Source organism: Euphorbia lathyris, chromosome 8 (genome assembly GCF_963576675.1).
Source record: "Euphorbia lathyris chromosome 8, ddEupLath1.1, whole genome shotgun sequence".
NCBI lineage: Eukaryota > Viridiplantae > Streptophyta > Magnoliopsida > Malpighiales > Euphorbiaceae > Euphorbia > Euphorbia lathyris.
The window spans coordinates 74,183,056-74,255,144 of record NC_088917.1 but is presented as its reverse complement, the minus strand read 5'-3'; the positions used below and the strand labels follow the sequence as shown (position 1 = coordinate 74,255,144).

The 72,089-nt window shown below is 33.5% G+C and overlaps 1 protein-coding gene and 2 long non-coding RNA genes across 7 annotated transcripts; all 3 read right to left on the bottom strand.

Annotated features, from left to right (window-relative positions):
• Positions 1-12,270: 12,270 nt before the first annotated feature.
• Positions 12,271-13,261, bottom strand: LOC136204071 (uncharacterized). Its single transcript, XR_010675016.1, has 3 exons — positions 13,083-13,261; positions 12,802-12,930; positions 12,271-12,690 (listed from the first exon to the last, which is right to left on the bottom strand). It is a non-coding gene; the product is annotated as an uncharacterized lncRNA (long non-coding RNA).
• Positions 13,262-33,581: 20,320 nt separating this feature from the next.
• On the bottom strand, positions 33,582-36,611 carry LOC136202266 (uncharacterized). Its single transcript, XR_010674382.1, has 4 exons — positions 36,346-36,611; positions 35,896-36,085; positions 34,829-34,908; positions 33,582-34,084 (listed from the first exon to the last, which is right to left on the bottom strand). It is a non-coding gene; the product is annotated as an uncharacterized lncRNA (long non-coding RNA).
• Positions 36,612-39,387: 2,776 nt separating this feature from the next.
• LOC136204143 (geranylgeranyl transferase type-2 subunit beta 2-like) lies at positions 39,388-44,166 on the bottom strand. Of its 5 annotated transcripts, XR_010675045.1 has the most exons (7): positions 43,955-44,166; positions 43,522-43,674; positions 43,208-43,383; positions 41,962-42,183; positions 41,820-41,882; positions 41,544-41,666; positions 39,392-39,754 (listed from the first exon to the last, which is right to left on the bottom strand). XR_010675045.1 is itself a non-coding variant. In XM_065995344.1 (5 exons), the coding sequence occupies exons 2-4, from the start codon at positions 43,589-43,591 to the stop codon at positions 41,859-41,861; spliced, it is 270 nt and encodes an 89-aa protein (XP_065851416.1). In that variant the 5' UTR covers positions 43,592-43,674; positions 43,955-44,166; the 3' UTR covers positions 39,395-39,754; positions 41,820-41,858. The 5 variants fall into 5 exon arrangements, 2 of the variants coding, with proteins under 2 accessions (XP_065851416.1, XP_065851415.1); XR_010675046.1 differs by lacking the exon at positions 41,544-41,666 and having other exon boundaries at positions 39,388-39,754; XR_010675044.1 differs by lacking the exon at positions 39,392-39,754 and having other exon boundaries at positions 41,446-41,666.
• Between the last annotated feature and the right edge of the window lie 27,923 nt (positions 44,167-72,089).

Below are 72,089 nucleotides of genomic sequence, written 5' to 3'. Positions count from 1 at the left end.
AATCCCTAAAGATAGCCCGAATGGCGTCGGAAATCGCGTTCCCCTACACAATAGTCAATTACGAGTATCAAAACAAGCAACAAACATCAACACATATATAGAAAAAGAGGTTATGAATCATAAATTATAAATATGGATTACAAACAAGCCTAGTATATAGAATGAGATCAAGCTAATTAGCAAGTGTAAAGGGAAGAATCCACCTTCGGAACTAGCTAACCGGACTCAAAAGCCGTCTCTAAGGACTTGAATGGTGGAGCTCTCGAGCTTGGTGTGCGGAGATGGAGCGGGACTTTGATGAAATGCCGGGAGCAACGGACAAGCTCTCGAGATGGAAGAGTTTAGTTACACAAAGCCTAAAAACAAATCTAAAACTACAACAATCAAAACAAGTATAGTTTTGCTCTCTCTAATGATGTGTTCAAGATGTATCAAGAGCTGCCTATTTATACATATCAAGCTAGGGCAGAATTGTAACTTTGCAAGGTACAAGTATGGAGCAACATTATTTGTGCAGAAATCCCATAATACGCCCCACGTATGGTGTGGCACGCCTCGCGTAGATGCCTATTTCGTTAGAAATCTTCTGCATGTGGACCAATTCTAGATTTGTTGTCTCAAATACGCCCTGCGTAGACTGGGATACGCATGGCGTGTTTGAGATTCTGACCTTTTATCGCTTGCTTTGGTCTCCATACGCCGTGCGTAGCTTGAGGCATGCCCCGCATAGATGAGTCTCTGGACTTTTTGCACTGAAGAATTCCCTTACACGCCCCGCGTGTAAGGTGGTACGCCCTGCGTATAGGTCGTTGCCTCGGGGAGACCATGCGGTCTGACTTTTCAGGATTAGGCAATCATTTCTGACATTTGATTATACGCCTCGCGTAGGTTGGCATACGCCTCGCGTATGCTGACTCGATCCCACGTGGTGTCTATGGATAGAGCAATCATTTCTGACTTGATATTTCACGCCCCGCGTATGGGATGATACGCCCTGCGTATTGGCATGAATTTTGTTTCTTCCTTGTACCTGAAATACAATTCTTGAGAGCCGAGTTAGCCTGACGTTTTTATTTCCTAAATACATCAAAAACAAGGGAAATTATCCGAAAATACGAAATTTATTATTATTTCGCTATTTTATTCAAAACACTCTATTTTGCAATTAAACTTATTTATTTCTTCTAAAATTAACCCGTAAATCACGCTAAAAGATAGGGGTAAAATACCCCTATCAGTTACGCATACGGATATCAGTACGCTTACGGGTACGGTAACGATATTTTTGGAAAATATGAAAAAATCACAAATCATGTAATAAGTAATTATTAAACCATAAGTAACACTCTTTATAAGTCATCAAGGTCGTCTTAAACTTTTTGGGACCCCTCTGCTAAATTGTTATGAAACCCTTAATATTTAATAGAATTTTGTATTAAGATCAATTTTGGATGATTGAATATTTAAATCACATATGCATTCAATAGAGTGAAATAAGGTAAATAGATCTTATTATATTATATTATTATTTTTTTCAATTTAAGCTAACATTTATATTTAACTAACCACGTCTTAAATTTTGGGGCACTTATAATTTTAAGGCCATGTGCGGAAGGACTCCTTGCACACCCTGATCTACCTCTGTAAGTCATCAATTCATAAAAAGAACATTTAATACTTCAACTATTTAAATTACGAAGTATAAATACTATTCTAAGACATTTTTAGATCTTTATCTACAAACATTTAATAATCATTAGTTTTTAGTTATTTATTTATTTATTTTTACAAATGAAAGGGTGGGTGCATGCTAGTTTTTGATTAATTATTTATATTAGAGATTTATATATGTTAAGCATGTTATTCCTAGTTTTTTTATTACACGTTTTACGAAACAAATAAAAGTTTTATATTACACGTGGTTTTTTACCTGGTTCAAACCGTGCATATTTGTCCACTCCTAGGTATAGTTAGGCTAGGTTTCTCTTTCTCCAAATTAGTATTGGTCTAGGAATGGTTTTTGTATGTATATATTTGGACAACTTCGTCAAGGAATATACCAGTGAATTATTTCAGAATTCAACCTCATTCAATATATTAATTTCTTTTGTATTAACCCCTATTTTTATAAAGTTATTAAAAAAATCCCTTAAATTTTACCTAATTTATTCTGAAACGTATTCCCAAAGTATCCCCACGTATCCCTATGACAGAATCAATTCATGAGGAGAGAATCGTAGAGATTGACATGATTGCGCTAAGCGCAAAAAGAAAATTATTAGTTTTGTGCTAAAAGATACTGAATTTAAGGAAACTACCTCAGATGAGTTTCTAAAATGGGAAGAGGATAATAATATGGTTTTTTCATATCTTTATCTAAAGATTTAGCTTATGCGTTTTTGTTTGCACCTACTGCACTAGCTTTATGACTTGAAATTTGCCCACTTTATATAGACAAATAGAAGGATTGATTACTGTAAATGCAGAAGCTTAGGGACCAATCAATTATTTCGACAACTATGTCTTTCATTGTTTTCCATATGAATATAGTCCATATTTTCAACTATAGGAAGTGACAACTATTGCAGGTAAAATGAATTATCAGATTCCATATGTATAAGGAAGCATTTCCTAATTTGATTTTTACTTCGCACTTTCGTAAACTACTAAGCCTACGAAGACAATATTACTTAAGTATATGACTTTTTCTTCGCATTTTTCGCAAACTGCGAAGCCTGCGAAGACAACACTACTTCGGAGAGTGACTTTTTCTTCGCAGTTTTCGCAAATTGCGAAGAAAAAGTCATGCACTTGAGTAGTATTATCTTCACAAGCTTCGCAGTTTCCAGAAAAATGCAAAGTGGTATATAACATTAAAATCATAACAAGATTGCAAAAATAATTATAATATTAAAATCATAACATTGTCAAAATTTTCAACAAGAGTGCAACCATAATTATAACATTAAAATCATAACATTATCAAAATTTACAACAAGATTGCAACAATAATTCAAACCTTAAACCCCAGGAATGTGCTTCTAGAACAGAATGATTAGCACAATATTCTGAAAGCACACTCTCTCCCTAGTGTACTTCCCAAGACATTCGGGTGAGAGTGTGATTCGAGAACATTTTACTAAGAAGTTCAGAAGCAGAAGAAACTAGAACATTGAAGTGCTTCCAGATCTTATAGAAGCAAGAAGAGTTGGCAGTGTCATACAGAAATTATGGCATTTGGGATAATAATGGTGATTTGTCTTTTCTTTTCAGAAGCAAGAAAAATCGGCAGGTTCACCATCTTCATCACATCCAAATCACCCCTCACTCTGATTAATATCTTTGTATTCAAGATAAACAGATCACTATGATTGATGCTTTTGTATTCAATCTTCACAAAAATTAAGTCATTTTAGGGAAATGATGAAAGAAACGCTTCACAGACAGAGAATTGCGAAGTCTGTGAAGAAAAAGATATTTGAAAATGATGATTTGTACTTTTGCAAAATGAGACTACATCACATTTTACAAAGTCTGCGAAGATAATTTCACCTAGAAAATGATGATTTTGCTTTGCAGAAGTGAATCTGTGAAGAGAAAAAATAAGCTAAAAAAGGATGAGTTTGCTTCGCAGGCTTAGCATATTCGCTTTCTACGAAGCAAAATTATCCTTTTCCATATGAATTTCTGTTCACAGACTTCAAAAAATGTGACCCAAACTCATTTTGTGAAGCCATTTTTTGGAAAAAAAAATACGAAGATGAAACAGTAGATACTTACCTTATTTCTGCCTTTTTCCATTGAAATCGACAATAAACATATGATAAACGCAGAAGAACGTCAAATAATAATGCCTTCGATTCGCAAAAGAAGAAAAAAACCAAGAGACGAACATGAAACAGGAAGATGAAGAACCATGTCTTCACAAAAACAGAGAGACAAAGAGAGAAAGACGAGACAAGATGATGAAAAAAATGGAGGTGATTCGCAAAATATAAAGGAAGGGGAGAGATGAAATGATACATAAGAAGGGGGAGATGGAACGATGATACCGATAGAAAAAAAGGAGAAGATGAAAGGTTTGGGGCATTTTGGGAAAGTCACAAATAAATAATCTAGATAGGTAATGGTTTGGATAATTGGTCTAAATATATAAATGGGCATCCATTTGACCTAGTTTTATAATTTTTCCTTAAATTTATAACAATACATATTAAGTTGACTTGAGTTTAAAAAAAATGTAGCATTTTAATAGTTTAAAAAAAACAAAAACAAACAAAAAAAATCATATATGTAATATGATTTGTTGTAAAGGTGATACATATTTTATTTTCGATAATATTATGCATCACGAGTCATGAGTCACAAAACTAGAATTTCGATTCACGTGAATCTTAATTTGACAACTATGCTTCCATCCAATTTGTGAATGGCGTCCGAAAAATGAAAATCCATACATAACATCTTCTACTCTTTTATCCCAATTTCTTTTTCTTCACTTAATTATTTACGTGTGAATATAATCGGTATTTTTCTTTCCAATGTTTCCTTTTAGCTTTTTAATCAATTTGTGAGTTGAAGAAATAAGAGGAAGAAAAACTATTTTGCAAACTAGAAAAAGAGAAGAAGAAGAAAAGGAGATCAATGAGATTCTAGATGGAATTTAATCAAATTTGCAAAGAACTCTCACATTCAAATATTGCAATCATATCTCAAGACTTCGTCCTTCTTTCCTTTGCATATGCTTGTTGATTTCATTTTATTTTCACCTTTTTTAAGACTCTCTATTTTCACCTTTTTTAAGACTCTCCCGATTCGCACAATGAAATCAACAAGCATATGCAAAGGAAAGAAGGACGAAGTCTTGAGATATGATTGCAATATTTGAATGTGAGAGTTCTTTGCAAATTTGATTAAATTCCATCCAGAATCTCATCTGAGTTGACCTCCTTTTCTTCTTCTTCTTCTCTTTTTCTAGTTTGCAAAATAGTTTTTCTTCCTCTTATAGATATATCGAAATTTGGCCAACTTGAATCAGATATGTCTCAAATATTGCAATCATATCTCAAGACTTCGTCCTTCTTTCCTTTGCATATGCTTGTTGATTTCATCGAGTTTGATTCTCCCCATATAGATAGATCGAAATTTAGCCAACTTGAATCTATTCATACGAGTTTGATAGTAATGACATCAATCATAAGAGTCAGACATATCTGATATAGCTTTTAATTGGCATATAATAAACTATTTTATATATGCCACGTTAAGATTCCAATGAATTTTGATATACAAATTGCTCGTGTTAATTTAATTAAAGTTAAATGTGAAGTTCACTAATTTTATTGAACGAAAACGAAATTCTGATGACTTTCAGGTAATAACTCTAAACTTATTAACAACTAGTGCATTTTACCTTTAATCTTCCATTATATGTTTCATTTTTATTTTTCGACTTGTGATCACAATCATCAGTAGTGTTCACATGGACCAGGGCCGGCCCTGGGCTATGAAACGAGGGGCGCCCGCCCAGGGCCCATAACGATAAGGGGCCCAAAAAAATATTTTTATAGTGTATTTATAAAATATTTTATAGTGTATATATAAATACAGATATGAATATATAACATTAAAAGTAATTGGTTCAGTTGGTAGGAGGATTTATCTATTGATTTCATTTTAGCCGGAGGTTGAGGGTTCGAACCCCCTCCTTCACATTTTTTAATTACTTTCAAATTTTTTTTCCTCCACCACCTTATTTTATCACTATCAAATATATATTTTTTCCATTTATTGAGATTGAGAGTTCAAACCTCTTTCAAATTAGGCTAATTACACCTATGGTCCTTTGAGTATCAAGAATGGACATCAGTGTTGGAGATTTTGGTAAAATGACTCTTTAGTCTTTGCTTGTCTTTTGTGACTTTAAGTATCTCACATGGGAAACTTTTGAGTTGGTTAAAGGGTTTATATTGGGTTGGGCCAAAAGAGTTATTAAATTGTGTTTAGTGGGCAATTAAATATTTTGTTGTTCCAAAGCTTCGTCCTAGAGTGCACTAGTGCGACGCTCGCTGTGTAAACCTTGGTTGACGATCGGACTTCCAGATTGCACCAGAGTCTGCCGTAATCGTTTTCAACGCAGTGATTTTGTCCACGACACAGCTTTTACATTCCGATAAGTTATTTCTATTCCTTCTTTTGTACTTACACCTATGGTTATCAGGGTCCATGTGAAAAATACTGTCACAACCATAAAGTTCTATGAACAAATCAAATTAGGCTAATTACACCTATGGTCCTTTGAGTATCAAGAATGGACATCAGTACCACAAAACTTAATTTATTAACATTAAACTCATCTTATTTTATATTTGATTTCTCTGTCCAAATTTTGACAATAACAGTTATCGAAAGGACATACAGATGATCAGTAAACCAAATTTTTACACATAGTTTAAATAATAATAAAAAGAAATACATGGCATTTCATTTCTGATAATTGGAGTATCCTTGGTGTAATTAACCTAATATAAATTAGTAAATGGCATCTAACAAATATTAGGATCATATACAAGCTGTCCAATACAATGTCTTTGGTAATATACAGATTTGAAATTCAAAAGACCATAATAGGGTCAAAGGAGATGCAGCAGGGACTCCGGCTGCCTGAGGTAGAGATTGAAGTGGTGGTCCGGTCAGGGAAGGTCTCATCATGTGGCTAGGCTGATATGAAACAGGAACTCCACTGCCTGCAGAAGGCTGTTTATGCCTTTGATGATCCATACCTGAAACCCTAAAAACCCAATTGAGATAAACAAGAATCACCAAACCCTAAATAACCAATTGAAGATAAACATAAACATCAATCATAAAGCTTGTAACTTTTCATTTCATATAACAATTAAAAGTTCCCATTCCTCTCTGGTTTTCTTTTATATCATCAAATTTTTGTTTTTTCTGGTTTTTTCAGAAATTAGATCAGATGTTAATACCAGCAATAGCATTGATATTGGATCAGAAATAAGATTCTCTGTGTGAATCTGAATGGTCAGAGTTAGATTTAGGGTTATTAAATCTAAGCCTTAAGATGTTTTGAACCTTCCTAGGATTCTAAAAAAACCTAGATATAACGGTGAATGGCAGTTTCGAGGTGAACATTACTTAATAACATAGCATGAACATGAAGAAAACGATGATCTATAACCTAAAAACCCCCCAAAACCCAATTGAGATAAACAAGAACGACCAAACCCTAAAAACCCAATTGAAGAAAAACATAAATATCAATCAGTAAAGGTTTCAATCTACTAAAGCTTGTAAGTTTTCATTTCATATAGCATTAAATTTTTGTTTTTTCTGGTTTTTTGAGAAATTAGATCAGATGTTAATACCAGCAGTAGCATTGATATTGGATCAGAAAGAGCATTCTCTCTTTAGGCTCCAATTTTGTTTGGTCTAATTGAGGGTTTAGATTAACAACTCAAGAAGCTGTAGTGTTGACCTGTAATCTGAATAACCAAGGGGTGTTTGCTTTTCACTTCAAAATAGAGAGTTTTAGGTGTTTGGTTGGTCATCTCTTTTTTGCCTTTTACACCTGAAAAGTAACATCTTATAAAAGCAGAGAATCTCTATTTTTTGGAAAACAGTTTTTTTCAAACAGCAAACCCTAATAGCAAACAGCAACTGCAACAGCAACAGCAGACAAACAGTAGGTAAAACAAAAACCTAGATATAACGGTGAATGACAGAGTGGAGATGAACATTACTTATTCAATAACATAGCATGAACATGAATAAAATGATAATAAGGACAGAGAATTTCAATCTGCAGCTTTACTCCTTGGTATGGTTCACAGAGGGATAGCATTTGGTTGGTGCAGCTGGGAATCTTCTTGCTCATTACAAGACACTAGAGAACATTCCCGCAGCTGCACCAAGCAAATTCAATCCCACTGTGAAATTTGGTGGAAGAAAGATATGTTCTTCAAGGCAAATTTGCCTTCTTTATATAGGCAAATAGGACTAATTATTGTAAATGCAGAAGCTCAGGGACCAATTAATTATTTACCCTTAACTTAAATTTTGAAACTGGAACTTATATATGAATATAGTCCATATATTCAACTACAGGGAGTGACAAGTAAAATGAATTATCAGATTCCATGTATAAGGAAGAATTTCCCTAATTTGATTTTTTATTACTTAATTTGTACATTTCTACTCCAAATAATATATATCCTGAAGCGAAATCACCAAATATCCAACAATTTATAACCATGCCATTTTTAGTCTCATTTTCTAATATTGCCAAATTAGATTTCACCAAGTTTGAGGTTGATACAATTAAGATCATTACTGTCAAATTTATTCCTAGGGATAAGGTGCAAAAATACTCTAACGTTTACCGTCAAAAACAATTTTACTCCTAACGTCTAAAATAGTACAGTTTTACCCCTAACGTCAGCAACTAGGATCAATTTTACCCCTAATGTTGACATGTTGGGTCAATTTAAGAAATTATTCATCAAACTGTCTTCTCGATCATGAATCTCATCATCTACGCTTCACATATGTACGTCACTTTATCACTCATTAATTGCATATCACAGTCATATGATTAGACATGAATTTTTTGAAAAATATGAGAAAACCAGAAATCATGTTAATAAGTAATTATAAAACAATAAGTAACAATCCTAATAATTCATAAGTCATCAATTCATAAAAAAGAAAATTTTATACTTCAAACTATTTAAACTATCTAGTCTAAATACTATTCTAAGACATTTTCGGATCTTTATATTGGCAAATAGAAGGACTAATTAGTGTAAATGCAGAAGCTCAGGGACCAATGGATTATTTCAACAACTATGTCTCTTTGATTGTTTTCCATATGAATATAGTCCATATTTTCAAATATAGGAAGTGACAACCATTGCAAGTAAAATGAATTACGAGATTCCATGTATGAGGAAACATTTTCTAATTTGATTTTTTATTATTTAATTGGTACATTTCTACTCCAAATAATATATATTTGGAAGACAAATCACCAAATATCCAACCATTTATAACCATGTCATTTTTTAGTCTCATTTTCTAATATTGCCAAATTAGATTTGACCAAGTTTGAGTTTGTTTAAGTTCATTACTCTCAAGCTTATTCCTAGAGATAAGGTGCAAAAATACCAACTTTTATAATCATGAGTAATTTTACTCCTAATGTTTAAAATGGTACAATTTTATCTCTAACATTAGCAATTAAGAGCAATTTTACCCCTAACGTTGAAGAGTTTGGTCAATTTAAGAAATTATTCATCTACGCTTCACATGTGCGCCATTTTATCGCTCATTAATTATATATCACAGTCATATGATTAGACGTGAATTTTTTTAAAAAGAATTTAAAAGTCCTTTGTACGAGTTGGAAAAAAAATCAAATATTTCGTCAAATTTATAAATATTAATCTTTAATTTCATTATTAAATCACATAAATCATGACATATATATGTTCTATAACCCAATTTGCGAAGATTGGGGATAAAATTGTTCTTGGCTACTAAGATAAGTGGTAAAATTGCAACATTTTAGACGTTAGATGTAAAATTGCTTCTGACTGTAAACGTTAGGGATATTTTTACACCTTATACCTTATTCCTACCTATAAAACGTCATTTTTATATGACAAGGCTTTTGTGAATTATATTACATGCACTGGATTTAATATGTGACCGTAAATTCATTTTTGCAAATATCTACGAATTACCGATATGGGTACGCATACGGATATCGGTAAGCGTACGGGTACGGTAAACGATATTTTTGAAAAATATGAGAAAATCATAAATCACTAATAAGTAATTATAAAACCATAAGTAACACTCTTCATAAGTCATCAATTCATAAAAAGAACATTTAATACTTCGAACTATTTAAACTACGAAATGACATTTTTAGATCTTTATCTACAAACATTTAATAATGATTAGTTTTTATTTATTTATTTATTTTTACAAATGAAAGGGGAGGTGCATGCTAGTTTTTTATTAATTATTTATATTAGAGATTTATTTATGTTAAGCATGTTATTCCTAGTTTTGTATTACACGTTTTACCAAAAAAAAAAAAAGTTTTGTATTACACGTGGTTTTTTACCTAGTTCAAACTAGGGGTGCATATGGTCGGTTAACCAGTCCATTAACAAAAACCATTAACCAGTCCATTTAATTCGGTTAACCATATTTCGGTTAATATAAACTTCGGTCGGTTAACCTATATATATTTCCACCGGTTAACCATTAGTGACTTTTCGTAGCAAATATCATTTTACATCTATAATTATTCACTTTAAAATAAATATATAATTATTTAAATATTAAATAAAAATATGTAACTTCAAATTTAATTAACAAAATTGTCAAAACAAATAAGTTTTAAGTTATTTTGATATTTTTAACTTAAAAATTAAATATAAATATGTATGTTTATAAATTGATAATTAAATTTCTACATATATTTATACTAGTTTTATGTGTATTAATACATAATCAATTTATTTTTCGGTTTCGGTTAACCATCGGTTTTTAAAATAAAAACCGTAAACTAGTCCATCGGTTACGGTTAACCTATTTTTCGGTTTGGTTTCGGTTTCAAAATTCGGTTTTTCGGTTAGTTTTGTGCAGCCTTAGTTCAAACCATGCATATAGGTGTCCTTTCTCCTAGGTATAGTTAGGTTTGGTTTCTGTTTTTCCGAATTAGTATTAGTTTAGGAATAGTTTTTGTATGTATATATTTGGACAACTTCGTCAAGGAATATACTAGTGAATTATTTCAGAATTCAACCTCTTTCAATATATTAATTTCTTTTGTATTAACCCCTATTTTTATAAAGTTATTTAAAAAAATCTCTTAAATGTTACCTAATTTATTCCAAAACACATTCCCAAAAGTATCCCTGCGTATCCCTATGACGAAATCAATTCAGAGGAGAGATTCGTAGAGATCGACATGATTGCGCTAAGCGCAAAAAGAAAATTAGTTTTGTGCTAAAAGATACTGAACCTGAGGAAACTACCTCAGATGAGTTTCTAAAATGGGAAGAAAATAATAACATGGTTTTTTCATAGATAAACAACTCTTTATCTAAAGATTTAGCTGATGCGTTTTTGTTTGCGCCTACTGCACTAGCTCTAGGACTTGAAATTTACCCACTTTATATAGGCAAATAGAAGAACTGATTACCAATCAATTATTTCGACAATTATATCTTTCATTGTTTTCCATATGAATATAGTCCATATCTATCTATTATCTATTACCAGGGCCGGTCCTCACAATTTAAGGGTCCTAGGCAAAACAAGTAGTAAGAGCCCCTTTAATATAAAATTTACTAATTGATTTTGGGTTAAGGTTCAAAAATACCTCTAACGTTTTGGATCAGAAGCAATTTTACTCCTAATGTCTAAAATGGTGCAATTTTACCTCTAACGTTGAAAGTCAAGAGCAATTTTACCCCTAACATTGATAAATTTGGTTTATTTGATAAATATTTCATCAAACTGTCTTCTCGATCATGAATCTTGGCATCTACACTTCACACAAGCGTCATTTTATCACTAATAAATCACAAACATATGTTGGGATGTAAAAAAATAAAAAAATATATCGTCTTTTGTACGAATTGGACAAAAAAAATCAAAAAATTCACCGAATTTTTAAATATTAATCTCCAGTTCTATTATTAAATTATAAAACACATGAAATCTTTTTTTTAGAACGAATTGATATGCAATTGTTGCAAAATGAGAGACAAAAATATCTGTTTTTATAATTGTGTCTGAAATTGACCTAAATTATCAACGTTAGTGGTAAATTTGCTCTTGGCTGCCAACATTAGGGTTAAATTTGTACTATTTTAGACGTTAGAGGTAAAATTACTCCTCACCCAAAACGTTATGAGTATTTTGCACCTTAACCCATTGATTTTTATTTATATCATTATATAAATTAATTTTTAATTTTCAAATTTAATCAAAGTAATAAAATGAAACTTGTCTTCTTACTATGCATAACATTTATATATTAAAAATACATCAAAAAAATATCAAAAAAAAGACGAAGATAAGAATCAAACTCATACCTTCTTTAGTGGGAAGACAATTCATTACCATTATACTAGCTTGAATTTATGTATAATACTTAAAACATATGCAATTTATTTACAAAGTTAAATTTTTTTTGGACCCCTTTCGGCCTTGGGCCCTAGGCCGGCGCACCCCGGGCCTATGCCCAGGGGCGGCCCTGTCTATTACTATACTCTAAAATAGGGGATTTTATATTAGGAGCCTGGACTTCCAACTTAGACAAAGGACCTTCCATTCACCTTGTGACACCTGTACAACACTTTTAATTAAAAAAAAATTTAATCCAATTAATACCATTATCTCCATCATCGTTTGATCTCCACTACCCATACCCACCGCCTCCACCCATCTTCACTGCCGGAATCAACCGATCTTCACTATCGGCATCAAGTACTCAAGCTCTCCACTTTTAATTAAAAAATACAACTTAATTAATATCAGTTAAAACACTTGCAGCAAAACAGAACTCAAGCTCTCCACTTTCCATATCCATGCCGTCCGACCGCCGTTCTCAAGTTTTCGGTTCCATTTATCTGCCTCTTTTTTGTTCTGCAAATGAATTAATCAACATTTTTTTAATTTATTAAAAACCCAAATTAAGAACTTAAAATACAGATCCAGAAAACCACCGATCAACTCAAAAGAAAAAAAAAACTCCACCTCCATAGCTTCTATTCTATATGTTCCGATCAAGTTCCTATACCGTTGATTAAGTTTCGCAGTCCGTCGGCGGTTTTGATTTTTCTGGAACTTCTTTCAAAGCATCATATAATTGTTAATCAAGCTAAACTGATCCAAAACAAAATTAAGTTTCAGATTCATTGAGAAAAATGGATGGAATCAAACAAAGAAATTATTGACTATTAGATTCAATTCAACAAAGATGATGTGAGAAGGAAGTAGATTAAAAATTAGAAAAAGGAGAACAGACCCATAATTACTCAGATGAACAAACAGAAGGAGAACCGTGCCGATCGGCTCTTGATCGGCGACAGATGTGATGGAGAATGAGGCACTTGGTCGGCGTTATTTTCCTGGGAATCATTTTTTAAGCTTTTAATTTGGGTTCCTATGAATTACAAAGATAGATGATCACGAACGGAGGCAGAGTTGATCGGTGGTTTTCTTGATCGGTGGTTTTCTGGATCAGTGTTATAAGTTTTTTATTTGGGTTTTTAATAAATTAAAAAATTGTTTTAATTAACAGGTGTCGGCACATATATGGCAGGTCTTTTTTGTTACATGGAACACCCGGACCTGTTATAAAATCCCGTTAATAAGCCATTCCTTTTTCCTCTATTTGTGCTTATTAATTGAGGGGATAGAAATGTATCAATGTTGAACAAATTCAAGAACATGTAAAACACTTTTTGCAGGTACTCTACCTGCTACCGTAATGAATTAATAAAGTATAAAGAAACACCATCCAATCCTGAATAAGCATCAAATAGAAATTGAAAGATGACCTGACTCATGACTTAATTTATCAAACATATAAACACAATAAGAAAGAACGTAAAAAATATATGTCGCTTTCAATTGCAATTTATTTGATATCTGGAAGTGCTAATTGTATAATTATATTAGTAACTTGTTTGTTTATGGAATCTTTTTTTATTCATTTACTTGGGTTTTTTTTGAGCTTTCTTTATCACTCTTTCAGGATGGATGACGACAGGCAGCCCCTTTCAAGGAAGTTATCAGTTCTATTGAGCAAAATAAATCCCTACAGATTGATAATCATTCTCCGTCTTGTGATTCTTGGATTCTTTTTCCATTATAGACTTCTCCACCCGGTCAATGATTATTGTTTGTGGTTGACATCTGTAATTTGTGAAATATGGTTTGGTGTATCGTGGATTCTTGATCAGATCCCTAAATGGTATCCTTTTGTACGAACACACCTTGATTGGATGTCACTAAGGTATATTTTCCCCCTTTAATTTCAAACCGCCACCATCACTCCCTATGTTTTCTGGAAGATTTGGGATTCTAATCAGTGTCCTGTATATAACAGCAGATAACAATTCCGAAGAAGTTTTTAGCTATTTGATCAAATTTTTCAATGTGCAAATTATCAAAATTAGGTCCAAGTTGGACAACATGACTTATTCATCCATGTTTCCTTGCCCTCGTGCTCGTCTAGTAACAACATGACTGAAGAAGATGGATAAGTCTAGGTAACTTGAGCACCGAGTTTTTATATTGTTTTGTATTTAATTTTACTTTATTTTGTTATTTGCAGCTTATGTAATATGAATATATGATTTTAACATATGTGGGGGTTCATGCTTTTGTTGAGATTATTCGTGAAACCCAAAAGAATGTGAAATTAAGAGATGCACTTTTAGATAATAATACGCGTACACATTGAAGGTTGCCATTTTTGGTGCTGTTAATAATGATAAAGCTTCCATCACCCAAAAAAAAGTACATGTGTGCCAAATTTTCATCTAAAAAAATATATATATTTATTAAACTGTATTCTTAAACTTTTAATTTACATTCCTATTTGTAATGTATGTGGGTCAATTGGAAACATAATTTGATATTTTATCCTAATTAATTATTCAGATACAACAAAAGTTCGCGTGGGACAAAATTTATTACATTAAATATTAACTGCAATTAATATCCTTATACCAAATATAGTCCAAACACAACTTAATATATAATTTTGGCAAATTAGAATTATTGTGACTAATTTCTAATTATATGGACCACTAGGCAATTGATTGAATTTTATATATAATAAAAGTGTCTTTAATGCAAACTAACATTAACATTAAATTCAAACAAATTCTTTAGATAAATACAAATATAGCCAAAAATGATGTATATATAAAATCTCATCCACTTATCAAAAGGAAAAGACACCAACAAACCTTAATAACTCAATCTGTTTTAATTGTCTGAATATATACGATTCTCAGAGAATTTTGTTTTGGAATCTATATAAAATTAATGAATAAGATACTTAATAAAACCCAACTCAAATAAGGCCATAAAATAAAAGAAAAAAAAAATCCCAAAGGAAAACATAATATAGTAAACTAAAATTGCCGATGTGGTGAACTCGGAGGGTGACTGGATCTGGTCTAAGTTTGATACCTTCTTTAACCTGGAGACCCTCCTGAAAATTAGAGGAGTGAAAATTAGTAATCAAGAGGAAGATAAGGACAAGCACTGCTGGGCCCTGACCAATAATGGTGCTTATTCTTGTAAATCTGCCTATGAAGCCTTTATTCCTAACAGGGACGATCCTCCATCGGATATCTGGAAGTCTATTTGGGCCCTTAAAATCCCTTACCGTATTAGGAGTTTCCTTTGGCTGGGAGTCAAGAACAGGTTGCTTACTAATTCGGATAGACAGAGAAGGCACTTGGCGGTTTCGGGAGCCTGTACTAGATGTAGAGACCATGTTGAAACCTTGTGTCATGCTCTTAGGGATTGCCCCAAAAGTAAAGAGGTGTGGAGTAAGGTTCTGCCCCACCACGTTCTCCCTTCCTTTATGGCTCATTCTGAGGCTGACTGGTTCTCGGAAGGAGCTAGTGGGAAGTTATTGGCAAACATGGACAATGGTGATATTTTCTTTGCTATAATCTGTCACCAAATTTGGAAGTGGAGAAATGAGGAGATCTTTGCTGAGAAAACTGTCTTTATTCCGGATTTATTTGATTTCTTCTCTAAAAAGCTCTCTATCATCACCGAGAGCTTTAAAGGGGATCCCCTGGTTGGAGCTACCCAGAAGAGAGAGGTCCATCTTATTGGTTGGAGTAAACCTTGTGAAGGGGTTGTCAAGCTGAATACAGATGGCTCCTGCCTTAACAATGGGAAGATTGCTGCAGGAGGTGTTCTTCGTGATGCAGGTGGTCCCTGGCTGGCAGGCTTCACTCATAATCTAGGGTTGGATTCCTCCTACTCTGCGGAACTTTGGGGTATCCTCTCTGGTATCAAGCTCGCCATTAGCCTGGGGGTTAGCAGGCTTTCTATTGAATTTGATAACTTGGTGGCGATCAACAGGATTTCAGATAACCGGGCTATTTGTCTTAAAAGCCAGAATCTTATCAAAGCCATTTTAAGGCTTCTCCCTTCCTTCGAGTTCTGGAAGTTCTCCCACATCTATAGGGAGCAGAACCGGGTTGCGGATCGCTTGGCGGAAGCTGGCCATGAGGGGATGTTAGGTGTTTCTACCCTTTCAGACCCTCCCCTCTTTCTCACTTCCCTGCTTCTTGAGGACAGGATTGGGGTCAGCCTTCCTAGGTTGATCCCGGGTTAGGTTTCTTTGTTTGTTGTTTTTCTTTCTTTACCTACCAAAAAAAATATAGTAAACTAAAATAAAACTGTGCTAATTTTTGTACGGGTTTTTTACATAAACATCACAAATTAATATGATTTTTTGGCTTTAATCAAATTAATAATTTTTATTTCTATTATATCAGCTAGACTTATTTTTATTTTAGAAATGTCATAAACATTCTTAAAAATAATTAGTTATTGATAATTTCTCTAATGATAAAATTCAAAATAAGATTTGACATAACCATAAAATTTTCATGGAATGTGCTTTTCTGTGTATTTTCCTCATTTTTGTATTACTTCAATTTATGACCTATTGAATGACATGCCTATATCTAGAGTTATATAACTTTGTTTTTAACATTTCAAAAACTATTTTACTCAGAATTTAATTTCGTTTAGTTTAAAAAATTTATTTTTTCTGAAAAAGCCTCTGGAAATGTCGAAAAATAGGAAACCAAAATCTTCATATTTGTTTCAAACCTCAAATTCCAAAAAACAAAAACATACATCAATGCAAAGGTTTAAAGAACTTTGATAGCAACTATAAGACAAATATTTGTGTTTACCATGAAATAAAAAAAAATAATACGAAAGAATAAAATCTAACCTCCAGCCATTGATGTGTATCAAACTCTTAAAATCCAAATTAGAGAAATCTTCTAAGCTCTATTATAATTTGTAAATCGTGTATTTTCATATTATGAGTGAGTGTAGAGACTCATAAAATACATATATATATATATATATATATATACATAGAAATAAAAAGTAATTGGGTTTCCATCAAAATCAATAAACTGCTTTAGTTTTAAGTGGAATTAAGCGTAATTAAAGACCATTTTAACGAGCTATCATATTTTCTATCAATTTAGTTGATTTTTGATATTTTTTTCTCCTTATTTTGTGGTGCCTATTTTTTTTAACTTACACTCATATTGTTTTCATTTATTAATAATATTAATGTCGGGTGGTTTCTTTTAGTTTTTTTAAATCGGTGGTTTCTTTTAGTTAGTTTTTTTTTGGTAAGAAAGGAAAGAAAGACAAAGCAAAAAACAAACAAAGGATTTAACCCGAGATTAGCCTAGGGAAGCTAACCCCCACCATATCATCCAAGAGCAGAGAAGTCAGGGACTCCGGAGGAGAAGAAAATGTAGAGACACCCAAAATCCTTCTGTGGCCCTCAGCCGCAAGACGGTCCGCCACCTTATTCTGTTCTCTGAAGATGTGGCAGAAACTCATGGAATCAAAGGACGAGCAAATCCTTCTAATCCCTTTGACTAAATTCTGGCTTTTCAAACAAATAGCACTCTTCTCAGAGATCATTTTGATAGCTTCACTATTATCAGATTCCACACTCAAATTCTTCATGCCAAGATTCTTAGCAAGCTTGAGGCCGGAAAGGATCCCCCAAAGCTCAGCCGAGAAGGAAGAGCCCATACCCAAATTCTGAGTTTTAGATACCTTTTAGTTAGTTTACATACATTAAAAATAAAGGTTTTAATATATCAATTTCATTCAAAAAATATTTAATAGATCAATTACGAAAAAAACTAATCAAAAGGAACATATGTTATCTTGCGGTTCATATAGTTTTTAATATATTTTTATTCTGTTAATCAATATATTTTAGAATAGTTTTTAACATTTTAAAATTGTTTTATATTTAGTTTTGTGTTTTAAGAGCTTATGCATGTTTCCTATCGTTTTTGGCACTTGGTCATTTAAGAGTGAATTGCCACATGTTAAGCGAACCAGAAAGTTACTTGTTAGATGTTGAGTATTTTTTTTTTTTTTTTTTTTGCGTTGCTCCAGTTTTCACATTCCTGAGTGCACATGTGCAAATTATCTCTTAAATCTGAATCTTGATGTATACTGATGACAGTTGATGATTTACTAAAATTATTTCCTCTCCCCTAAATTTAACTAAGGAAAAAAATGTACATAGAGATGTATACATTCGAATACTTGGTGTTTCATAAAGCACTATTTTATTTACATTCATGGACTTAAGTTAATATGTTTTGAATTTGATGTGAGTTTATAAAATTTGTGTTTTTCAAATTTTAGTTTAACGGTTCTTTTATGTTGATTTTGTTTACTCAATTCAGTCATTTGCTTATTTTCAATTAAATGCAATCTACATTGGTAGTATAGTTTGCATTATCTTATGCCATCTACTTCCGCCTCTTGCAGGTAGGGGTCAATGTTTGAGCTGTCAATTATGGTGCCCCTACCATCCAAATGAAACTTGTAAGCTTGGATTTTTTTTTCTGTTTTGCTTTTTATCGTGATACTTTTCAAATCTTGACGATGATCATTTGGATAAGCTCTATGTATTTGGTTAGAGTTAAGATGATGAAACAGTTTTTGGAATTTATGATTGATTTCCCATTATTAGAAACAGTTGGAGTGTGTTGAATTCCAACAAATTGCTAATCATTCCAGGTAGACATAATTGTACATATCTTACCGTTTTTCTATGAGTTTGCTAATAATATTTCATGATTAGGTGGCTGGGTTGGATATTTCTCTTTGATACGGTGCGATATGTAGAGAACAAAAAGCTTCCATTTTTAAGGGCGCCTAAGGATGATAGAAGCCTATTTGACATACACATTGGCTTGTATGAGGATGTGGTTGTACTTGACCATGTAAAGAAGGTATTGTCATTTTTCTGCAAAGCTAAGATCATCTTTAAAAAAATAAAAAAAAGGAGATTGTTTATTCAATATTTTTCATTAAATATTTTTCATCACATTACATCACCAAATAAAAAAAAAATCATTAAAAAAATAAATCTCGCTTATATTCAATATTCTTGCCATTTGTATTTGTGTGCAGATTCTTGGTGGGGCCAGAAATCGGAAAAAGGAGATTGAATCCAAACTTCCACACACCAATAAGTAGCAATCGAACTTCACTCTCCAATAATTTTCTACCACATCATCGCGTCTCTTTCCCTTTCCAATCCTATCCTTGGATTTATTATTGCTTTTACAGAGCAAAATAGTCTCCATCTACAAAGAGTCTTCTTATTTGGGTCCAAACCAACCGCTCTAATGATTGAAGACTGTTTTTTCAAAAGTATAAAACTTTGAGAATGGCCCATAAAAGAGACCACTAAAGATGCTCTAAAGGACTCTTATTTTAGAGATGCAAATTCCAACCACTTCAGTTTGAGTTATGCCTCAAAAAATTTGTTGACATAAAATATTGTCTATGTTAAAGGTCATCAGTTAATAATTTGAAAATCACTTTTTTTTTCAATTTGTATTTCTCAGAAAGTCAATATGATCTATTAGGTAAGGATCAGGGTCGGCCCTGGGCCTAGGCCCGACGTGCGCCGGCCTAGGGCCCATGGCTGGAGGGGGCCAAAAAAATAATTTAGAATTATAAATAAATATCTTATGTTTTAAGTATGATGAAAAAATTCAAAGTAGCAGAATGGTATTACCTTGCTTTTCAACTAAAGAGGGCATGTGTTCGATTCCCACCTTTATAATGTTTTCCTTTTTAATTTTTTTAATATATAAATGATATATATATATATATATATATATATATATATATATATATATATATGGGTAGTTAAGTGTAAGAAGACAAGTTTCATTTTATTACCTTAATAAATTTGGAATTTGAAAATTAATTTATATAATGACATGAATAAAAATCAATTTAAAATTTAATATTTCCTACAGGAACCCTAAAATTGTAAATTTTATATTAAAGGGTCCCTTACTGCTTATTTTGCCTAGGGCCCCTAAATTGACAGGACCGGCCCTGGTAAGGATGGATAGATACACATCAGTTGAAGATGCATACTTTGATGGTCTTCGCCAATTAAAAAAAATTGGTTACAAGCAAGCAAGACTTTGACATGTGAGTTAGTGTTTTCTTCTATTTGTTCCTCTAAATTAATATATCTTTTCCTCAAATGTTCAATTTTTAGTCCAAACTGTGTATCTAGTGGACTTATATACAATCGGAGACTCGTAACTTTGGTCTGACTTTGACCAATTCAAATGTGCAACGAGAAGATCACTTGAAACTGGTTTCTAAAGCTAAAGAGCACATAGTTGCAGAGACATTTCCAAGTAGTTTTAAGTCAATGTTTCGAACGTAGAACATTTGCTGACCCTTTCGAAGTCTATAGGGCATTACGAGTTGTAAACCTAAGCCTTTACATGACATGTTTGCAAGTATGTTTTTTCTTGTCAAGACTATATAATGCATTACATGGGAATACCTTTCAATTTTATTGCTTAAACATATCAAAGAAGCAAAGAAATGAACACGCCATAAACTTTATATTCCTTTAGTGCTATGGTGTGTTCATTGCTTTTCTTCTACAAGCAATAAAATTGAAAAGCTATTTCCATGTATTGCACTATATAGTCTTGACAAGAAAAAAGCATATTTGCAAATATACCATGTAAGGGCTTGGATTTACAACTCGTAAGGCCTTGTAGACTTTAAATGGGTCGACAAATGTTCTACGTTCGAAACTTGACTTAAAACTACTTGGAATATGACTCCTGCAACTATGTTCTCTTTAGCTTTAGAAACTATTTCAAGTAATCTTTCTGTTGCACATTTGAATTGGTCAAAGTCGGGCCAAAATTACGAGTCTCCAATTGTATAAGTCCACTAGATATAGTTTGGACTAAAAATTGAACATTCAAGGAAAAATGCCATATTAGTTTAGAGGTACAAATATAAGGAAACAATAACTCACAAATCAAAGTGATGCAGCCCTGCAACTAATTTTTTTTAATAGGCGAAGACCATCAGAGTATGCATCTTCAACTGATGTGTATCTATCCATCCTTACCCAATGGATCTCATGCACTTTCTGAGAAATACAAATTGGAAAAAAATTATTTTTAAATTGTCAACTCATGACCTTTAACATAGACAATCTTATATGTCAATAAAATTTTTGAGACATAACTCAAACTGAAGTGATTGGAATTTGCATCTCTGAATAAGAGGATTATATATGTGAAGGTCCAATTCTTTCGTTCCTCGAAATACATATAATTTTTTTCAAGGATGTTGGAATAACTCACTATTATGTGTTTTGAATTTGAACCATTCAGTATTATAATTTGTTCTTATAGTGTACTGAGCTATACATTAATAATGGTTTCATTTGGTTTTAGCTCATCTTATTCCCTTGTTGTTTATGTATAATTTTAAAGTGTACTTCATCCGCAGAAGTGGTTGTTCCACTTTTACTAAAAAAAAGTATTGGCTTACTTTTGTTGCTTCTTTAAACTATTTAATTCTGTAGATTCATTTAGGGGTTGTAAATATTATTCCTTTTGTCCTCTGTACAAGGTTTACAGTCTTCCAATTGTTTTATGTCTACTTATTTACGTGTCTTTAAATATTTGGTTTATTGATTTTTAGGATATGTATGAGAGAATGAGAACTCTGGGACCAATATATTATAATGATTTTTATTCGTTTACTGTTGGAGTGCACAGGAAAATATGCTTTTTTTTAATTCAAGAGATAAAGAATCAAACTACATACTTCAATATTACACTTTGATTCTTATTTATATACATCTAATTACACACACCAATGCTAATGATAAGGAGACATGGTAGGGGAATACATGCTCCTTACATGTTGGGCATTTTACAATAGAACATACTGTTGAAATACAATATGTTCTCTAACAACAGTCTATCATATAACACTGCCCCTCAAGTTGGAGCATAGACACTTATGATGCCCAACTTGGTAGAAATGTAGTTGATCCGCGTACCTGGTAAAACTTTAGTGAACACATCTGTGAAACTTTTTGCAATATGGTGCACAATTTTGATGAATAATACCCTGTTGTGAGAGGTAAGACTGGAAAGTGCTAGATAAATACTCTTTGACATTGTCACTTAGCAAAAAGCAAATATTCTTATTAAATAGGTTTTTGTTTTTTTTTTCAATTGAACACTTGTTGAGAGAGAGAAGACACATGCTGCAACTTCAAAGTTTAATATTAATTTCTGTTTAGTGCCATTCCTTGCTGAGCTGTTTTGTAACCGTTTCTATGACTTCATTGTATTAAGAGGCCATGCCGATGCTATGACAATCTATCAATGAATAGGTTTTCTTTTCTCTCTCTTCTCTCTAATCTCAATTCTCTCTCTCCCATCCCCAAACTTCTTCTTCTTAATTTTTCTCTGTTTTTTTTGCACGTTAGATATCCCCATTTCAGTTTTTTTCCCTCTTTAGCAGAGATTTCCTTAAAATGCACTGTTTTTATTGTATATATTTCCTCCATTCCTAATCAATTATGTGTATTTGCTCAGCTATCAAAGTATCTCTAGATCGGAGATCTTCACTCAAAACAAAAGAAATTTACTATCATGCTTTTTTTTATTTGGATTTCCAGATTTATTTGTCTCAGTCAAAAGTGTCATGCTTTGATCTTTGTATCTAGCGAGTGAAGGAGAGAAGAACCGAATTCTGGCGAGCGAATGAGAGACAAACCAAACTTTAGCAAGGGAAGGAGAAACTAGGGTTTCCATCTTCAGATTTAAGGTATTTTTTTATAAAAAAATTAGCAAATTATATATGAAATTGAGGGACATTATAATTATGACTAGAAAATTTGGTTTGATTGTAGTATATTAGTCAAATTTATGATTTTGAGTGAAATTGATTTGGTATTTAGGTATAGTTTGGGGGTTTAGATATTTAAGGGGTTTCGTTGTAGACCGTGAGCATATTACATACTTGCATGCAGTCTTAAATATATACTTTTGTCCGTTCGTGAGAAGCTGTGTTAAGTTTTACTGTTGTAAGATTTTGAGTTACAGTTCTCACTGCTGGTGTTACTAGCAAAATAGATCCTTTCCTGCCCAAACTTCTAAAGCATCATTACTCAATGCTTGATTTCCCCTGTTAACTTTTTTCCCTTTAAGATGGTGCCTCTAAAATTTTTAAATGTTGAAGGCCCTGCATACAAGCCTAGATTGGACAAAGTGATATTTTAGTTGATATCTGGAAGTGGCAATTGTATAATTGTATTAGTAACTTGTTTGTTTATGGAAACTTTTTTTATTCATTTACTTGGGATTTTTTTAGCTTTCTTTATCACTCTTTCAAGATGGATGACGACAGGCAGCCCCTTTCAAGGAAGTTATCAGTACTATTGAGCAAAATAAATCCCTGCAGATTGATAATCATTCTCCGTCTTGTGATTCTTGGATTCTTTTTCCATTATAGACTTCTCCACCCGGTTAATGATGTTTATTGTTTGTGGTTGACATCTGAAATTTGTGAAATATGGTTTGGTGTATCGTGGATTCTTGATCGGATCCCTAAATGGTATCCTTTTGTACGAACACACCTTGATTGGTTGTCACTAAGGTACATTTTCCCCGTTTCAGTTCAAACCGCCACCATCACTCCCTATGTTTTCTGGAAGATTTGGGAGTCCAATCAGTGTCCTGTATATAACTGCATATAACAATTCCGAAGAGGTTTTTAGCTATTTGATCATATTTTTCGATGTGCAAATTATCAAAATCAGGTCCAACTTGGACAACATGACTTATTCATCCATGTTTCCTTGCCCTCGTGCTCATCTAGTAACAACATGACTGAAGAAGATGGATAAGTCTAGGTAACTTGAGCACCGAGTTTTTATATTGTATTGTATTTAATTTTACTTTATTTTGTTATTTGCAGCTTATGTAATATGAATATATGATTTTAACATATGTGGGGGTTCATGCTCTTGTTGAGATTATTCGTGAAACCCAAAAGAATGTGAAATTAAGAGATGCACTTTTAGATGATAATACGCGTACACATTGAAGGTTGCCATTTTTTGTGCTGTTAATAATGATAAAGCTTCCATCACAAAAAAAAGGACATGTGTGCCAAATTTTCATCTAAAATATATATATATGTTTATTAAACTGTATGCTAAAACTTTTAATTTACTTTCCTATTTGTAATGTATATGGGTCAATTGGAAACATAATTTGATATTTTATCCTAATTAATTATTCAGATACAACAAAAGCTCGCGTGGGACAAAATTTATTACATTAAATATTAACTACAATTAATATCCTTATACCAAATATAGTCCAAACACAACTTAATATATAATTTTGTAAATTAGAATTATTGTGACTAATTTCTAATTATATAGACCACTAGGCAATTGATTGAATTTTATATATAATAAAAGTGTCTTTAATGCAAACTAACATTAACATTAAATTCAAACAATTATTTAGATAAATACAAATTTAGCCAAAAATGATGTATATATAAAATCTCATTCACTTATCAAAAGGAAAAGACACCAACAAACTTTAATAACTTAATCTTTTTTAATTGTCTGAATATATACGGTTCTCAAAGAATTTTGATTTGGAATATATATAAAATTAAGGAATAAGATACTTAATAAAACCCAACTCAAATAAGGCCATAAATAAAAGAAAAAAATCCCAAAAGAAAACATAATATAGTAAAATAAAATAAAATTGTGCTAATTTTTGTATGGGTTTTTTACATAAACATCACAAATTAATATAATTTTTTGGCTTTAATCAAATTAATAATTTTTATTTCTATTATATCCGATAGACTTATTTTTATTTTAGAAATGTCATAAACCTTCTTAAAAATAATTAGTTATTGGTAATTTCTCTAATGACAAAATTCAAAATAATAAGAATTGCATAACCATAAAATTTTCATGGAATGTGCTTTTCTGTTTATTTTTCTCATTTTTGTATTACTTCAATTTATGACCTATTAAATGACATGCCTATATCTAGAGTTATATAACTTTGTTTTTAACATTCCAAAAACTATTTTACTCAGAATTTAATTTCGTTAGTTTAAAAAATTTATTTTTTCTGAAAAAGCCTCTAGAAATGTCGAAAAATAGAAAACCAAAATCTTCATATTTTTCAAACCTCAAATTCCAAAAAACAAAAACATACATCAATGCAAAGGTTTAAAGAACTTTGATAGTAACTATAAGACAAATATTTGTGTCTACCATGAAATAACAAAAAATAATACGAAAGAATAAAATCTAACCTCTAGCCATTGATGTGTATCATACTCTTAAAATCCAAATTAGAGAAATATTCTAAGCTCTATTATAATTTGTAAATCGTGTATTTTCATATTATGAGTGAGTGTAGAGACTCATAAAAGGCATATATATATATATACATACATAGAAACAAAAAGTAATTGGGTTTCCATCAAAATCAATAAACTGCTTTGGTTTTAAGTGGAATTAAGCATAATTAAAGACCATTTTAACGAGCTAATCCCGATGTAGTTGCTTGTTTTGCTTTGCTTTCCTTTCCTTTTCTACCAAAAAAAAAGACCATTTTAACGAGCTATCATATTTTCTATCAATTTAGTTGATTTTTGATATTTTTTTCTACTTATTTTGTGGTGCCTATTTTTTTAACTTACACTCATATTGTTTTCATTTATTAATAATATTAATGTCGGATGGTTTCTTTTAGTTTATTTTAAATCGGTGGTTTCTTTTAGTTAGTTTTTTAGATATCTTTTAGTTAGTTTACATACATTAAAAATAAAGGTTTTAATATATCAATTACAAAAAACTAATCAAAAGGAATATATGTTATCTTGCGGTTCATATAGTTTTTAACATATTTTTATTCTGTTAATCAATATATTTTAGAATAGTTTGTAACATTTTAAAATTGTTTTATATTTAGTTTTGTGTTTTAAGAGCTTATGCATGTTTCCTGTCGTTTTTGGCACTTGGTCATTTAACAGTGCATTGCCACATGTTAAGCGAACCAGAAAGTTACTTGTTAGATGTTGAGTAATTTTTTTGCGTTGCTCCAGTTTTCACATTCTTGAGTGCACATGTGCAAATTATCTCTTAAATCTGAATCTTGATGTATACTGATGACAGTTTACTAAAATTATTTCCTCTCCCCTAAATTTAACTAAAGACAAAAATGTATATAGAGATGTATACATTCGAATACTTGGTGTTTCATAGAGAACTATTTTATTTACATTCATGGACTTAATATGTTTTGAATTAGATGTGAGTTTATAAAATTTGTGTTTTTCAAATTTTAGTTTAACGGTTCTTTTATGTTGATTTTGTTTAGTCAATTCAGTCATTTGCTTATTTTCAATTAAATGCAATCTACTTTGGTAGTATAGTTTGCATTATCTTATGCCATCTACTTCCGCCTCTTGTAGGTAGGGGTCAATGTTTGGGCTGTCAATTATGGTGCCCCTACCATCCAAGTGAAACTTCTAAGCTTGGATGTTTTTTCTGTTTTGCTTTTTATCGTGATAATTTTCAAATCTTGATGATGATCATTTGGATAATCTCTATGTATTTGGTTAGAGTTAGGACGATGAAACAGTTTTTGGAATTTATGATTGATTTCCCATTATTGGAAACAGTTGGAGTGTGTTGAATTCCAACAAATTATTAATCATTCCAGATAGACATAATTGTACATATCTTACCATTTTTCTATGAGTTTGCTAATAATATTTCATGATTAGGTGGCTGGGTTGGATATTTCTCTTTGATACGGTGCGATATGTAGAGAACAAAAAGCTTCCATTTTCAAGGGCGCCTAAGGATGATAGAAACCTATTTGACATACACCTTGGCTTGTATGAGGATGTGGTTGTACTTGACCATGTAAAGAAGGTATTGTCAATGTTAAAGGTCATGAGTTGACAATTTGAAAATCACTTTTTTTTTAATTTGTATCTCTCAAAAAGTCTATATATGATCTATTAGGTAAGGATCAGGGCCGGCCCTGGGCCTAGGCCCGGGGTGCGCCGGCCTAGGGCCCACGGCTTGAGGGGGCCAAAAAAAATTTAGAATTATAAATAAATACCTTATGTTTTAAGTATGATAAAAAAAATTCAAAGTAGCAGAATGATATTACCTTGGTTTTCAACTAAAGAGGGCATGTGTTCGATTCCCACATTTATGATGTTTTCCTTTTTAATTTTTTTTAATATATAAATGATATATATATATATATATATATATATATATGGGTAGTTAAGTGTAAGAAGACAAGTTTCATTTTATTACCTTATTTTTGAAAAAAAAGTTTCATTTTATTACCTTAATAAATTTGAAATTTGAAAATTAATTTATATAATGACATGAATAAAAATCAATTTAATATTTAATATTTTCTACAGGGACCCTAAAATTGTCAATTTTATATTAAAGGGGCCCTTACTGCTTATTTTTCCTAGGGCCCCTAAATTGACAGGACCGGCGCTGGTAAGGATGGATAGATACACATCAGTTGAAGATGTATACTTTGATCGTCTTCGCCAATTAAAAAAATTGGTTGCAAGCCAACAAGACTTTGACCTATGAGTTAGTGTTTTCTTCTATTTGTACCTCTAAATTAATATATCTTTTCCTCGAATGTTCAATTTTTAGTCCAAACTGTGTATCTAGTGGACTTATATACAATCGGAGACTCGTAACTTTGGTCTGACTTTGACCAATTCAAATGTGCAACGAGAAGATCACTTGAAACTGGTTTCTAAAGCTATAGAGCACATAGTTCCAGAGACATTTTCCAAGTAGTTTTAAGTCAATGTTTCGAACGTAGAACATTTGCTGACCCTTTCGAAGTCTATAGGGCATTACGAGTTGTAAACCCAAGCCTTTACATGACATGTTTGCAAGTATGTTTTTTCTTGTCAAGACTATATAATGCATTACATGGGAATACCTTTCAATTTTATTGCTTGAACATATTAAAGAAGCAAAGCAATGAACACGCCATAAACTTTATATTCCTTTAGTGCTATGGGTGTTCATTGCTTTACTTCTACAAGCAATAAAATTGAAAAGGTATTTCCATGTATTGCACTATATAGTCTTGACAAAAAAAAGCATATTTGCAAATATTCATGTAAGGGCTTGGATTTACAACTCGTAAGGCCTTGTAGACTTTAAATGGGTCGACAAATGTTCTACGTTCTTGACTTAAAACTACTTGGAATATGTCTCCTGCAACTATGTGCTCTTTAGCTTTAGAAACTATTTCAAGTAATCTTTCTGTTGCACATTTGAATTGGTCAAAGTCGGGCCAAAATTAGGAGTCTCCAATTGTATAAGTCCACTAGATATAGTTTGGACTAAAAATTGAACATTCAAGGAAAAATGCCATATTAGTTTAGAGGTACAAATATAAGGAAACAATAACTCACAAATCAAAGTGTTGCAGCCCTGCAACCAATTTTTTTTAATAGGCGAAGACCATCAGAGTATGCATCTTCAACTGATGTGTATCTATCCATCCTTATCCAATGGATCTCATGGACTTTTTGAGAAATACAAATTGGAAAAAAATTATTTTTAAATTGTAAACTCATGACCTTTAACGTAGACAATCTTATATGTCAATAAATTTTTTGAGACATAACTCAAACTGAAGTGATTGGAATTTGCATCTATGAATTAGAGGATTATATATGTGAAGGTCCAATTCTTTCATTCCTCGAAATATATATAATTTTTTTCAAGGATGTTGGAATAACTCACTATTATGTGTTTTGAATTTGAACCATTCAGTATTATAATTTGTTCTTATGGTGTACTGAGCTATACATTAATAATGGTTTCATTTGGTTTTAGCTCATCTTATTCCCTTGTTGTTTATGTATAATTTTAAAGTGTACTTCATCCGTAGAAGTGGTTGTTCCACTTTTACTAAAAAAAAGTATTGGCTTACTTTTATTGCTTCTTTAAACTATTTAATTCTGTATATTCATTTAGGGGTTGTAAATATTATTCCTTTTGTCCTCAGTACAAGGTTTGCAATCTTCCAATTGTTTTATGTCTACTTATTTACGTGTCTTTAAATATTTGGTTTATTGATTTTTAGGATATGCATGAGAGAATGAGAACTCTGGGATCCATATATTAGGGTGAATTACATACGTGGTGTACAACCTTTACCTGTTATCACACTTTGGTGTATAACCTTTAATTTTGCACACTAAAGTGTAGAACCTTCTGGTGACTTCCCACTAAAGTGTACAGCCGGTATTTGTGATCGGTCAACGCAAGTCAACGTTGCCACTTCAGCATTTTGACCACTTTAAAAGTCAAAAATTCACCTCCTTAATATGGATTTACTAAAATACCCTCATCCCTTCCAAATTGAAAAAAATATAACCCACTCCCTCTCTCCCTTCCATTTCTCTCTCTAACTCTTCTCTCTCTCTCTAGAAGCTTTCAATCTCTCTATCTTTCACTTTCTCTCTCTAAAAGCTTTCCATCTCTCTCCCTTTCCAATTCTCTCTCTAATTTTTCTCTCTATCTATCTGATTCTTACAACAAGTTACAAAATTAAAAGTCATAAAGCCTATTTCAGCCCTTAACCTCATTCTGGATTTTGATGGTAAAGATTTGAGACCTTATTGGGAATAGGTTAATGGCGAAATAGAGGCTATACAAGGATAATCTAGTCATTTCATCAACTGCTTCTTCTCTACTGGTTTCTGGATTGTTTAAACGTCATCGTCAGAGTACAAAGTTCACTGCCCGGCCAAGCGTAGCTAGCTGGAGAGAGAAGCGACCGTGGAAGGCCAAGCCATTCTTTTGAGGGAGAGATAATTCACAGTGAAGAAAGAGAGAGGGTACGAAACCCTAGAATTTGAGTTTGGGAAGTGAAATTGATATTCTGAGGAGTAAAAATGGTGGGGACTTCGCTCCCTGGAATACAAGATCACTGGAAATTGGCTCGAGAGTATGCTCTTGAAGGTCTCTATGACACTTCTATTATCTTCTCCGATGGCGCCATTGCTCAGATCAACAGGTAATATAATTTCTTTGCTTTTCTCTTGTATATTTCGTCCCCAAATAACTCTTCTAAATTTGAGCGAGTTTCCTTTCTTTCCTTTCTAATATTTTCTCACTGTATTGAAAGATTTATATGGATATCTTTAGTTTATGATAATATGCAGTTGCTTTCTTGTTCCATTTGATTGCTTTTGAGTTTCGTATGATGAGATTTACTTGATTAATTGTAAAGTTTTTATTTTCCTTGGATTCGTGTGTGTGTGGAAAGAATTATTTTCAGAAAATGGACTTGCAACTATTTTTCAAGGAAAATGATTAATTGTTGTTCCCTGGGGAGCTTAATTGGATGCATAGGTTAAGGGCTGAAATAGGCTTTATGCCTTTTAGTTTTGTAACTTGTTGTAAGAATAAGATATATAGAGAGAAAAATTAGAAAGAGAAATGGAAAGGGAGAGAGATTGAAAGCTTTTAGAGAGAAAACAGTTAGAGAGAGAAAGTGAAAGATAGAGAGATTGAAAGCTTATATAGAATAGAGAGAAATGGAAGGGAGAGAGGGGATGGGTTATACTTTTTTTTCAATTTGGAAATGATGAGGGTATTTTAGTAAATCCATGTTAGGGAGGTGAATTTTTGACTTTTAAAGTGGTCAAAATGCTGACGTGGCAACGTTGACTTGCGTTGACCGGTCACAAATACCGGCTGTACACTTTAGTGGGAGGTCACCAGAAGGTTGTACACTTTAGTGTGCAAAATTAAAGGTTGTACACCAAAGTGTGATAACAGGTAAAGGTTGTACACCACGTATGTAATTTACCCCCATATATTATAATGATTTTTATTCGTTTACTGTTGGAGTGCACAGGAAAATATTTTTTTTAATTCAAGAGATAAAGAATCAAACTACATACTTCAACATTACACTTCGATTCTTATTTATATACATCTAATTACACACACCAATGCTAATGATAAGGAGACATGGTAGGGGAATACATGCTCCTTACATGTTGGGCACTTTACAATAGAACATACTGTGAAATACAATATGTTCTCTAACAACAGTCTATCATATAACACTCCCCCTCAAGTTGGAGCATAGACACTTATGATGCCCAACTTGGTAGAATGTAGTTGATCCGCGTACCTGGTAAAACTTTAGTGAACACATATGTGAAACTTTTTGCAATATGGTGCACGATTTTGATGAATAATACCCTGTTGTGAGAGGTAAGACTGGAAAGTGCTAGATAAATACTTTTTGACATTGTCACTTAGCAAAAAGCAAATATTCTTATTAAATTAGTTTTTGATTTCAGCATCAAAGTAAAAAAAAATAGTGAATAAATCAGAATGATGTTTTAAAGGATAAAGCCATGTTGCTCTAGAAAAATCATCCACAAAGGTCAGAAAATATAGATACCCAAGTTTAGACACAATAGGACAAGGACCCCACACATCGGTGTGAACCAAATAAAAAACAGACTCAACACAGTTATTTATTCTAGGGGAATACACCACTTTGTGATGTTTTGTAGATTCTCGCTGAAAACTAGGACATATTTTCTGCAACATATGAAGAGACATATGACAAAATGATAATGTTGTAGTATGGAGGAGCTTGTTCATGCAATCAGTATTGTCATCGATATAGAGGAGTCAAGAACATACAAGTCATGCACCAGATTCCCTCTACCAATAGTATGTTTCATCCCAAGATCCTGAAAGATGCAAATAAGAAACAAGATCCTGAAAGATGCAAATAAGTGGGAAAGAAAACAACAGAATAATTAAGAACTTTGATGAGTTGACTAACATATAGTAAATGAAACGGAAATTGAGACAAACACAAAACAAATGATACGGAAATTGTGGAGGTTGGATGAGTTGTTCCATGTCCATCTATAAGAGTAGTAGCCCCATTGGCTAAAGTAACAGATGGAAGATTGGCATAAGCATTTAAAGAAGAAATAATACATGTGTTGTCAGTCCTACGATCTATAACACAATAACCCAACTACAGGACGAGGTGGAGAGGCAAGCATTATGATTACTTGTGTCAGCCAAAACGATGGTGGAAGACTAAGGAACACCATGACTCTATTGAAGTCAAGGATATTCATCAATTGAAATTGTGATGTTTGGGAGCAAAATGTCAAGGGGATGGTAGTATATCATCATGAGTAGCCACATTTACAAATTTCTTTGAACTGTTCTACCCAGGGCGGCTATGCAGTTTCCAACAGTACTTCTTGATATGTCCCTCACCTTCATAGTGTTGGCATATCCTAGGATTCTGAGATGTACGGTTACTAGTGGAATTTTGAGAACCTCCCTTAACCCCTTGATTCACATTGCTCACAAAGGGCCTTTATCTCTTAAGAGACTATACTAGGAGTCTTTTCAGCATTCTTACAAATAGGAAGAAGCCGACTATAAAGAGCAGAGAAATAGGGAAGTTTCCCACTAGTCAATATCTAGTTGTGTGCTATCTCAAACTCAGGACCAAGGCCTTCTAGAAAGCCAAGAAGAAATATACGATCATCCTCATCTTGCATGCATTTAACATCATGTTGTATTGGGAAAGTGAGTTCGCTTCTCCTCATAATTGTTTACAATTGTGAACATATATGAACATATAATGTCACTACACCATAGATGGTCTGTTGCAACTCCAAGCAAGTGTTGGCTAAAGTCATTATTGTGTTGCTAAAGAAGTTTTGGCAACAGTTTTTGTCAAAAAAGAGAGTTGATTTTTTGCACGTTGCTAAAGATATCTTAAGCAACATTTTTTTCACATTTTTAGCAACATTGATACAAATGTTGCTACACGTATCGGTGGCAACATTTTACTATCCTATAGCAACTTAAATGAAAGCGTTGCCTATATCGTAGAACAGATAACACTATTATCGAATAAAATTATAAGCAACACCTTTGAACTTTCTTGCAACAAGTTTTTATGCAACATGGTTTTTATTTGCAACTCTTTTTATATAGAATTGCAACACTTTTTAATTTAACATTTTTTTGTTTCAAGCAACTCTTTCGTATATAATTTGCAACATTTTTTAATTTAACACTTTTTAAGCAACTATTTAATTTAACACTTTTTAATTTAATATTTTTTAGCAATTTTTTTATATTATGTTAATAGCAACGCTTTTTGTTTGAAATTTTAACGATATTTAATGTAACACTGTTATATGCAACATAATCTTTAACTCGTGCAACACTAAAAAAAATTAAAAGAAAATTTTGAATTTAAATAATAGCATAAAAAACCCTTAAGTGCAATTATAAATCCATAATAGGCCAATATATTAACAATGAAATTTAAAATTCTCAAATGATCCAAAACACATAATAAAAAGTATAATAAAGTCATAATGTAATCTATCCTTCAAACTCCACAGTAGCATTCTCATTTTCATTTGAAATGTCACCATATATATCCTCAATATCAATGTTGAGATTGGAATTAACTTCTACCAATTTGTTTATGATTAATGTCAAGCTCTTCCTCACTTTTTGATCCACTTGTTTCATTTTCTCCTCCATTACGTCTTCAAGTTGGATAACTTTCTCCTCCATTTCACTTTGCAATTGGTTTTTTTATCTTTGTTAATCCTCTACATAGGCATCAGAAACATTTCCAATTGACTGTTCCTTCAATTTCTTAGGTATTACATGTCTGCCAATAAGCCAAGAGAGTCCATGTGATGTGTCACCACAAATAAGCTGCTCAACATTCTCACTAGTTGCTCCATACGAACACATCTCTTCAATTGTGGACTATAAAAAAATGAATTACATGAATAAATCGTGTTAAGTTATGAATTAGCTAAAATCTAATAACTAACATGAATAGCTAATTACAACAGTTATAATCTAATAACTGAACCAAACAAACTCATGGTTCTACCCAATTTTAGGAGAAAATATCATAAAAATTTGTAGCACTAGAAAGAAGGGTGAAAAATATTAAAGGGACTATAATGCTTATTGTCGATTCCATAGAGTAGATGGTCCTAACACGGACATGGAAAGAAATTAAAATGTTAACTAAAAGAGGAAAGTTTGATTAATGTTTCAAGAAAGATACCAAAAAGAAAAATTATGGTAAAGAAATGGAGTAATCCATATCATTATAGGAAAGCCAAGTTTCAAGCCAGCAGTAAAAAAAGCCTCATTCTCTAATCTAATGGCATCAAATACTCATAAGCTAACACCTAGAAAAAAAATTCTGCTAAATTAATACCTTTTTCTCCTTGAGTTTTCCATAAGTAGAGACAATCATACTATAGGCAAGTACAAATTCCAACAAATAACAAATGAAAAATGAGCACATATCAAATTCCAAACTCCTCAAACAAAGGATATTACTCCTAATCAACAACTTATACAAAGGACATTACTCCTAATAAAATATTTGTTCCCTCCATAATTTCACAAGCACTAAAGGAAATAATATCATAAACTATATACCGGATTTACATCAAGTTAGAATTACAACTTCATTAGAAGAGAAGAACTCACTTGACACCGAGACTTTTTGCAGCGATTTGAAGGATTTGATAGAGGCCTTCTCTGACATTCCACTAACTTGTAATAGTAGTCTGCCAGATATTAAGTTGCTAACAGTGAGTAAACTAAGGAAAATTAATATATGCAACTCTCTGTCATATAACAATGGTTTAAAATACTATTTGGCCACTGATTTATCCAAAATTTTATCATTTGGCCCATGATCTATCCCAAATTGGTGAACTTTCACCCAATTTGGATTCAAACTTAACCGAATCATTATCTCATTGATAAGTAACGATATTTTGACATTTGAACTTAATAGATTTTAGTTTAGGATTTGTTTTTTGTTTTTTTGTTTTTTTAATCTAATTAATTATTTCCACATAATGTGGGGAAAAAAACTTTAAGAAATATCACGTTTTAAGTATAAGTGTCAAAATATCGTTACTTATCAATGAGATAATGATTCTGTTAAGCATTCATACAAATTGGGTGAAATTTCACCAAATGGGATACGCCAAGGGCCAAATGTGACCAAATAATAGATCATGGCCAAATGACATAATTTTGGATAGATTAGGGGCCAAATAATGCTTTAAGCCTATAACAATTAATGCAAAATATTGAGCTAGGGCAGAATCACACACTTATGAGAACATTTAATTGATGGATAGTGCATTAGTTGTTTTTTGGATATTCAGAGGTATGCATAACTCCCTGTCATATAATAAGTGCACCAACAACCAGTAAAAGGCAACCATGAATTCAAATCCATTTTAGAAAAAAGAAACAGTAAAAGGCAACCATGTGGTTAATTTTAAACATTCAAAGCATTAGCAACTGTAAACACCAATTTAAGAATCTTCCCATCCAACATATTCCCTAAAACTGGAGTAATTTCAATGTCATAAGAGGGTAGGTGGTTGAACGAACCTATGCTAGTAATTGGTCCAACAATTAAGATTAATTTAAATAAATAAGATGAGTTGATAACTTTAACTTAACTTACAGTTACAATTCAGCCTAATGATAATACAATTTAATATAGAAAAGAAATTATTAGGCACAACACCAACCTGAAGAGATTAGGTTCTTCACTTGATAGACGCCCTATTGCTGTATATCTGAAGCTAATAACCATATAGTGTGTAGCTTTCCATCTTCATAGACAACCTAGCCAGTGAAAAGATTGAACCAAGTGTGGAGTTTAAAAGCTTTGCTGATGTCCTGTGCTCCTTGTTAACTGGAATAATAGGATGCTCATTTCTGAAAGGAACCCAATTTTCGGATTAAGAAACAGAGGGATTTCAGATAGATTTGAAAGCAAAAAGGATAGGTGAAATCACAATATACTCAAATTAAAAACCTAAAAAGTAATTAAAATTCACAACATAGCCAATCTCAAGCCCTAAGACGACCTTAATTCTATAATTTCAACTTATAGGTAAAATCACAAACTACATTCTAGAACTTAGAGAAAGGGTAGAAACTTAAATTCACAATGTCTCCATGATCAGAAGTGCTACCTCTTGGGAGCGGCACAAGTTCTGGAGCGGCCAGCATTTCGATGACCGGATCGGATCAACATCGTCACCCGATTTTTGCAATTTTTCTTCGCTCTTCGTGTACCATGAGGCAGAGAATCGCCAGATTTGAGAGAAACAGGAGACATGGAGTGGTTTATCGGAGTTGAAAGAAGGAAAAGATAACGATGAAGAAGAGGTTGAGAGTGAGAGGTGGAAGAGAAGTCGAAGTAAACAGTAGCAAAGAATGATGTGGGATGAATTAGGGTTAGTAGTAGAGAAGTCACATAAGTGGGTTGGGTTTTACAAATCCCATCTATATTTCAAAGCCCAACTATATTTTCTTTTTATCTCAAATAAAAAATAAAATAGTGTATTTTGTAGCTGCACTATTTTAAGGTGTTGCTACAATAATGTTGGTAAAACCATTTTTTTTTTTGTTAAGGTGTAAAAATACCCCTAACGTTATAGGTCAGGAGCAATTTTACCCTAAACGTCTAAAATTGTACAATTTTACCCCTAATGTTGGAAGCCAAGAGCAATTTTACCCCTAACGGTGATAAATTGGGTCAATTTCAGACACTATTATAAAACACATATATTTTTGTTCATTATTATGCACCAATTGCATAATAATTCATTGTAAAAAAAGGATTTCATGTTTTTTATAATTTAATGATAGAATTTGAGATTAATATTTATAAATTCGGTGGATTTTTTCCTTTTTTTTTTGTCTAATTCGCACAAAAAGACAATATATTTTTTTATTTTTTTATTTTTTTCACATCCCAACAAATGTTTGTGATTTGTTACTGATAAAATGACACAATATGAAGTGTAGATGACAAGTTTCATAACCGAGAAGACAGTTTTGATTAATTATTTCTCAAATTGACCCAATTTATTAACGTTAGGGGTAAAATTGTTATCGGCTTCCAAGGTTAGGGGTAAAATTGCACCATTTTAGACGTTAGGGGTAAAATTGCTCGTGACCCAAAACGTTAGGGGTATTTTTACACCTTAACCCCTTTTTTTGTAGTGCCCCTTAAAACAATTTTATTTTTTATTATTTTTTTAATCCTGAAATATACAAAACGACGTTGTTTTGCATCAAATTGAATTAAGGAAGATTATTTACATAAAAAGGTGTTTCAACATATCTCTTGCAACACTTTATAATTAGTGTTCTAAAATTTCAAATTTATGTGAGTTTGACATGGATCACATCCGTAACTCCGATCCAGCATTACCGGATTGCCTTTCACAGTGAAACTCCCCTTCTCTTTTGCAACATTCTATAAACCATGTTGCAAAAGATCCAAAAAAAACCATAAATAGTGCAACACATGTATTTTAGGTTGCAAAAGACCATCTATGGTGAATAGTCATGTAAACATATATGAAGATACAATCTTATCGGTCAATATATCTATGTGAATATATTTATGAATAGTTGTAGGAGTTAGTATAGGTATTAATTAGTATTTTTTGTCCCAATTATGTTCAATTTTCTCTACATAAATACTTGTATCTTTTCTATAATCCGTACATTCTGATTACGTATTATCAGAGCTGCCCTTATGAGTAGTCTTAGATTTGTTCTTTATTTTTTTCCATTATGGTTCACCTTTCTCTTTCCGTGAGGGCAGACATTAGAGCGTTTAAAGTGTGAGACTTCCCTTTGACTCGCTGCCATCACCAGGAGGAAGCCACTGCATCGATCAACATGTTTGTGAGAGCTGGCGCGTCTGCCACCATCATTATCTCCGGTTAACTTTCCCTACAAGAAAAAAGAATTTACCAACGACATGATGTCGTTGGTATTCATCATTTTTCCTTGACTTTCACTTGTGCTAAAAAATGGCACTGCCTTTCACTTATGCTCAAAAAATGGCATTCACTTTCACTTATGCTCAAAAAATGGCATTCACTTTCACTTATGCTCAAAAAATGGCAACTTGAGCTCAAACTTGAGTGACATCAGGATTCGCACGCGTATAAAGAGTCGCGAACCAAGTTGTTTGATTCCCACATTGAATTCGCTTCGATAACACACGGTCGACCTACGATTTCATTCCCTCGGGTCTTTCGGATGAGGCTTGAAATCTACAGATCGCTTCCAGGAAATATAGTTTTTCCTATTTAAAGGATTATTAACAAGCAGTAAACCTGCATTATTAGCTCGATCTTTGCGATTCTCTCCTCATAAATTGATTCCATCATTTCCAGAGTTATCCTTATTTGTCTGCTTGATGCGATTTCCATCGACACTTTTGTTCAATAAATTCTTCGATTCGTCCAACTATGAATTAGAATCGATAGTGTTCAAAGCAACATATAGGTAACTTCTGTGCGACATTATAGATAAGAATAAGAGAGAAATAAAGAATGCAAAAAATTGGATCATGAACCAGAAAGCTCTTATGTCATAATGGAAACAATTGTCTCTATTTTTCCATTGATTAAAAATATCTAGATTACACACGTATTTATACATGAATTGATAGACTAGAATCTAATATATTGATCTGCCACATAAGCATATCAGTTAATAGTACAAAATGCTGAAAATGAAATTCCTCGCCTATTTCCTTTTGATCTTATGTGGTTGCACATTGCTCCTCTTATCATGGTCTTCATCTTGAATTCCAACAGTTTTTCCCTCTTTTACACTAACTCATCATTTTAACGAGTTATTATAACCATTGTACTTAAATGTCTACTTACAAACAGAATTGCTACAAAACTCATAAATCTACGAATATGAATTCAATAATGTGATTTTAAAATGTCAAACCCGGCCTAAAATAAGATCAGATAAGACGGTGAGACATTACCACTGACTTATTATATAAACTAGTTGCAGTGTCTCTAAAATAAGGAGAAAAATTAAACCAAAAACCAAATTCCGGTTTATAGCTAAAATGACCAACATATGTCGTTTCCAGCCTAACTTCTCCATATAGAGTCCAATTAAGGTGATTAAAAAACCTCTGGAAACGTAAGACAAAAATAAAGAACTTTTATTAGAGACTCCATGATAGATTCAGCCTATATCTGGTCGAAAAATGTAGCACAAGGTTCCAACACAAATCGGATTTTTCCGCAGCACCTATATAGACAATTCTCTACTATCTCAACTCAATATAATTTACTCATATCTCATATCACACTTCAGCTAATTATATATATATATATATATATATATATATATATACATGTAGATAATACATACCAAACAAAAAGACACTACCAAACACAGGTTATACAAGTGTCTTCAAACATATACTATCCACATATATGTACATGAACAAAATGGATGCAATATCCTAGAGACGACTTGAACCTCGTAGCTGTAACCGAACCTCGCCCTAGGATCGAGTACCCCTCTCGTTACCTTGCACTTCTTCGCCTAAAAAAAACATTAAAAACATTTGGAAAAAATGAGACAAAAATCTCGATAAGAAACTATCAGCTATAAAAACCAACTTTACTTAACATAACTACATATATACATTTTTAAAAGATTTAATCAAAATCTTATAAAATATACTCAAAACTTAAGTTCATAATATAGTCAAGGTACTAAACCAAAAACCAAAAACTTATAATCTTGTATCAATTTTTGAGTTCATCCCATTTTATTTGAATCAGAATTCACAACATACACGAAACGTCTCTTTAACATTGCCTATCCCATATAGTCTTACCCGACACTTTACTGCCCTACCCAATAGGTCTTCAGATTGTGTACACAGTCCATATTTCTCACTAAATATGGTCTTTAGATTCGAAACCACCCAACCGGACTACTCTTAATGGATACCAAACATTTTATTCCATATATATATATATATATATATATATATATATATATTGAAACCCAAAACATATATGTATATATATATGTAAATATATAGACTTCACTTCTTTATAATCAAACTCACAAATTTTCCATTCTCCAAAATATCAATCCTTTATACCATCAATCAATAAAAATTCCAAAGTTAATTAATCAAATGAAACCTTAAATCAATATAACCAGATAAAATCTGAAATTCACATATAAGTATAGTCAATAGTTTCGTTTGAACTATAATTCCACAATAAAAAGCAAGATCGTGAAAAACCCCGATTTTACAAAATTCATGTATAACCCTAAGATATCAATTTCTGAAAATTCTTTGATTATATATATATATATATATATATATATACATAAAACTCAAAATATATATACTAGTACAGAAATGCTTACTTGTGTCGCACTTTTTCATGTTGTTGTGTCGCACTTTTGTGCGACACAACAGGGGTGCGACACAAGAATTTTGCATCGCTCTTGAGAGCGACACAAACTACTCATCTGTTGTGTCGCACTTGTCAAACGCGCGATACAATAGAGCGATAACTCTTGTGACGCGCTTCTAGAGTGCGCGACACAACATATGATATTCTTGTGACGCGCTCCAAGGGTGCGCGACACAAGCTCCCTGATTAATCTAGTACACTTTGTATCGCTCCTTCCTTACGCGCGACGCAAAATATTGATATTTTTTTAAAAAAAATATTTTTTTTGGATTTAATGGAGCTCTAATATTGAACTATAATCAAGCATAAATATTACCAATAATTACACGTACATTGTATTAACAATCATGGCTAGCTAGCATTTTTACTTTATTAGTCTCTTTTATATTCATTGAAAATTATTTAACAGTAATTACACACTCATGAGAGATAAGGTACCAAAATAGGCCTATGGTTTTTGTAGAAATAAATTTAGACCCATGTACAAAATAGTACCAATATAGGCTTAACGTTTAAAAAAGTATCAATCTAGGCGTCAAGAACGGATTGGACACGTCATTCCTATTACTCCGTTAAGTTTTGACTTTCCCTCCACATATAATTGACAAAACTTAACAGAGTAATATCAACATCGTGTCTCGTTCCGTTATCGAGGTCTAAATTGGTACATTTTTTAAACGTTAAACCTATATGTGTGCTATTTTGTAAGTGGAACCTAAATTGATACTTCCCTAACAACCATAGACCTATTTTGGTAACTTATCCCCACTCATAATTACTGGTACCACTGCAAAATAGAGCTTAACAATAATAAAAACTAACAAATGTAAAGTTCACAAACAGATATGAATAAGACTTAATTTTGAATTCTAAATGACAATAAAAATCAGTACGTTTTTGTTGTTCCCAGAAATATGTTCATTTGAATATCCCATGTAAGAGGGTTGCAAGGCCCAACATCTCCATGGAGCCAATGTTACAAGTTTCTATTGTGAACATACTCGTAATCAAGCATCCTAATACAAGACAACAAAATTAGAAATGCTTGGAAAATTAATTACTTCGAGGATTCACAGATTCAAAGCAGTAAAGGTGAAAACTTTAAATTGCAGTATAATCAAAATAAGAAATTTAAGAGCTCCTTCAGTACAATAAGAAAGAAATCTCACCAAATTTTTGAAGAGCCTCCAATTGGTTCTACTTCTACCTTAAAGTTCATCCATGATTGTCCTCTACATCAAAGCAACAAAATTTAACCAGATTTTTGAAACCACTAACGAAAGAAGCAGAAATATAATTAAGAAATTATACCTATCACATTTTCATCAGTGAAACCATTAGTAGAGACCTCAAGCTCTTTGAGGGTATACCAATATATATTGGAACAACTACAGTACTCCGCTCCAATCTATTTCTCAATCCAATATATATACATGCCCTTTCCTCTCTTCCTAAGGCCGTATGGTATGGTTATGTTATTTGACAACTACAGTACTCCGCTCCACTGAATATAATCTGCCTAATTACATTTTCCTGTACATGAACACAAACCACCTAATAACCAACTTTCATATAATTAAATAATTCAGAAACTGGTGTATCATGGAAGAGGAGACTTAATACTACTTAGACTACACTACTCCTTCCATGCCTAAACTAGCCGAGTTCTATTAATTAGGAATTGTGTTGTCTATAGGTTTTAGGGATTATGTAATTGTGGTTAGTGAAAAAACTATTCAGTATGATATATGGTTAGAATGTTCGGTTGAGAAAGTTGAAATTTAACATCCCATGTGTCGTCAATTTTTTATGGCATCAGCAAGCAAGAAGATAGGACCACTAACCATATTACAGGAGGAGGAATTGGATAAACTCTACCCAACTCCACATCAGATGCATGCAATATTATCACACTTAAATATACGTATTCTCATTAGCTTTTTAATAACTAGATGAATCATATTCAAGGCTACTCAGCATCTTCATCGCCTATTATATTGCAGCCAAAGGAATAGAAATTCTAGACTTAACCTCTAAAATGAAATGAAATGAAGGCCTTTGACATTCTCCAAATTAGATTATTAAATAATATATCAACAAAGTGTGAATTATTCTCCTCCATCTAGAGCCAAAGAAATCGTTATCTGCATATATATAATATAAAATTGAAAAAGCTCAATCTGAGGCCGAAAGTATGATCTTAATTACATTATACTTAAAATGGTCTTTTATATATTCCAACACTATTAAACCGTACAGACAATTTCTTGATATGGAGATTTTATATAATCAATCTGTGTGCATGCATTAAGTTAATGCAAGTTGTTTTATTAGCAAGAACAAAAGGCCACTGTCAAACAAATCATAAGTGGCATTTTCCTTATCCACACAAATATCTCAAGGAACTTCCTCTTTTTTGCAAAAGGAAATTATCCAATATTTAAATGTCCTTAAACGATTTAAACAATGCAATTCCCAGCACCCTTATAAATAAGACTTTTCTGAATCACAATTTAAGAAAGAATTTTAATATATAAACGGGAACTTGGAAACATACTCTGTCCAGCATGAGACTCCCCACCAGGAGTGCATCCAAACACAAGGCATGAAGGATACAGTTTGACACTTTCTCAGCATCAAGAGCATTTAGCCTGTCGAAAAGAACTATAATTTGGACGGCACTCAGCGTGTACAATATATGGGGATCATGTCCAATATTACCAGAAAAACCACCTAAATCACAAAGTGTGTAGTCAATGTTCTAACTATATTTAATAGATCATTGTGCATGTATTATCTCCACAACTAGTTTTCCAACAAAAAATACATAAATGCAAGCAAATAAATCAAAGGGGAACATGCTTTAAATACCAGATTCATGTTGCCATTGCACAATCCATTCAATTACTTCATTTGAATCAACTGCATCAAGCTTTCCCATAAAAGATCTAGAGTGGTCAATCCCCAGTATGCTCCATTCATTCTTAAGTGTTCCATCACCACAGATTCAATACTATCCTTGTTCTTTGATTACACAATAAAGTGAGTGGCAATTAGACGAGTCAGTCAAAGCAAGTCAAAGCAAGTCAATCCAAAAATTTGAACTTTGTTTCTACTAGACTTCTCCCATTTTTACTCATTTCGACATTTTTATGTGAAGTAATTGATATGCATATTAAAACAGGGGTTATTGAAGGTAAATGAAGAAGGAAAAGTAGAGGTACTAACAGATGAAGCAAAGCAAAGGCACAAAAAAGATGAAGCAAAGCAAAGGCATAAAATCAAAATTAATTTTTCCCCTGACCTTGCGTTTTGCGCAGCGACTGAACTGAACGGTGGCCGGCGGCGATGGAGACTGACTTGCAAGCAGCGACTGACTGACTAGTGGCCGGCGGTGAACTGAGTTGTGCGATTCCCCCTGAGTTGAGCCGGCGGTGTGCGAGTGCGTAGAAGAATCGTAACTCTCGCGTTGCTCTCCTCTTCTCAAATTAGGGATTTAGGTCTTAATTAGGTGCTGTGCTGTCTGTGCCTTTTAATTTGATTTATTTTCATTAAAATCAAAACCACATCGTTTTGGAAGAAAAAAATTTTTTTTTTTCCCCCGCCGGGGCTCGAGCCCCACTCAACCCCTTGGTTCCGCCCCTGGTTAGAGGTTCGAACCTCTGTATTTATATTTTAGTTCATTTTATTTTTAATTAATGTATTGGGATAAGTTTAAAATCAGTGAGTGATTGACAAAAAATATAATGGCTTAGATGGTTAAGATATTAGGTAATGTTTTGGCAGGTTAGAGGTTCGAACCTCCGTATTTACATTTTAGTTCATTTTATTTTTAATTAAGTTCGATCCTCCATTTTTACACTTTAAGTATATATTTTTCAGCTCATTTTATTTTTAATTAATTTATATGGGATAAGTTTATAAGTTTATATATATATATATATGTACAGGATATTTAATTTTCATCATTTTTGTAATTTTTTAAGAAATATGTAGAAACTAAGAAAAAAAAATATGAAGAAAAAATATTTATATTCAAATAGTAGTTCGTATTAGTTGTGTCGCACTTTAGAAAGGAGCGACACAAAGATAACGCACTACTTGTGTCGCTTTTATAAAAGCGTGTCACAAAGATAAAACACTCCTTGTGTCGTTTTAGTAAAAGCGCGTCACAAGCTTACTCTTGTGTCGCACTGAAAGACAAGCGATACAAGAAGTAACTCATTTGTGACGCACGCTCTTCAAGCGTGACACAAGTGATGACACAAAATACTTAGTTGTGTCGCGTTTAAAGAACGCGCGACACTAGTTGCTCTGTTGTGTCGCCTTCTCTTCAGGCGCGACACAAGAGGTGCGACACAAGTGAGCATTTCTGTACTAGTGATAGTTACTTACCTTGGCTATTAATTGAAGAAAACACATCCGTTCAATTCTCCTCTAAATTCTGTCTAAAACGTTTTCCCTCCAAACACTTTCGAAACTCAAAAACTATTCTGTTGGAACTTAGAACTATGCATAAGGATGATATGGTTTAAATTTCAAGTGATTCAGACGGTCGAAACTCCGTAAATCAAAGAAACAGTGGAGAAATGGTTCAGAGAAAACTGAAGATGAAGATGAAAGGAATAGAAAAAGAAAAGAGAAGAACATAATCGTATGTTCTGGGTCCTCCATCTTTATATAATCTTTTAAAAAATATCCTAAACTTTTAATTTACACATAAAACCATCAAATTAACTCCAAACTTTTCCTATAGCACCAAATAAAAATCACACACCCAATAATTATAATATATATTAATATCAAGGTATAAATTCTAGAAATTTAGACACGGACATGACATAAAATATCCCATTAATTATGATATGATAGAACTAAGTACATTAATATATTTTGTTCCACTAATTGTACTGTAATAGGTCTAATGACACAGACAACATATTTTTTAAAACTATAATTAGCTATGAAAGCATAGATACTTTTAAGTGGTTGACGTACGCGTATCGGATACTCCAGAGATACGATACGCCGAAAATACGTACGATACAGCAAAAACAAATATCCTATTTTTCTTTTTTATTTTAATTATGGGGATACGTTGGGGATATGTTTCATAATAAATTAGGTAAAATTTAGGGGATTTTTTTTAAATAACTTTATAAAAATACGAGTTAATATAAAAAATTTAATATATTGAAAGGGGTTGAATCCTGAAATAATTCACTATTATATTCCTTGACGGAATTGTCCAAATATATACTTACAAAAACCATTCCTAGACCAACTAACAGAAACCTAATCTAACTCTATCTAGAAGAACCAATAACTATACATAGTTTGAACTAGGTAAAAAATCACGTGTAATATAATATTTATTTTGGTCAAACGTGTAATACAAAACTAGAAATAACATTCTTAACATATATAAATCTCTAATATAAATAATTAATCGAAAACCAGTTTGCACTCATCCTTTTATTTGTAAAAATAAATAAATAAATAAATAACTAAAATCTAATCATTATTAAATGTTTCTACATAAAGATCTGAAAATGTATTCTAATATTTAGACTTATAGTTTAAATAATTTGAAGTACTAAACGTTCTTTTTATGAACTGACGACTTGTGAATTATTACAAGTGTTATTTATGGGTTTCTCATATTTTTTCAAAAATGTTGTTTACTGTACCCGTATGCATACCGATACTTGTATGTATACCTATATCAGTGTTTTGTTGATAATTGCAAAAATGAATGTATAGTCACGTATTAAATCTAGTACGTGTAATACAATTCACAAAAGCCTTGTCATATAAAAGTGACGTTTTATAGGTAGGAATAAGGCATAAGGTGGGTCAATTTATAGCCAGGAGCAGTTTCACTCCTAACGTTTAAAATAATGCAATTTTATCCTTATCTTAGCAGCTAAGAACAATTTTACCCCTAATGTTCATACGTTGGGTTAATTTTAGACATTATTATAAAACACGTATATGTCATAATTTTTGTGATTTAATAATGAAACTAAAGATAAAAAAAATTCGCGAAATATTTGATTTTTTTTTCCAACTCGTATGAAGGATAATATATTTTTTAAATTTAAAAAAAAAATTCACGTCTAATCATATGACTGTGATATATAATTAGTGAGTGATAAATGATGCACATGTGAAGCGTAGATGAATAATTTTTTAAATTAACTTGTCAACGTTAGAGGTAAAATTGCTCTTAATTGCTAATGTTAGGGATAAAATTGTACCATTTTAAGTATTATGGGTAAAATTACTCCTGATCGTAAAAGTTGGTATTTTTGCACCTTATCTCTAGGCACCTTATCTCTAGGATAAACTTGACAGTAATGAACTTAAACAAACTCAAACTTGGTGAAATCTAATTTGGAAATATTAGAAAATGAGACTAAAAATGGCATGGTTATAAATTGTTGGATATTTGGTGATTCCGCTTCCAAATATATATTATTTGGAGTAGAAATGTACCAATTAAATAATAAAAAATCAAATTAGGAAATTCTTCCTTGTACATGGAATCTGATAATTCATTTTACTTGCAATAGTTGTCACTTCCTAGAGTTGAAAACTAGTTTAGACCGGTGCAATTGCACCGGGTTTATAAAATTTTCTAGAGAATGTAACTATTTGTTTGTATTAATTATTTTTTTTTCTAATTTAGCTCTAATAACATAGCGTTGCCAATTTTAATATTCTAGAAAAATATTTTATTAACTTGTTAAATATTTCAGTATAAAATAGGTAAAATTAGGAATGACAACCGATAATCCGTCGTTAATGTCACACTCATATCTTTACCGGTTTAATGGAACTATTGTTCCATTCCATTAATATATATATATATATATTGAGTTCCATTATTATTTCATTTAATTCGCGAGTACCAACAGGTAACATATCTTTACCCATCAAAAATTAATAAATAAATCAAATAATTATAAACATGGCAAATAGCATATACCCAAGAGGAGAATTATATTCTCATCCGGTACCTATCACATGTATTTATTTAAATATGAATTATTATCTTTTAATTATTTATTTTACCTTTTATAGAACTTATCAAAAAAAATATAAATATATAAATAAAACATTAATCTTTTTAAATAAATGTGTGTTTCAAAATACTGCATCTACAATATTGGCATCCCAATTTCATAGTTTTATAGATTTTTTATAGTGCTAATTTATTTGAGAAAAATCTTATTCAATACATAGTTTAGGAAAATAGATTATTCAAGACACTTTGTTAATAGTTAATACATAGAAAAAAAACATACATATATTATGAGAAAAACATTGTGGCTATTCTTTGATTTACATTAGCTAAAATCTTTTGGCTTAGCTCCCATTTCTTCTTTCCTTTACAATCACCATGTCTCTCTTTTTCCTGTAAAAAATAAAATTAATAATAACATGCATATTAATCAAAGGATTAACCGATACATTGTTAAAGTCCCTTTATTATTTAGTTGATAAATTGGATAGTAGAAATATCTATAGGGGTCCAAACCATGTTTTTTGCCTTCAGAATTCTTGAAAAAAATATCTATACCGATCGGTGTCATATTCTTGAAAAAAAACCGCATTAATATATTAATGATAATATCATAGTAAAAGCCAAAATGCTAATTCAAGATCAAGCACATTAATCAAAGCATATTACTGACATAATGCACATTTGTATGTGCAGTTGTAGATAAAAAAAACCAGCAATTCACAAGCAAGAAGAGGAAGAAAATTACAATCACTTAAAGTAGGAGGAGCTCTAGACCTTAACTTTGACAGAGGATGGAGAGAACCAACCGAAAACACAATAACTACTTCATCTCTAGCTTCAAAGCTACAAAGGAGGATAGTAAAGATAAAGACCAGGAAGAAGGAGATACTCCTGAAAGTACCAGAACATTTGAATATCACCCCTATGAAATACGATTTTACCCTTTTGAAAGATATATATATGGAATTATTAATATTGACCTCAATAATTGCATTTGAATCTTCTCATGAAAAATAGACTCACCTGATATGACATAGAAAGAAAACTGAAGCAAAAATAGAGAGCATTTCAAAGTTATATTCTCAGCACTTGGTGAACTCCGTTGGCCTTAAACCTCCATGCTTCAAAGCTTATTGAGTTAGGAATCAATAAGAGAAAATAAGAATCCTAATCCTAAAAGAGAAAACAAACAATAAGAAACCGAAGTCATTTAACATAAAAAAAATCTAAAGAAGAGGAACACATAGTTTATCTCTTAATAATAGAGGAAAGAACATAATCACTCAGAATAGAGGAAGCAAGTTGGGAGGTGCCTTTACAACTTACAGCAGAATTGAAGAGCATGGAAAAGAGGGAGACAAACAACTGAAGCTTCGTAAATAGACAAACCCGAAAAATTAAATACAACTTCCATCATAGCCAAAACAGAGAAACAATTCATTATAATTTTAAAAAACCAGTTAATAAATTATTTCGATTTATATTTAGAGATCATTAAAAGAAGACATTTAATTAGTACATGACATAATTGCAGAACTCATGAAACATGTTAAGCAACTTAAAGAATTCTAAAAAATTGTTCATTTTGTGTTACCATAATATGATCTTTCATAAAACTTTGAACTTTGTTCAATTGAAATAAAATCCAAGAGCAAGATTACTAAATAGGAAAAAGAAGAAAAAGAGAGAGCTCGAAATTAGCAACTATTAGTATTGATTTAAGGAAAATTAGAATTTAGGTAAACTTACTCTTTCAAGCTATAAACAACTTCCATACATAACATGCCACATGCTATGAACTCATAGTCCTGGAATGTAAGTGTTGATATTACAATTGATTCTGGAAATCATACATCATTAGGAAATCAATCAATCTTAAACCAAAATCATTTAAAGTTGTTCATATATTTATCATTAAAATTCTATTTCTAAGAGTTTAGACATTAATAAATTAAATTCATATAGGCCTAATGCTTGTAATGTTATGGGTCCAGCCCATTTTTAGGCCCATTTATTTGTGTGGTTTAACCCTAGGTATTTAAGGGTTATTTTTAGAGTCTTTGAGCAAGAAAGAAAGAGAGAGTAGCCACCACAAAAGTGAAATCCGAAATCAGCATTTCTTCTTCTTGAGCAGTCCCACGAATTCGGTGATATCTTGAGATCCGACCGTCACAATTGCGTGATTTTTGGACACAACCTTCTTAACATCTGTATCCTCACTTCGACCGTTGGAGATTGGATTTGGAGGTCATTAAGGGCTGTTCGTATAGGGATCAGTTTGCTAGCAGATTCTTTGTTCTTTTGTGGTATTTTCTACTTCTTAAAATCTCTTATTGTTTCATGATTGTTGGTGGGTTATAAACCTTTTGTAAGAACTTTGTTGGGTTTTTTTTCCCTCAATTTTATCATAATAAGAGAAGTAGGGTGGACTCCTCAAACGTCCCGTGGTTTTTACTGTTCACACCGAAGAGGTTTTCCATGTATAAATCTTGTGTTGTTGATTGTGGTTTAGATTTCTATCCTTGCGGTTATTGTTGCTGTTTTGATTTGGAACTTGGGTTGTGCTTTAGTTGATCCTTGTGAGATTGATCATTGTGGTGTTGTTATTCGTATTCCGCGTGTTATTGGTAACCCGTCTTTTGGGTCCTGCAATTGGTATCAGAGCAAGGTTAATTTGAAGTTAACTATGGAGTCTAATAGCAGTATTAGTTCCATGGTTAAATTGACATCAACCAATTATTCTATATGGAGACCTATGATGGAAGATTTGCTTTTTTGCAAAGACTTGTATGACCCAATTGATAAAGAAATTAAAGAGGATGGTAGTGTGTCTAAACCGGTTAAACCTGAAAAGATGGAAGATAGAGAATGGGAAAAGTTGAAAAGAAAGACTTTAGGGACTATCAGACAATGGGTTGATATTAGCATTTTCAACCATGTTTCTCAAGAGTCCAACCCATATGATTTGTGGAAGAAATTAGAGGGTCTTTATGAAAGAAAGACTGCTCATAACAAGGCTTCTTTGATTAAGAGGCTTGTTAATTTGAAGTTGAAAAGTGGGAAGTCAGTTTCTGAACATCTTAGTGATTTTCAAGATATAATCAACAAACTTACCACTATGAAGATTATTCTTGATGATGAGTTGCAGGCTTTATTTCTGTTGAGTTTATTGCCAGATAGTTGGAAAACTCTTGTTGTGACTATTAGTAACTCTACTCCAGATGGTGTACTTTCTTTGGATGTGATCAAAGAGAGTATGTTTAATGAAGAGATAAGAAGAAAGGAGATGGGAGTTGATAATTCACAAGCTCTTGTTGTTGAGTACAGAGGTAGAGGCAAGAGTAGAGGTCCAAAGAGGTGGTAACTCGAGAGGTAGGTCTAAGTCCAGAGATGGGAACGAGTCTATGGTATGTCATCACTGCAACAAACCGGGTAACATAAAGAAATATTGTTATCGTTGGAAAAGAGAACAAGGCAAGAAGCAAGATTCTCAAAAGGATGGAGATGATAAAAATACTGCAGCTGTCACTGCTAAAAGTGATGATGGTGTTGCTTTGATTTGTGCAACTAGTGAGTGTCATCATGTTGATGGTTCAGACACAGAATGGCTTGTTGATACAGGAGCTTCTTATCATTGTGTTCCTAGAAAGGAATACTTCTTGAACTACAAAGCAGGAGATTTTGGTAGTGTCAAGATGGGAAATCAGAGTTCGGCAAGCATTGTTGGCATGGGTGATATTCGGGTGAAGACAAGTGTTGGGTGCATGCTTATATTGAAGAATGTGCGTCATATTCCCGATTTACGCCTTAACTTGTTGTCTGCAAATGTTCTTGATCAAGAAGGCTTCAAGCATACCTTTGGAGATGGCAAATGGAGATTGTCCAAGGGTTCATTGACAGTTGCTCGTGGCGAGTTGTGTTGTTCTTTGTATAAAACATACTTAAATATATGTTCTGGTGAGCTAAATACAATTGAAGAAAAGAACTCTCCAAATTTGTGGCATATAAGATTGGGACACATGACAGATAAAGGGTTAAAGCTTTTGGCAGGTAAATCTCTTATTCCTGTTGATAAATCTGTTTCTTTTGACCCTTATGATTATTGCTTAGCAGGAAAGCAACATAGAGCTTACTTTTCTAAGAAGTCTACAAAGAAGGAAGGAAAGTTGGAGTTGATACACTCTGATGTTTGTGGTCCTTTAGAGGTGGAGTCTCTTAGTGGCAGTAAATATTTTGTCACTTTTATTGATTATGCTACTCGGAGAAATTGGGTTTACATGTTGAAGACAAAGAGTGAAGTGTTTGAAACTTTCAAGAAGTTTCATGTCATGGTAGAAAGGGAGATAGAAAGAAAATTGAAGTGTCTTCGATCTGATAATGGTGGTGAGTACACTTCTAAAGAATTTCAGAATTATTGCTCACACCATGGAATTAGACATATAAAAATTGTGCCCGGTACCCCTCAACACAATGGTGTAGCAGAGAGAATGAACAGAACAATTGTGGAGAAAGTGAGATGTATGCTTAGAATGTCTAATCTTCCAAAGACATTTTGGGCTGAAGCTGTTAATACTTCAGTGTACTTGATCAATCGTTCACCATCAATTCCTCTTGGCCTTGAGATACCCGAGAAAGCATGGAAGGGTAGAGATCTTACTTATTCACATTTGAGAGTCTTTGGATGCAAGGCATACATGCATGTGCCAAAAGAACAGAGATCAAAGCTTGATTCCAAGACTAATCCTTGTGTATTTATTGGCTATAGTGATGAGGAATATGGTTTTAGACACTATGATCCAGAGAAGAAGAAGATAGTTAGAAGCAGAGATGTAGTATTCTTTGAGCATGAGATGGGTGCAGAACTTCTAAGTACAAGGTACAATTCTACTCATATATTGTCTTTTGATACTACTGATGTGTCTTCTGTTTCTACTCCTATTCCTATTGAGCAGCCAACAAATGAGAATGTTGAAGCAACACTTGATGGTGTTGAGGAGGTACAACCAAATGAAGATGGTGATGCACCAGAATTTGATAATGATGGTGGTGGTGTACCATAATTTGATGATGCTCCATATGATGACCAGAATGATGTAGAGGATGTTCATGAGCAGGGGGAGCAGCCATCTCCTTTGGTGGAAGAAGCACCGATTCGAAGGTCAACTAGAGAAAGAAAACCTTCTACAAAATATCCAAGCTCAGAGTTTATTCTTGTCACTGATGAGGGGGAGCCAGAGAACTTTGAAGAAGTGTTGTCTAGTAAAGACAAAAATCTTTGGCTTGATGCTATGAAGGAATAGATGGATTCCTTGAAAAAGAATGAGACATATGTGCTTGTGAATCCTTCTAAAGGCAATAAGGTCTTGAAAAATAGATGGGTTTTCAAGAACAAAAAAGATGGTGACAAGATAATGAAGCGCAAAGCTAGATTGGTGGTAAAGGGTTGCAATCAGAAGAAGGACATTGATTTTGATGAGATCTTCTCTCATGTTGTCAATATGACATCTATAAGAACTGTTTTGGGTTTAGCTGCAAGTCTTGATTTGGAGTTGGAAGAGCTTGATGTGAAAACTGCTTTCTTGCATGGTGATTTGCATGAGGAGATATATATGGAGCAACCTGAAGGGTTTGAAGAGAAGGGAAAAGAAAAGCTTGTTTGTAAGTTGAAGAAGAGTCTTTATGGGATCAAACAGGCACCAAGGCAATGGTATCGAAAGTTCGATTCTTTCATGACAAAGAATGGTTATAATAGAACTTCAGCAGATCCTTGTGTGTATTTTAGAAATTTCCCTAGAGGTAAATTTATTATCCTTCTTTTATATGTGGATGATATGTTGATAGTTGGACAAGATGCAGAGATGAATTCCAACTTAAAGAAGGATTTGTCCAAGTCATTTGACATGAAAGACTTGGGTCCAGCTAAGCAGATCTTAGGCATGGAGATAGTTCGTGATAGGAAAGCTGCAAAGTTGTGGTTATCACAAGAAAAGTATATTGAACGTGTGCTTGAAAGGTTCAATATGAAGAATGCCAAGCCAGTTAATACACCTTTAGCAGCTCATTTCAAGTTGAGTAATAGAGCTTGTCCTAAGTCAGATGAAGAAAAAGCAAGTATGTCTTCTGTTCCTTATTCATCTGCTGTTGGTTCTTTGATGTATGCTATGGTTTGTACTAGACCAGATATTGCACAGGCTGTTGGTTTGGTGAGTAGATACTTATCCAATCTGGGTAAGGTTCATTGGGAAGCTGTTAAGTGGATTTTCAGATATTTACGTGGTACTTCCAAATTGAGTTTGTGTTATGGAGGTGGCATACCGATTCTTGAGGGATATACAGATGCAGATATGGCTGGTGATCTTGATAATAGAAAGTCTACCTCAAGTTATGTGTTTACATTTTCAGGGGGAGCCATTTCATGGCAATCCAAGCTACAAAAGTGTGTAGCATTGTCCACTACTGAGGCAGAGTATATAGCAGCTGTGGAAGCGTGTAAGGAGATGATTTGGCTGAAGAGGTTTCTTTAAGAGTTGGGTTTGAAGCAATGTGAGTATGTGACATTCTGTGACAGTCAGAGTGCTATGGACTTGAGCAAGAATACCATGTATCATGCTCGTACTAAGCACATTGATATTAGATATCATTGGTTACAGAATGTGATTGAAGAGAAAGAATTGTTGTTAAAGAAAGTCCACACAGATAAAAATGCAGCAGACATGTTAACCAAGGTGGTTCCCGGAAGTAAGCTTGAGCTTTCTAGTAAGCTCTCCGGGATGAGATTCAAAAATTAAAGAATTTGTGTTCCTTCCTTTCCGTGATGGGCTGGAGGGGGAGATTGTTATGGGTCCAGCCCATTTATTTGTGTGGTTTAACCCTAGGTATTTAAGGGTTATTTTTAGACTCTGTGAGCAAGAAAGAAAGAGAGAGTAGCCACCACAAAAATGAAATCCGAAATCAGCATTTCTTCTTCTTGAGCAGTCCCACGAATTCGGCGATATCTTGAGATCCGACCGTCACAATTGCGTGATTTTTGGACACAACCTTCTTAACATCTTTATCCTCACTTTGACCGTTGGAGATTGGATTTGGAGGTCGTTAAGGGCTGTTCGTATAGGGATCAGTTTGCTGGCAGATTCTGTGTTCTTTTGTGGTATTTTCTACTACTTAAAATCTCTTATTGTTTCATGATTGTTGGTGGGTTATAAACCTTTTGTAAGAACTTTGTTGGGTTTGTTTTGCCATCAATTTTATCATAATAAGAGAAGTAGGGTGGACTCCTCAAACGTCCCGTGGTTTTTACTCTTCACACCGAAGAAGTTTTCCACGTATAAATCTTGTGTTGTTGATTGTGGTTTAGATTTCTATCCTTGCGGTTATTGTTGCTATTTTGATTTGGAACTTGGGTTGTGCTTTGGTTGATTATTTGTGAGATTGATCATTGTGGTGTTGTTATTCGTATTCCGCGTGTTATTGGTAACCCGTCTTTTGGGTCCTTCATGTAAACATAAGCTGAGTGCCGACCTGTATAAACTTATACTTATATTTTGTTTTTTTTTGTCTGTCTCCACTTTTACTATAATCTAATGATCTACTGGAGAGTAGATGTATCTACAAATACCACATTTGCAATTGAATACAAAAACAACAACATTAGCACTAAATTCAAGTCCATAGATATATCAGGACATTAATAAATATATACCATTATTCCATGCATATTTTTTCATCTAAAGAGTTTTTCCATCACTATGGACTCTAAATGGTCCAAGATCCTCCATTCCCCCGAGGCCCTGCATCATTAATTTATCATCAACCAATTCATTAAATTGGACACTTTTGTTTTTGTTTGTCCACATATATGATTAACAACAGAATCTCTGTAACACCATGTAGATATTGTCCGCTTTGACCCAAATCCAACACCTTGGGCCTCACGGCTTTAAAACGCGTCTGCATGTATTGGATTCTCATCCTACTAATAAGCCCCAATCACTCTCTCTCCATTTCCGCTGTGGGATTTGTTCCATTCAGATGACTGCCATAAAAGTGTAGAAAATGGGTAGGGAGACCTTTCATATGAGTTGAGGGAGATAGTCAGTGTATTTTAGGAAGTTAGAAAATCATGTATAGAGAGACAAGGTAGTTGATTGAGTGGGAAGCAATTGTGGATCTGTTGTGCAGTTGAATTAAAAATTGTCAATATTCCAATCATTAAATGCTTAAATTTTGTTTCAAAGAAAGCTTAAATTTTAGAATAAATATACTAATTACACATCAGCATTGAATGTTTACGGATACGCCACATCAGTAATAAGGTTACTGTTTTAGGGGATTTTATAACAGGGTCTGGATGTTCCATGTAACAAAAAAGACCTTCCATACATGTGCCGACACCTGTTAATTAAAAAAAAATTTTAATTTATTAAAAACCCAAATGAAAAACTTAAAACACTGATCCAGAAAACCACCGATCAAGAAAACCACCGATCAACTCCGCCTCCGTTCGTGATCATCTATCTTTGTAATTCATAGGAACCCAAATTAAAAGCTTAAAAAATGATTCCCAGGAAAATAACGCCGACCAAGTGCCTCATTCTCCATCACATCTGTCGCCGATCAAGAGCCGATCGGCACCGTTCTCCTTCTGTTTGTTCATCTGAGTAATTATGGTTCTGTTCTCCTTTTTCTAATTTTTAATCTACTTCCTTCTCACATCATCTTTGTTGTATTGAATCTAATAGTCAATAATTTCTTTGTTTGATTCCATCGATTTTTCTCAATGAATCTGAAACTTAATTTTGTTTTGGATCAGTTTAGCTTGATTAACAATTATATGATGCTTTGAAAGAAGTTCCAGAAAAATCAAACCGCTGACGGACTGCGAAACTTAATCAACGGTATAGGAACTTGATCGGAACATATAGAATAGAAGCTATGGAGGTGGAGTTTTTTTTTTCTTTTGAGTTGATCGGTGGTTTTCTGGGTCTGTATTTTAAGTTCTTAATTTGGGTTTTTAATAAATTAAAAAATTGTTGATTAATTCATTTGCAGAACAAAAAAGAGGCAGATAAACGTAACCGAAAACTTGAGAACGGCGGTCGGACGCCGTGGATATGGAAAGTGGAGAGCTTGAGTTATGTTTTTCTGCAAGTGTTTTAACTGATATTAATTAAGTTGAATTTTTTAATTAAAAGTGTAGTATAGTGAAGAGCTTGAATCTTTTAATTAAAAGTGGAGAGCTTGAGTACTTGATGCCGATAGTGAAGATCGGTTGATTCCGGCAGTGAAGATGGGTGGGGGCGGTGGGTATGGGTAGTGGAGATCAAACGATGATGGAGATAATGGTATTAATTGGATTAATTTTTTTTAATTAAAAGTGTTGTACAGGTGTCATAAGATGAATAGAAGGTCCTTTATCTGAGTTGGACGTCCCGGCTCCTAATATAAATCACCTTATTAACAGTATATATATATATATAACCTTTTCATTTTTGTAAAACCAATCTCGAATTTTAATTGCATAATGTTGCAAGAAGAATTTCAGTTTGTGACAACTTTTTAGTGAACAATTTCTACTTTATCATACTTAGAGCTTCATTTTGTTGTCCTTCAACAACTAATATCACGAATCTTTTCACTAGACTATTGAGTGTTATTTGGTCATTTAAATGAATTGCCACTAGTTAAGCGGACCATCGAGTTACATGTTAGATGTTAAGTTAATGTTGCCATTGCACATTTGAATTGGTCAAAGCTGGGCCAAAATTATTAGTCTCCAATTGTATAAGTCCACTAGATATAGTTGGAGTAAAAATTGAACATCAACGAAAAGATGTCATATTAGTTTAAAAGTACAAATATAAGGAAATAGAAATATATAACAGTAACTCACAAGTCAAAGGGCCTGTTTGTTTTACCTACTGTTTGCTATTGATGTTTGCTGTTTGTTGTTGCTGTTTGCTGTTACGGTTTGCTGTTTGCTGTTACGATTTGCTGTTACTGTTTGTTGTTGCTGTTACGGTTTGCTGTTTGCTGTTTGAAAATGCTGCTTTTCCAAAAAGCAGAGATTCTCTGCTTTTGTAAAAGGCTGCTTTTCGGGTGTAAAAGGAAAACAGGAGATTACTAACCAAACACCCAATGTTGTTTTTCAAATGTAAAAGGCAAACAGGAGGTCACTAACCAAACACCTAAAACTCTTCCTTTTAAAATGAAAAGGCAAAAATGAGCATGAAAAGGAGCAACCAAACACCCCCAAAGTCTTGTTGAAAATGACAACTCCTTCTCTACATGGTCAAGTACAACAACATTTTCATACAAGCTAAGGTGTATGTCAAGTAGGTTTCTATCATCCTTAGGCACCCTTGAAAATGAAAGTTTTTTATTCTGTACATATCGCATCGTACCATATGAGAAATGTCCAACCTAGCCACCTAATCATGAAATATTATTAGCAAACTCATAAAAATCGGTAAGATATGTTCAATAATGTCTCCCTGCAATGATTAGCAATTTGTTGGAATTCCAAAAAACTCCAACAGTTTGCAACAATGGGAAATCAATCATAAATTCCAAAAATTGTTTCATCCTCCTAACTCTAAACAAATACTAAAAGCTTCTTATCCAAATCTTCATCATCAAGATTTGAAAATTATCACGATAAAGAGAAAACGGAAAAAAAATCCCACCTTACAAGTTTCATTCGCCGAGGTTAGTGGCACCATAATTGACAGCCAAATGGTTGACCCTTACCTACAAGAGACGGAAGTAGATGGCAAAAGATACTGCAAACTATGCTACCAAAGTAGATTGCATTTAATTAAAAATAAACAAATGACCATATAAAAGAACCGTTAAACTAAAATTTGAAAAACATAAATTTTATAAACTCCCATCTGATTCAAAACGTATTAACTTAATTCCATGAATGTAAAGAAAATAGTTCTCTATGAAACACTAAGTATTCGAATATACACCTCTCTATGTACATTTTTTCCTCAGTTAAATTTAGGGGAGAGAAACCTAATAATTCCAGTAAATCATCAATTGTCATCAATATAAATCAAGATTAAGATTAAAGAGATAATTTGCACACATGCACTCATGAATGTGAAAACAGGAGCAGTGCAAAAAATTACTCAACAACTAACATGTAACTTTCTGGTCCGCTTAACATGTGGCAATTGACTTTTAAATGATCAAGTGCCAAAAACCATAGGAACCATGCATAAGCTCTTAAAACCAAAAACTAAATATAAAACAATTTTAAAATGTTTAAAAGCTATTCTAAAATATATTGATTAACAGAATAAAAATATATTAAAAACTATATGAACTGCAAGATAACATATGTTCCTTTTGATTATTTTTTTGTAATTGGTATATTAAATATATTTTTTGAATGCAATCGATATATTAAAACCTTTACTTTTAATGTAAGTAAACTAACTAAAAGATAGCTAAAAAACAAACTAAAAGAAACCACCGCTTTAAAAAAAAACTAAAAGAAACCAACGCTCTAATGAGTCTCTCTCTCTCTATATATGCCTTTTATGAGTCTCTATACTCACTCATAATATGAAAATACACGATTTACAAACTATAATAGAGCTTAGAAGATTTCTCTAATTTGGATTTTAAGAGTTTGATACACATCAATGGCTGGAGGTTAGATTATATTCTTTCGTATTATTTTTTATTATTTCATGGTAGACACAAATATTTGTCTTATAGTTGCTATCAAAGTTCTTTAAACCTTTGCATTGATATTTTTTTCTGGAATTTGAGGTTTGAAACAATTATGAAGATTTTGGTTTCCTATTTTTCGACATTTCCAGAAGCTTTTTCGGAAAAACTAAATTTTTTAAACTAAACAAAATTGAATTCTGAGTGAAATAGTTATATAACTTTAGATATATGCATATCATTTAATAGGTCATAAACTGAAGTAATACAAAAATGAGGAAATTACACAGAAAAGTACGTTCCATGAAAAATTTATGGTTATGTCAAATCTTATTTTGAGTTTTATCATTAGAGAAATTATCAATAACTAATTATTTTTAAGAAGGTTAAAAGATGGGATAATTACTAATCTGACCCAATCAAGGACCCCAATTTACATATCTAGTCCACCTTGCCTCAAAGTTACCAAATTAGACACTTTCACCCATTTTGGACAAAACTAACCTTAGTTCTATTCGATCAATCGATCGATCTTCTTCTTCTTCTTCTTCTTCTTCCGCTTCTTCTTCTTCTTGTTGTTGTTCTTCTTCTTCTTGTTCTTCTTCTTCTCCATTTCAACTTCTTCTTTGGTTCATCTTCTTCAATTTTTGATACCAATCGTTAGCGATTTTTGAGATTTTTGACATATTATGTTCAATTTCCCGTACAAATGGTATATTTTTAGCTTATACGCTTGCTTTTCTCGTTGGTTTTGCCTCTTTCTTCATCTGTAATGGTATCGTTTCAATTTCCTCTATTTTCCATAATTTTTTTCCATTTTTTCTCCATTATTGTCGCATTTGTGACGAAATTATCGCATTTCGTCACAAATGCGACAAGAGTTGTCGCATTTCGTAGCAAATGTGACAACTCTTGTCGCATTTGCGACGAATGCGATAATTCTTGTCGCATTTGCGACGAAATGCGACAATTTCGTCACAAATGCGACAACAATGGAGGAAAATGGAAAAAAATTATGGAAAATTGAGAAAATTGAAACGATACCATTACAGATGAAGAAAGAGGCAAAACCAACGAGAAAAGCAAGCGTATAAGCTAAAAATATACCATTTATACGGGAAATTGAACATAATATGTCAAAAATCTCAAAAATCGCTATCGATTGGTATCGGAAATTGAAAAAGATGAACCGAAGAAGAAGTTGAAACGGAGAAGAAGAAGAAAAAGAAGAAGAAGAAGAAGAAGAAGAAGTAGATCGATCGATTGATCGAATAGAACTAAGGTTAGTTTTGTCCAAAATTGGTGAAAGTGTCTAATTTGGTAACTTTGAGGTAAGGTGGATTAGATATGTAAATTGGGGTTCTTGATTGGGTCAGATTAGTAATTATCCCTTAAAAGATGATGGTTAACTTTTGCTTTATGATATTTCTAAAATAAAAATAAGTCTATCTGATATAATACAAATAAAAATTATTAATTTGATTAAAGCCAAAAAATTATATTAATTTGTGATGTTTATGTAAAAAACCCATACAAAAATTAGCATAATTTTATTTTATTTTACTATATTATGTTTTCTTTTGGGATTTTTTTTCTTTTATTTTATAGCCTTATTTAAGTTGGGTTTTATTAAGTATCTTATTCATTAATTATATATATATTCCAAAACAAAATTCTCTGAGAACCGTATATATTCAGACAATTAAAAAAAATTAAGTTATTAAGGTTGTTGGTATCTTTTCCTTTTGATAAGTCGATGAGATTTTATATATACATCATTTTTGGCTAAATTTGTATTTATCTAAATAATTTGTTTGAATTTAATGTATATGTTAGTTTGCATTAAAGACACTTTTATTATATATAAAATTCAATCAATTGCCTAGTGGTCCATATAATTAGAAATTAGTCACAATAATTCTAATTTACAAAATTATATATTAAGTTGTGTTTGGACTATATTTGGTATAAGGATATTAATTGTAGTTAATATTTAATGTAATAAATTTTGTCCCACGTGAACTTTTGTTGTATCTGAATAATTAATTAGGATAAAATATCAAATTATGTTTCTAATTGACCCACATATATTAGAAATAGGAATGTAAATTAAAAGTGTTATCATACAGTTTAATAAACATATATATTTTTTTAGATAAAAATTTGGCACACATGTACTTTTTTTTGGTGATGGAAGCTTTATCATTATTAACAGCACCAAAACTGGCAACCTTCAATGTGCACGCCTATTATTATCCAAAAGTGCATCCCTTAATTTCACATTATTTTGGGTTTCACGAATAATCTCCACAAGAGCATGAACCCCCATGTAGGTTAAAATCATATATTAATATTACATAAGGTGCAAATAACAAAATAAAGTAAAATACAATACAATATAAAAACTCGGTGTTCGAATTACCTAGACTTATCCATCTTCTTCAGTCATGTTGTTACTAGATGTGCACGAAACATGGATGAATAAGTCATGTTTTCCAACTTGGACCTGATTTTGATAATTTGCACATCGAAAAATTTGATCAAATAGCTAAAAACCTCTTGAGAATTGTTATATGTAATTATATGCAGGACACTAATTAGACTCCCAAACCTTGCAGAAAACATAGGGAGTGATGGTGGCGGTTTGAACTTAAATGGCGAAAATATTCCTTAGTGACAGCCAATCACGGTGTGTTCGTACAAAAGGATACCATTTAGGGATCTGATCAAGAATCCACGATACACCAAACCATATTTCACAAATTACAGATGTCAACGACAAATAATAAGCATCATTGACCAGGTGGAGAAGTCTATAATGGAAAAAGAATCCAAGAATCACAAGACGGAGAATGATTATCAATCTGTAGGGATTTATTTTGCTCAATGGTAGTGATAACTTCCTTGAAAGAGGCTTCCTATCGTTATCCATCCTGAAAGAGTGATCAAAGAAACCTTAAAAAAGGCCCAAGTAAATGAAGAAAAAAATATTCCACAAACAAACAAGTTAATAACACAGTATACAATTGGAACTTCCAGGTATCATTTAAAATATCACTTTGTCCAACCTAGGCTTGTATGCAGAGCCTTCAACATTTAAAAATTTTAGAGGCATCATCTTAAAGAAAAAAAGTTAAGAAGGGAAATCAAGCATTGAGTAATGATGCTTTAGAAGTTTGGGCAGGAAAGGATCTATTTTGCTAGCAACACTAGCAGTGAGAACTGTAACTCAAAATCTTACAATAGTAAAACTTAACACAACTTCTCACAAATGGACAAAAGTTTGTATTCAAGACTGCAAGCAAGTAACTTCTCGAGTCAGAACCATGGTTATCTAAAGACTTGTACACAAACATCAAAAATATGAAAATACGAGGGTCTGTGGAGGTCTTACTCTTCCATTCTCATCAGCATTAATGAGCACAAATTGCCAGTGATAAGTCGACCACCAGTATTCATGACCAGTTAGTTGTTAAGATTTAGACTTAATAGAGAAAAATTAAGAAGAAGTTCAAAGATGGGAGAGAGAGGATTGAGATTAAAGAGAAGAGAGAGAAAAGGGAAGGAAATTCCAGTATATTCTCATTCATAGATTGCCATAGCATTTGCATGACCTTTTAATACATTGCGGTCATAGAAATGGTTAGAATAACAACTCAGCAAGCACAGGCGACACTAAAAAAAATGCCTTAACAGCCTTAATGGAAAGTAGTAAAAACAATTATTTAACAGCAAACAATACAATTAACTGCAGAATAGAATTAACTAACAGTATTAACCTTTTTTTTCCTTTGGTACGTAACAATACCTCCCCCATAAGAACCTTCTTGGCCCCAAGAATGGTAAAAATTAGGAAACTGTTGGTGAATAGTGTCAGCATCCTCCCAAGTGCATCAACTTCTGAATATCCCTCCCACTAAATAAGAAATTAGAACTTAGTGTGACTGCCAATTTGTGCATAACATGTATTCATGACTTTCAGAGGAAGAATCATCCACTCAACATCAACAATTAGAGGAAGTGTAGTAAGGACTGGAGTAGAAGGGTGCAACTACTTCTTAAGCAAGGCCACATGAAAGAAATGGTGAATTTGCAAGCAATAGGAAGTTGAAGCTTATAAGCAACTTTCCCTACTCGTTCCAACACCAGAAAAGGGCCATAGTATTTTGCTGCCAATTTGAGTGAAGTTCTGACTGCCACGGTAGTCTATCTATATGGTTGGAGCTTAAGAAAAACCATATCACTGACTGTAAATTCTCTATCAGAACGATGCTTGTCTGTCATATGCTTTATACGATTCTGATATGAAGCTAAACAAGCTTTCAAGTATGGATTCATTTGCTCACGATCACTGAGGAATGTTTCCACCGCTGCCACATATATGGTAATTGAAGGAACCATTGGAAGTGAGGGTGCTTTTCCATATAATGCTTGATAGGGGCTCATCTTAATTGCACTATGAAAGTTGGTATTATACTAGTATTCCACTAAGCTCAACCAATCAGCCCATTTTGGAGTAAGAAAGCACATACTATGTAGATAACTCTCTAAACACTGGTTAAGTCGATCTGTCTATCCATCCGTTTGTGGATGATAGGCACTGCTAAATTGCAATGTTGATAACATCCGGATATTATCTCTAGGGCGTAAATATAAATATCCATAAAAGGAAGGACCAATTGGTGAATAAATCCTTCACAACTAGAGAGGATCCGCCAGGTCAAGGCTATGGCATATGCTAGAAGCCAGATGCCATGAAGAGTTTGCCATGTGGATACGCCTCATAAATACCATTCACCATAAAGGACCCATATGTACTCTTTTTGGTGATGGAAGTTTTATCATTATTAACAACACCAAAAATGGCAACCTTCAATGTGTACACGTATTATTATCCAAAAATGTGTCTCTTAATTTCAAATTCTTCTTGGTTTCACGAATAATCTCCACAAGAACATGAACCCCCACATATGTTAAAATCATATATTCATATTATATAAGCTACAAATAATAAAATAAAGTAAAAGACAATACAATAGAAAAACTTGGTGCTCGAGTTACCTAGACTTATCCACTGTCCTCAGTCATATTGTTACTAGATGGGCACGGGGGCAAGGAAACATGGATGAATAAGTCATGTTGTCCAACTATTGGACCTGATTTTATCAATTGGCACATCGAAAAATTTGATCAAATAGCTAAAAACCTCTTCAAAATTGTTATTTGGAGCTATATACAAGACATTGATTAGACTCCCAAATCTTCCACAAAACATGGGGAGTGGTGGTGGAGGTTTGAACCTAAACAGGGAAAATATACCTTAGTGACAGCCGACCAATGTGTGTTCGTACAATAGGATACCATTTTAAGGAACTGATCAAGAATCCACGATATACCAAACAATATTTCACAAATTACAGATGTCATCGACAAACCATAAGCATCATTGATCGGGTGGAGAAGTCTATAATGGAAAAAGAATCTAAGAATCACACGGCGGAGAATGATTATCAATCTGTAGGGATTTATTTTGCTTGATGGTAGTGATTGTTGGTCCCTGGTAATTAGTTCCAAGGGGGGGGGGGGGGGTTAGGAACTAATATAACTTTTTGCGTTTTTAAATTGAGCTGACTGGATGTTTATTTTGAGAGTTTATTAACTCTGCCTTTGGTCAGCTTGGTGAGATATATCACAGGACAGCTTTAGTCAGATGTTGACTAAAGTTGTTTCCTTGGGAGTTAGGAATTGACACTCTTGGAGGTCAGCTTCTAACTCAGCACCACTTACTTACTCAGGGTCAGCTTAGGCAATTTATATGCTGAGTAAATAAATCAAACAACACATGCAGTTATAAGAGAGAGTTTAGAAATTACTCAGTATCACTTATCCTGGTTCGGCCTCTCTGCCTACGTCCAGTCCCCAGAGTCCTCCGGGCTTTTTGAATCCAATACTGAGCTCTTTAAAGGTAGAGCACAAACCAATTACAAGGCAGTTGAATATGCAAGAGTACCTTCCTCTATTCGTCTACTCAACTCCTACTAAGTGCTACAACCCAGCACCTAGATTTCTCTACCACTGAAATACTTACAACCAAACACTCAACTTTACACTCTCAATCTTCCTATTGATCACAGACTTGTTCTTTTTAAACTAAAGAACACTTTAGATGATTACAAATCAATCTAGCATTTACATATAGAATAGAACAGTTGGTGTAAGATCCTTTTTTGTATTTGAGTGCTTTTTAGACTTTCTCTCTTATATTTTTCTTTCGATGCTTGCTATTTGATTCCAGTTTTTCGATTGTCCTTTTATAGAAGGAAATCTGTAGATTTGATCATTTGAAATGTCTTAACCGTTAATGTCAAAACGGCTCTTTTGGGGAACAATTTCTGGACAGCTTCACACTGCACCGCCATTCCTTTTCTCTGTTTTTCTTCAGGCATCAGGTTTGTCTTCTAGCGTCTGGTTTGTCTGTTTGTGTCAGTTGTCTTTTTCAATAATCCATCATCCCATGACTCTTGGAATTGGTCTTTTAGGTGTCTTCGAGGTTCCAATTATTGGTGCAGAAGATTGGCAGACTTCGTCTTTTAGTGAACGGATCCTTCATGATGTCCTGACTGTTACTCAGCTTCGTTTGCTCTTTTCGAATGTTCATGGTTCATGCTGAGTACCTCCAAGGTCAGCTCCGTTCTATTTAATCACTTTTGAAGAATTCTTCAATCGTTAGTCAGCTTCGTTTTGCTTCTGAATTTTTACTCCACTCAGCTTCCATTCTGTCATGCTGAGTTCCGTTCTACTCAGCTTTGCTTGTGCTAACTTTTGTCCTCTCTTTACTTTATATTTTTGTGCACTCAATATTTAACAAACATATTAGTACAATTAAATCAAAGCATCTAAATTTAATTGCCTCTTAATCATGGATGATTTTGTCAAATCAAAATCTTATGGAAAGGTGTTTCAACAAACTCCCCCATTTTGATGTTGGAAAAATACATAATTACGGAACTCAGTTTTAAGTTACCCCATGATTGAATTATTTTATACTGAAACTACTCCCCCATAAGGGTTGCATACATTTTGTTTTAACTTTATTCTAAGTCTTCCAAGATCTAATTTAGACTTAACACATTTGAGTGTACTGACTCAGTTTTGGAAGGATGTTGTCTCTTAGTTTATTTTTGGTGTTTGTTGTGTTTGACCTTTTTGATTTGTTCTGTTCAAACTAGATTAGTCAGATCAGAAAGAAAACAACTATTTATAATATTGAGTTTAAACAACAGAAACAAACAACCAAAAAAAATCTACCCAAACAACATTTAAAGACAGGATAATTTCTGGACATGATTAAACAAGTTCTACTTCTTCTTTTTCTGAGCTGAGGGTTCAGCTAGGGCAATTCCTTTGCCTTTCTCTTTGCTTCCAGAGGTATTTCCTGCAGGCTGAGTTCCTCCTCTACTTGTCTCCCCCGTTTTGCTATCATCGGGTTGGTAAAGGAAGGTCTTATTTCTGGCGGCAGAGGAGAGATAGTTAGAGTAGCGATGAAGCCTTTTGGTGCTTTCACCCAAACTGTCAATGACGGGAATGCTATCGTTCTGGACGTGCCTAGGAACCCGAAGGGAGCTGCTGATCATACTGAGGAGACATTCATGGGCTTTACTCAGGCAGGAGATTGAGCTGGTAACCTGACCATAAGATTGATGGAATAGTTTTAGCAGAGCAGAATCATAAAACATGCGCTGGGCATTGTTGATCCGCATGGCCTTCATGATAGCTTGTGAAAAGCTCATGAGTTCTGTGTTGGATACTGGATCAACATCCATTTGGGCTCTATCAATGTTCAGGAGTCTGACTGCCTCACTTAATTGGTCAATAGTACACTGAGAAGAAGAAGATACTAAGTCACATGTACTTGTTAGCTCAGCATGAAGCTTGGTGAAGCATTGTTGAAGTTCGGTAGAGGTGACAAACTCAGTATCGCTGGGTGGACTGGATTTGGTTAGCTCAGCATACAGCTTGGTGAAGCAATCTTACAACTCAGCAGATGTGGCAGATTCAGTATGGGTAGTTGGTCTAGAGGGGGTTAGTTCCGCTGCTAGCTTAACAAAACAGTTTTGAAGCTCAGTGGAAGTGACGTACCCTGGATTGGCTTCTGACAGTTGTTGAATTTTCCCTTCAAGAGAGTTCAGATGGGTGGCCATAGTAAGTACTGATTCAGTCAGTTTTGCCATTTGCTCTTGGTTTGGTTGCTGAGTCTGGACTACAGTGATAATGTTAACCAGATCTTTTAGGCCTCGAAGTTCATTCAGAATCTGAGTAATACCTGTCAGGTGAGAGGGCTCAGCTTGAGTGGAGTGGTGACCATCAGCTTGAGTAGGATGAAAATCTTGAAGCAAGGACTGAGCAGAAGCAATGACCCGTCAGCCAGACTCAGTTGCATTCAAGTATGCAAACTTAGCAGCATTGGACTTAGAGGCTGGTTCAGAATTTGATGGTGGTGGAGGAGTTTGTTCTCTGCCAGATTGAGTACCTTGATTGGTACATGGACTTTGATTGATCGGATTAGCTGAGTCATCAACATGGTGTGTTGAGGGTGGAACTTGATTCGATAAGTTAATCTTCTCAGCTTGAAGAGGTGAAGTGGAGACAGGAGGTGTGTCACCTTGAGTATCTTGAGTTGGATTTGCAGGGTTTTTGGCTTGTTCCTCATCCTGAGTAACAGAGGCTTGTTTTTCCACTAGATCTTCTGGTGGAGACTCAGTTTCATTTGAGAAGTATTGGAACTGGATTGTAGAGAGGTCAGTTTCTGGCTCGTCAATGGGAAAGTCGTCCATGAGATCAATTTGCTTTTGTGCTTTCTTCTTTAATCTTCGCCGAGTCTCATTTTTTGGTGGTGAATGGTCAGTTCGAAGACCTTCGTTGGATTCAGTAGCAGTTGTCTCCTCTTCTACAGGTTCCTCAACAGGGCTCTCAACAACATTACTTTCTTTCCTTTTCTGCTCAGCTTCATCATTGGGGTATTCTTCCTCTTCAGTATTAACTTGTTGGTGCTCAACATGTTGCTCATCTTCCTCTTCTTGGTCAATTCCATGACCTTCAGGTTGAGTGGAGGCTAGTGGGACAGCTTCTACTATCTTTAAAGAGTTACCCTTTTTCTTTTTCTTTAAAGGGGTTTCTGGAGTTTCTTCGTTCTCATCCTCGGGATCTTCTTGCCTCTTTCTTTTCTCAACATGCTCCTTAGCCTTGTCAGCTTTAGCTTTCTGTCTTGATGAAAGCCTTACCTTCTTTGGGACAGCATGAATGTCCTTGGAGCAGGTTTCTACAGCCTTCCTCTTCTTTCTCTTCTCAGGCTGAGCTGTCTCTGGTGACTCGGCATGAGCTTCAACCTCTTCTGCAGGCTCAGCTTCAGGCTCTATTTCTTGTTGCTCATCTTTTTCATCTTCTTCAGCATCTCCAGCTCCTTCATATCCCTTCAAGGGTTGATTGTACAATAGTCCATCCAGCAGAACTGCAGTAATTTCACTTCCTAAGCTACTTGTTTCGCTTTTCGTCTCAATCTGCTTGTCTTCAAGAATCTTTGTGATTAGAGATCCCAAGCGGAGTTTCTTACCACTTCGTTGAAACGCACCAACTAGAAAGACAGGAAGATTGAATGGAGTGTAGGTCAACATGTGCCAGATGAAGCACTGTTCGAAATTCGATGCGGATGAAGCTGAGCTGAGTTTGGAGAAGATAAAGTTGGTCAGCATGAAGTGGACCATCTTTTGTTCTTTACCCATACAGGTGCTGGGTATTTCCCCCTTATGATCTTTGGGTTTACAGAACCCCTTTAGCTTTTCAGATGTGGCTTTTGGTATTTTTTCCTTTGTCGTTCTAAATTGAATTCCTTCGTCTGGTAATTCTAGCAGTGTGGCTAGATAAGCAGGGGTTATGGCTATTTTTTGACCCTTCATAGTGGTCTCTAAGTAATCAGAGTCGTCTGCATCAACACGTAGATTCGAGTAGAATTCCCGTACTAACCTGGGGTAAGCTGTTCCTGAAAGTGAGAAGAGACCTTTCCATTTGTTCTTCTTGATCCATTCACAGAATGGTTTCTCAGATGAGACGAAACTTGGAGAAAACCATCGGCACTTTAAAACCTCCAGATTATTGACCTTTGCGTGTACCTTGATCATTGTCCTTTCGATTTCCATTGAAGGACCAGCGTGGTCAGTGGATTTGTCTGTGGTTTGAGTTTTAGGGGATTTGTTTTTGCCGGAAGCCATTTTTGAAGGTTTTGAAGTTTTTAGAGAGAAGGAAGTTCGATTTTGGGAGATTACAGGAGTAATAAAGAGTGGGGATTCTTCCACCTTTTTATATAAATTTACGACGACCCTTAATCATTAACTAGCCGTTTCTATCTAGGGACGTTCAACCGACAAAAATTCTGTCAATTATGACATTTTTGGCGCATGGGATTTTCCATTAATGTGCGTCTTCCCAAGGTGCCAGAGGTTTACACGTGTAAGTTCACTTTATGCGAGTGGGTTTTTACTAGGTTTTACTAGAATTCGAAACATCCTCGATATTGAGTGCCTAACTTTTGTGAAGATTATTTCTCAACATACGTCACTCACTCAGCATGTGTATTTACTCAGCATAGAGTGATTACTCAATATGTTTATCTACTCAGCATAGGATGTTTTACTCAGCTTTTATGACTACTCAGTATCATCACTCAATATATATGTCAATTCAGCATAGGGTGGCATTTGCATAATTACTCAAAGTTCCACTCATATGACAATTATTCAGTACAGATTTAGTTAGAGTGGATTTGACATACCAATTGCTACCCTTAGTATGTTGAATTGCTCTTGTGCCAAGGGCTTTGTGAAGATATCTGCAAGCTGGTCATTTGTTGGCACGTAGGTCAGCTTGATCTCATCTTTTAGTACATGGTCACTGATGAAGTGATGCCTTATGCTAACATGCTTCATCCTGCTGTGTTGGACTGGATTTTTTGATAGATCAATGGCACTCTTGTTGTCGCATTTGATCTCTATTGTCTTTGTTTTGACTCCGTAATCATCAAGATGTTGCTTTATCCATAGGACTTGTGCAACACAGCTTCCAGCAGCCACGTACTCAGCTTCAGTTGTAGACAGAGCTACGGATGATTGCTTCTTGCTGAACCAAGATACTAGACAGCTTCCGAGGAAATGACATCCTCCCGAAGTACTTTTTCGTTCTAGCTTATCTCGTCCGTAGTCAGCATCAGTATATCCAATGAGTGTGAAATCATTTGAGGTTGGATACCATAGACCTGCATCAACTAAGCTTTGCAAGTATCTAAAAATTCTTTTTACAGCAGTTAGATGAGATTCCCTGGGGTCAGCTTGATATCTAGCACAATAGCATACTGAGTATTGAATGTCTGGTCTACTAGCAGTGAGATAGAGTAATGAGCCTATCATACCTCGATAGAGTTTACTATCAACTGACTTACTCTTTTCATCCTTGCATAGGACAGTATCAGTATCCATGGGAGTTGATATTGGTTTGCAATCTACCATGCTGAATTTCTTTAACATTTCCTTGGTGTACTTAGACTGACTTATAAAGATGTCATTCTTTCCTTGCTTGATTTGAAGTCCAAGGAAGAAGTTGAGTTCACCCATCATGGACATTTCGAACTCAGTTTGCATCTGTTGGCTAAATTCTTTGCACAAGGATTCGTCAGTAGCACCAAAAATTATATCATCAACATATATCTGCGCAAGTAGGGTATGTTTACCCTTTTTCTTAATAAACAAGGTTGTGTCAGCTTTTCCCCTGACATAGTTCCTGGTCAGCAAAAAGTTGGTCAACCTCTCATACCAAGCTCTTGGAGCTTGCTTTAGGCCGTACAGGGCCTTTTTGAGTTTATAAACGTGGTTTGGAAATTTTGAATCTTCAAACCCAAGAGGTTGATTAACATATACCTCTTCGTTTATAAAGCCATTAAGAAACGCACTTTTTACATCCATTTGTTATAGTTTAAAATTCATGTAACTAGCATAGGCACACAATATACGTATATCTTCTAATCTAGCAACAGGAGCAAACGTTTCTCCATAGTCTATACCCTCTTGCTGACTATAGCTTTGGGCTACAAGTCGAGCTTTGTTTCTAATCACATTTCCATGCTCATCTAGCTTATTTCTAAAGACCCATTTCGTCCCTATGGGCTTTTGATTCCTAGGTTTAGGTACTAAATCCCATACCTCATTTCTGGTGAATTGGTCAAGCTCTTCTTGCATAGCATTGATCCAATATTCATCTTGCTCAGCATCAGCAAAGTTCTTTGGCTCATGTATTGAGACGAATGCAACATTCTGAGGTATTTTCTGAGTTGATCTCTGGTCATTAATTTGTTGTTGGCGGCATCAAGAATAGGTTGTTCTGTATGTCCTCTTGGGATCTTTATTTCCTTGGACAATGTTGAGTTGTTTGGAAGAGGTGTTTCTACAATCTCTACAGGAATAGATTGGTCAGCAAATGATATTTCAATTTCTTACTTACCTTGGGTCAGCTCCTGTATGTTTGACACAGAGGCTTCTGGTTGATCAGCGGAAGCTGAGCCTGGTTCATCTTCTTCAGGCTGAGCTAACTTACCTGTAGGGTTAGTTTCATCGAACTCAACATGTACAGACTCTTCTACAACCTGAGTTCTTTTGTTAAATACTCTATATGCTTTACTGTTTGTTGA

What these genes read in the sequence shown, in the direction of transcription:
- LOC136204143 (XM_065995344.1), bottom strand. Translation starts at nt 43,591, where the DNA reads ATGGGAAAGCTTGATGCAGTTGATTCAAATGAAGTAATTGAATGGATT. An exon ending in GCAATGGCAACATGAATCTG is followed by an intron (nt 43,384 to 43,521) that starts GTATTTAAAGCA and finishes TTTGTGATTTAG; the next exon opens with GTGGTTTTTCTGGTAATATT. An exon ending in GGAGTCTCATGCTGGACAGA is followed by an intron (nt 41,883 to 43,207) that starts GTATGTTTCCAA and finishes GCTTTGATGTAG; the next exon opens with AGGACAATCATGGATGAACT.